This window comes from Erithacus rubecula (assembly GCF_903797595.1).
Source record: "Erithacus rubecula genome assembly, chromosome: 9".
In the NCBI taxonomy this organism is placed as follows: Eukaryota; Metazoa; Chordata; class Aves; order Passeriformes; family Muscicapidae; genus Erithacus; species Erithacus rubecula.
The window spans coordinates 30,193,984-30,266,072 of record NC_136660.1 but is presented as its reverse complement, the minus strand read 5'-3'; the positions used below and the strand labels follow the sequence as shown (position 1 = coordinate 30,266,072).

Below are 72,089 nucleotides of genomic sequence, written 5' to 3'. Positions count from 1 at the left end.
CAGGATCTTGCTATTAATGGAAAGAAAAGCCCAGATTTCTGTGAAGAGTGACATTTTGTGCTCCACAGGAACCATTAATCTAAGAACCACTGTAGTAAAGGGGAAAAAATAACAGAAAAAAATGAAAATGAAAACCAAAAAGGGGGTAAACAAAGAAAACAAAGAACAAAAGCTTCTAAAAGTTTTCTGAGCAGCTTATCAGCTACATAAATGAAATGTGCATTGATCTAAACTTCCCCCTGCCTGCCTGTACTCATCTTCCTTAAGACTCTAAAGATCAGTTTAATATTTTCCACCTCCTTTTCCCTTTGTGTCCCAGGTCCCTCCAGAATCTATCCAGATCTTGAGCATCATTTTGCCATAGATGATTTTAGCTCTGTTTTCCATGGCTTTCCCTGATATCCAAGCGTGATATTCTGCATCTACTGCTACAGAATGAGTTTTCTTTATTCCAGTGCATTGCCTGTCTCAGAGTGAAGAGCTGATTTCAGGGGTTTCTTTGCATTCTCTCCATCCTCTGGGTTTCATTTTCTCTGAAGTGCTGCCCCTGCCTCCAACTCTGCATCCATATCCTGAAATTTCCACACCATCTATCAAAAACTCAGTTTTAAGTAAAGGATAGCTGGTAAGGAAGTGAATGTTTTATTATTCCTACCAAAAATGGGCTTGTCACTAAGTAAAAGCTCATTTGGCTTCAATCTTTCAATACCTCATTTTCTCCATCTCAAAGCAGGATGCAGGAAGAGCAATAACTTATGGTTCAGAAATAAATTAATGTTAACATCAACCCATACCAGCACTGTGTGAAATACTGTGCCCAGGTCTTATATACAGATTTTTTTCTTTCATATATAATGTTAATACCCAGCTCTTGTGCAATGTTTTCCACCAGCAGAGTTCAAAGTGACTTATAGAAAAGCAAATAACAACTGAGGCTAACTTGGTTAGTTTGCTTAAAGGGAAGAAGTTGACATTAAAATGTAACAGTATGCTATAAATTGGAACTTTGCCACTGAATTTCCACAATTTCCAGACTCCTACAAGTTTTATCAGTGTGACCAGGATTTGCTGAAAGCTGCAGAAATCAGCTTTCAGAAAGGGCATTACTAGCAGAGGAAACCATTTACAAGTGCACTTCTTGCAAACAGGTTTGTGGATTTGCCTTCCCAGCCCTGAAATTTATTCTCCCTCCACCCCAGGGGCAGCATGACCCTGCTCATCTACCCTTGGCCTCCAGAGCAGGGGAGGGAAGGGGAATTCTCCTGCATCAGAATCCCACTGGGATCTCTTCAACTCCTTTTCCCTACTTATTTCTTATTTCCTCCCTCTTTTTTTTTTTCTTTTAACCCATATTTGTAAATTGCCATCATTTTCTTGTTCAAAATAAGAGAAAGAATAAAGCAATTATTCTTTTATTCTTGCTGTTGAACAATATTCTTCATTTCTATTGAGTATTCTGAGCTGAAGTCTGCAGTAAAGGCTTGATATAAAGCAAATTTGCATGCAGTGACACAAAAGCTTCCTTGAAGAAACAATAAATCAATGGACTCGTATCCAAGGTGCTCAGAAATTCAACTAGAGCACCGTGTATCTACTTTTCAAAATTGAAGTAAGATCAGATGTGTTTTCCTGTGGTCTTTGCCTTAGTGTCCCAACATTTTCCTTTTGAAGTTTCTCTCTTCTCTACATATCTTTGGTATGGTTAAATTATTAAATTGCAAAACAGCTTTTACCCTCCCATGCATTTACATCCTTCCTTCCACTTGTAAAATACTTTTTGCCCCTTCAAGTACCATATTTGAGGTGTTTGTGTTCAGCTGTTCTGGGAGTTACCAGATGAGATAGGAAAAAGCTAAAGAAAATATATTTTTGAAAAGCACAAAAAAACAGAGGGGAAATCAGACCCTTCACAATAATGTCTTAATAAAAACTAAGGATTTTGGCAGTAATCTCTGGAAATAGATTGTATCTCCATTTTTAAGCTTAAACATACCTAACTATTAATTAATAACTGTTCACTGAGTAGCCTCAGTGTCATTTTTTACTTTATATTTGCAGAAAATACCAAACTTGTTATTGAGTCCACGCACATCCTGAACTATTTGAGATCATGATTACCCAATTCTCCCCCCATTTACTTTTATCCCAAATGAATATTTTTAGGCTAATCAGTATCTGTTAAATCAAAGGAGCAATTCCCTCTCTCGTCAGCTCTCCCTTTCAGCAGTAAACTCTGCTTATCACAACCACCTATATTTAATATAATTTCAGGAATATTTGTCATTTGAGGACAGAATATGCCAAGAAACTTTTTCTTAATGCATTCCTCATCTAGCAACACGAGAGCAGAACAACCTCAAATCAAAATACATTCATTTCTTTTACTTTCTAGTTTTTCATCTAGAAACCTTTGCAATTAAAGAAGTTGCTGCTATAGTGTGTTTAAATAATACCTGAAATTCAGAGAAAGAGGATTTTACAGATAGAGTGATACATTTTTCAGATACACAAGAAAAGGTGCTGCCCTACAACTAGGAAAAAATGAAAAAAAAAATTGTTTGGAAGCTGATTTTTGAGAGCTTTGGGCACAGTTAAATTCCAGAAATGATCAAAAGTGTCAGAGAACTGGGCTCTTGAGGGGCTGTCATCCCCAGCTAACTGAGGAATCAAATATTGCTCTGTGACAGGGTGAATTACAGATCTGCATCTCTTGGTTCCTCCTCTCCACACTGTTTGTTTTGTACTGGAGCCCCTATCTGCAAGCCCAAAAGAGCTGAGGAGGATTTAAGTCTCTGTTTGAATACAAATGTGTCACTAGAAGCAAAATTATCCATTTAGGACTTGTAGGCAGAGGGTTCCAGGGGCCTAAATCATGCACTCACCAGAGCTCCAGGTGCATTTTTAAAGCTCCCTTGTGAAACTGGCTTTCAGCACTTTGTCAGGCCCCTTTTCTGATTTTAAATATGTTCCTGTAGATTATTAAAGATGTCTGTGTTTATTTTGGGCTAAGCTTTGGATATCCTTTGACTTGTTGGGCAAATCATCACAACTCGCTTGACACCACTTCTATGGTCTATACTATGATGGTTTAGGGCTCTCCCTAAAACCATTTTCTCCATGCAACACTTGCCTGATTTTATGATAATATTCCTTAAGAATAACATCTCCTTACTCAGTGTATTTATAAAAGTATCAAGATCTTTATAATGAGCATTATTGGCAAGGGGAAAGGATTTCTTCTAATTAAGCCATAAAGCTAAGCTAATAAAACCAATCATCCTGTGCACTTATGTAAAATTTTAATTTCATGTCCATCAGTGTTTAGTTTCTTTATAAAGTCCCCAGTGAGCTAATAACCTTTGGTGTGCTCTTTCTTCTAGAAAAGAAAGAAACATCTATCCTTTTTGGGGTTACTTTTAAATCCTCACAATGAAAGCTCACGTTTTCACATGGGCTATCAATTTATTGGACTGCTCAGTGGCAACTCCTTACTGAGCCCTCCTGGCTCTGAAAACATCAGCAAAAGTTGTTTTAAAGGAACCTGCCAAGTGCTGAAGGACCAAACCTTCTGCACCTGAACCCACCAAACTCCCCAGAGAGGTTTTGTTCTCTCATTTCCTTGCCTGTGCCAGCACCTAGAGACAAAATTGTGCATTTTATTCTCAATTGTGCATTTTATTCGAGCTCAAAACAGTCTCACGGCTTAAGCTGGTTGCAGTCAGGTGCTGCCTGGTGTCTGTCCCCAGGAGTTTGTCCAGGCTTCACTCAGAGTCCAGGTCACTTCTCTGCCCTGATAAGTGCTGTCTCTCCTCTAAAAAAGACAACACAAACTGTGGAGGGAGCCTGGCGAAAGGACAAATCCCCAGGGCTTGTGAGCCTTAAGATTGCCCCCTCCATGTTCCATAATTATAAAACAGAATAAACCCCATGCATTTGCTTTCTCAGACAGCATTTTATATTTTAGTGAGCTAAAACCACACAGGCAGTGTGGGATGCACAGCAAATGGGAAAGGGAATTTGTAAGAATTTGGAATTTACCCTGCCAGGATGGAGAGGAGCTGTCAGCTCAGTGTGTGCAGTTCTTCTGTTTGAGTTGATGCTTCAGCAAGCACAGTCAATAACACATTTTTAGAGGGCTTGTAGATAATTAGATTAATGAGTTGACTCTCCTCAAACACACCATTTGCAGTAAGCCTTTCTGCTCATCTCTTTATTGACTGGCACAGGAATAATATCTATTGAACTTCACTCAACCATCAGATAATACAAACACATTTTTGCCCTTGGAGGCAGTCAGAAAGGCCAGGCACATTATTACTGCAGTACATATATTTTCTGAGACAATTAGCAACTCAAGGTGGTGTTAATCAGGAGCAAATAGGGGCTAACTAATTATTAAATTCCCTCTTGCTACAATAGAATTCCCAGAGGTAAGATGACCATGTTGGAATTGTTTTGTAGGGATCCATCTAATTCTCTGTCTTTATTGTAATGAGATGCCAGTCAATCCTCAGGGTAAAAATCCTGCTCCCTCTGAAGAGCCAGACAAGCAAATGTTAGAATGGCAGTTAATTTTTTTCAGAGCATCTTATTCACCTCATCCCAACCCCTCAAATGGAATTCAGGGTTTCAGAATGGAAAAGTCTCTCAGTGTCCTTTGGTGGTTCTCAATTAACAGCTAGGAAAAGAAAATCTCATTAAAAAAACACTGTGAGTAGAAAACTGTAGGATGGTAGTTAAAGCCTTGGAAGAATGGAAGAAGAGCTCTAAACAGCTCCATTGAAATTGAGCCAAAGAAGCACTGATGTTTTCTTCCATGTCACCAAAGTGAATGGAAAAAAATCTTACAACATTGGCTGAGCAAATCCTTTCTGGGACCTTACTGTGGTGAGAAACAAAAAAAGCCACACAGAAATTAACTGGTTCAGAATTGGCCCTTAAAAAGGCAATCAGTATCTGCAAGGCAAAGGGGACAGTCTTTACAAAACAAGCATCTGCTTCAGCTGTGCAGAGCAAGACTGGGGCTGGGAGCTCCTGTTTCTGAGGAAACCAATAAAACAGTGACTGCTCTGCAGCCAGTGTGAGATATTGGATGAAAAGCTGCACACAGTCCTGTAGGTGATGATGGGCTCAAGAGCAGTGGCCTGTCTGTGGGATGGTTTGGGTGCTGGGATGCTCCAGGGTGGAAGGGATGCCTCAGACAATAGGAGACAAACAGCAAAGCACCAAGAGTGAGCTCTTGCTGGAACCTGGGAAATAAATGGTTATTGAGGTTTTGTGAAATACAGTGGCTGCCATGGGGAGGAAAAGGGTTCATTAGAACCCTCAGAGTTCATTAGAAAACTTCCCATGCAGAGAGCAAGGATGGATTCTGAGAGCAGGCAGAAATCAGAATTGAAGGGATCTCTGTGGTCCCTGAACCCCTTAACTCTCCTGCTCATAAAGAAATATATTTTCTTTTCATAAAGAAAAATAACTTAATGCACACCCAGCTGAATCTGTTTGTCAGGAACAGAGGAAAACATCCTGCTGCTTCCAAAGGCAAAAATTCTGAGACAGTGAAAGAAATAAAAGCTATATTTATAGCTTTAGATATATATATCATATCTAGCATCACTGGGGTTAGGATGGTATCCATGAAAATAATTTTAAAATATATCAAATTTATGGCAACTATTTTGAGCTATGCTTGGTGCCCATGCACCAATGTGGCAAGTGGTGTGAGAACAGGCAGGAGACAAATACTCCAATAATGTAAAGTTGGGAAGAGCAGCTTTGGAAAATGCCTGAACTATTAAGCTTCAACAGTGATAGAAAATTCTCTTGTCCATTGTAAAAATGCTCTTAAGGCAGGGCTGACACCTTCCACTGTCCCAGGCTGCTCCAACCCAATGTCCAGCCTGGCCTTGGACATTTCCAGGTGCTCTGGGCACCTGTGCCAGGCTATTGGTGTGTTCTGCCTCAAGAAGAAGATAAAGTGGAACTGCACCTCCTGAAAGGATTGAGCCCTGAGCCAAGTGAAGGATGGCATGTCCTGCAAGGATTCCTGCTGGCAAACAGCAACCAGTGACAACAAGCACTCTGCTTTAATAAATGTGTGCTCATTAATGCTGAGCACATTAAGAGACACCCAAAATTTAGGAGTTGATGGCATGAGGACATATCCCACATTGAAAACATATCCCACATTGAAAATATAGTTTCTTACCCTGTAAAACACAGCTGACTTGTACTTCTGCTAAACAAACTTCCCTCCAGGCTTCCCAGCCATAGTTTAAGCTGGTTTCTAATTATTATTCATTATTTACCTAGATAAGACTTATCTTGCTAACAGAGTAATGCTGTGTAGGGTATTACCTGTGCAAGGCTGAAGGTCTAAACCTGAATCCAAACAAGTCCATCACTGCCAGCCCTCATGTTCTATTTATGTGGAGGTTTTGCCTAATTCTCCAACAACCCCAGGCACAAATATCACTGGGAGTATGAGTAGGAGTGTAAATACATGGCAGAATTTGCAAGGCTTCAGGCATCTGGTGTGTGTGCATTAAAAGCTCCTCTAAAAGGCAAAGAAAAAGCTCCTGCACAAACATCCATCCCTATCAGCCTAGCATTTGTGGTAAGAGCCATAATGATGCCAATTGCTGCCATATTTTTATTAGTATCAAGCCTAAATTAATACAAATTTAGTAATTTTACTCAGTTTTGGAGATGGGCTCACAGATGTCATGGAAAAAAAGTTACTGAGAATGTTCATTCTTCAGTGCATTGTGTAGATCTTGCTTGGCAGCTCATGAATCCAGACCCAAAATCACTTAATTTCTTTTTTCTTATTAAATTACTACATGAGATACATACCTTCTTTCTCATGCACATTACCAGGTAAATATTGTTGAATTATAGTACAAAAGACCTACAAGAAAACCACCCTCTCCTAGTAGATAAAAATAAGTAGGAAAAAATACAAAAAGAATTCTTCCTTGTTGTTTTTGTACTCGATATTTAGAAAATTAAACATGTATTTCTCAGTCGTAAAAAAAATCTGTGGGGTGAAAAATCCAGTGTTCAAATTCTAAACCAGAGGTTGTCTCCTAGTTGACAGTTTAATCATCAACCTATCCAGAATAAGGGATTTTTGATTTATGAAAAAATATGACAATTTTTCTCTAGCCTGATTTCCCATTAGCTTGAGATTTAATTAGAGCATATATTTTAAAAAGACACGCAGACCTGATGTCTTCAAATAGTGAAGATATTACTTACAATAATAATAATAATTAACAATGAGAAAATATTAAGAATACATCTTCACCTTATTTCCAGTTCAATTATTTGGGTCAGAATTTCTACCAGGAGTTCTTGGTCCAAGTTTGATTTTTATTTTAGACATGCTTCAGCTTTGGTGTAACAACAGATTGTAGGACCTTTAGCCAGGTCCTACATATTAAAGAGTTAAATATTCAGGGTTAAATATTTAGGGTCAAATATTAAACCCAAACATATTTTTAAAATTTTTAATATTTTTTTTAAGCCTGTGGCCAGGTAAGTCCCTCTCTCCCAGCACTGAGGGAGGTATCAGTGTGTGGTGTGCCAAACATGTGCTATCTCTGGCAGGAAAGATTTGTGATTTTCCTGCCAGCAATAACTGAGCTGAGATCTGCTAAAGCTGCTCTGGAATGCAAGAGCTGCCCTATTACAGTGATTGCTCTGCCACTGGTCATTAAATTTCATCTGTAAATACTAATGTTGGCTACTTAGCCAACTTTCCAAGTAATGGATGCATGTTCTTCCTTGGGTGTTTCCAGACTTACCACTCTGGGGACTTAATTTTCAGGATATAATTTATACTGGATAACTTAGGACAAATTAATGTAGAGGAAATAAAAGCTGATTGTACATTAACTGTTGGTAAAAATTCCAGAGGTACAGCAGCACCCCTTAGGAAGCCAAAATTTGCAGCTCTGCCAAAATCCATCTGGTGCTTCTGCTGCCCAGGAGGCAGAGTCCTCTGGAGCACAGGATGCCCAGGCAGTGCTGCTCCTCAGTCTTCACTTTTCAAACCCTTCCTTCTCCAGAGACACAGGAATGATCTATTTTCATAGCACCATTCAGGATTTCTCTGATTAGAACTTACCTGAGCAGTCTACAAAATGTGCTGCTGTGAAAATGTCAGTCTTTGAGCAGCTAGTTTTGTTTTTATAAAATAATACTCCCTTTAACACACTCTGTTCTGATGGGCATGTGAGAAATACTGATGTCACCTGCAAGGGTTGACCATAGAAATAGAACATGCTTGATGCTATGAAATTTAATGTACAAGAAAGAAAAAAAAATAAATTAGAGATGCCTCTTTTCTAGTTCAGAGGTACTTGGACAAGTAATTCCATTCTACACTGCCTTGGCTCCTGGTATTTTATTTTCTCTTCATTTCAGGCTTTGCCAGGTATTTTACAGGTTCAGGGTCAGACTTCTTGCTGCAGTCACATTGTATAACACTATTGCACTTTACACATTGCTCTGATTTTAATTTTGGCCAACAGCTAGAGAGAAAAAAAGCAGCCAGCTTAACCATATCCTAAATGGCCTGGAGCTGGGAGCCAGGGAGTCATTACAGGACATCCATCCAGCCAGGGAGAGACAGATTCATTTGCAAATGAGCAACCCAAATTCACTCTGCATGGTTTGAGGGATGGAAAAAGTTTGCAGGATAATTTATTAGTGTCACTGTATGCAGCTTTCCAGATGTTCTTGTCCTGGAGCATACACAGAGGAGAAGTCCCAAATACATCAATAAAATAGTTTAGAGATGTTTTTCTGCTAGGAGGCATGAAGCTGGAAAAATTAAAGGTGTTCTTCCAGAAGTGATTTAAATTAATGAATGACTTCAAATCAAGGCCAGAGGGAGGGAAAAATGTCAACACAGTCCTTCCTGCTTGTATTGAGGTAGAGTAGGTCTCTAAGCATTGCTGCATGTAGGGATATAAGAGAGAAATAATTCCTTGGAATGCAAGATCCTTCCCTGAATGCCCAGAGTATCCCAGGAATTGTTCTGTAATGCTCAGTGCAAATGAAGTATTTCTAAGCTGATGATATTCATGCAAACATTGTGTGAAATACGGCCACACCCCCAGCATGACACAGATATTTTCCTTAGAACACACCATGTGGAAGAGGGAGGCATTTTCACTGGATTAACATTTTTAAATTGTCATTTAAACAAGTAATTGAACAAAGAATGAACCAAAACCCAGCTCCTGCCTATTGGAGTTTAATGCCAGAAGAGTGAAAGGAAAGATGAGAGCTGCTTTCATCCCTCAAGCCCTTTCATGTCCTTTGGATGGATCAGGAACAAATAAAAATCAGAAAAAAATAACTCTCATAAGTAATAAAGGTGATGTTCAACCCAGAGGAACATCCATCCCCCACCTGCATTTACTGGGTAGCAGGAAAGGGTGAAAGCTTATATTAGACCTTGAGTACCAGTGTGAATAATTGGCATTAAGATTTGTTGAAATGGAACAATTTAACTGACCTACTTTTGGACTTCATGGGAGTTTATCTGCAGTAAAGAACTGCTTTGAGTTTATGATGATGTTTTTAGGAGCTCTGTCATGCCTGTCAGCTCACCCTCCCACAAACAAATCCACAGAAAGCAATGCACAGTATTAATGCCAGGATCCTCCAACTTGATTTGGCCTCCACTGATTTCAGCAGAGATCAAAGGAAGTTATTTTTCCTAATGACCACATTAATTTAAATATAAACTTTTCATTGGCAGGTTTGTAGGCAGATATCTGCATTTGTCCTGATCAGGGATTCACTTGCAGCTGTAGGTTTAAACCTCCTTTAGAGTAGTCTAAGTACAGAGTTACCTGTCGGCTGTAAAAAATCCCAAAGTCCCTAAACCTCATTTAAGGGACTGATAGAATCCTGGCTCAGACCCCACTCACATGAACCAGCTCCAGCTTCTCTGGATAGAGCCTGAACTGAACTGCTCAGCTGTGCCCTGCACTGCTGAAAGCAAGAAAGAAACCATCATTTAACTGAAAAAGTGAAGGCTTAGCAGGGGAATCTCACTTTCTCAAATAATCACCTTGGGGGATCACTGTTTAATAGCAGAGAGCAATCCCTGCACACTATAGACACTGAGAGACTATTTTAAAAAGCCTCACACCTAAAAGCTCAGCTTCTCCTCTTTTTTCCTGTGTCATAGCCCTAGCTCACAGAAGTTGCTGGGAGCACTAATGCAAGGGTTTAGAAATGACCCAAAACATAAACACAGAGCTGAGCCTGAAGCAAATCACGGGGTGTTTCCTGAAAGAACATCACTGGACCATAAAGTACGAGTTGTGATGCTCCACTGAGGGCAGGGATGGAAGAGAGGAGTGTCTGTGAATCTCTCTACTTCCCCCTTTGAACCCAACTTTTATTCCTCTAACAAACCCAGAGAGTCAATTACACCTCTTGCCTCACTTTGAAACTAAGTGAAAATTCACCAGGACGGGGAAGTGACAGAAAAGCTTTTAGTCTACTTCAGCTGACAACAAAATGTATTTTTGTCCCACTCTCTGTCAGCAAAGCCATTGAAATTCATGCCACAGGATGGTTTGAGTCCTATTACACCTGTTAGTTCTGGTGTTTAAACAAATTCTTCATGTGCTGATGTACCTGGGTGAATATCAGCAAAGACAGAGCAGAGGGGAGCAAACTCACAGCACCTCATTTAGAATTTACTGCCCCAAGTTAGGAGGGGGTAGCAAATCACATAAAATTCTAAACAGTAATATTAATTATTGCACTGTCTCTGGCTATTTAATGATTATCACAACCTAATGAGGGACTCCTTCTCTAATTTATCTTCTAAGCACCTTTCTTCATAGCTGCATTTACTGCTTTATAAATGCTTCTTATTGCATAGCCATTACCAGTGCCATCAAACTCATTTAACCATGCTCTCACCACTGTAGTTTTACAGAAAAATGGCAGAAGAAGTAGTGTAACTTCTCCTCTTTATTTTTGCAAGGACAGCATTATGGCTAAACACACATTTACCTGCATAACAGTTCTCTATAACTCCTGGGAAATGTAAGTATTAAATACTGTAAGTATTAAATAAATATGGGTTCAAAAAACCAGTTGGCTTCTTCAGTATAATAATTCCATAAAAGTAAGGATGGAAGAGATTAATAATATTGATTGGTTATAAGCAGTACACCTTGAATTATTGGTAAATAGGAGAACACAAACTCTGGTTTGAAGGGAAAAAAAAAAAAACCTGAAAGATTTCTTAGGTGATAATTCTGCTTCCCTCTGCTGCAGAAACCTCAACAAAGTAAGGGCCATACAGAAACAAGGCCAATATTTCTGCCCCCCCATTTATCCACAGCACATAAACTGCTCCACAGTTTCTCCACATTAAACCATGCAGTGCTTAAACTTCATAAATTCCCAGCTGGAATGAACTCACAACTGATTTATAAACTTCATAAATTCCCAGCTGGAATGAACTCACAACTGATTTATTTCCATTTACTTTGGGAAACCCCAAATACTGCAGAAGCTGATTTCATCACTTCATAGAAAATGCAAATCCACTTACTGCTAATGAATTCCTGTGGCACCTCTTCCTGCAGCTCTCACTCAAAATGTTTCTGCAGAAACTGGGTTTTTCTGAGACAATCCTTGCTCCCCATTAGCCTGAACTGAATCCTTAGATCAGCTGTGCTCATCCCTTCTGGGGTCAGTAGCACAAGAGTTTTCTTTCAGTATTTAGAAAGAGGAGACTCCAGCTGATGCTGAAAATAAACTGGTTAAAATGAAACTATTTCCCATCAGGACAATTCAGAGAAGTAGAGGTGTTGCACTGAAATTCCAAGGGAGGTTATTCAGACCACAATGGAATTAAGAAAGGAGCAAATTAGGAATGAACAGTTCACCCACCCAAGAATAACCCTGTTACTGTGGGCATTTCTTGATGTGAGAAGATTGGAAACCTCAAAAGAGGAAGGGTGAAAATAATTCTCCCACAGGCTGGCAAGTCTTGCATACTGAGATGTAACAAGAGATTATATTTTTCCAGTAGCATATTCTTAAAATTATGAGTTTTGTTAACACATGAAATTAAGAATATTTCCCAACCTTTATGAAATGGAATTCCTGTTTCCTAAACAAGAAATGTGATCCCTATCCCTTTACTCTTTTCTCTGATTTGTTTGAAGAAGCCAGCTCCAGTCTTTTCCACTCTCAGTGATACAGAGGATGTTTAAGTTGCTTTATCTTTGTTGAACAATGCTGCAGATATGAATTCCATCACATTCACTCCCTAGACAAGTTTACACTTCTTAGATTAGAGTGACACTGTGACATTGCTGTAATGTTCTTTTTCCCCTTCCTTTTTTACAGTGTTATATTGATTTCAGCAGGAACCCACGTCTGAAACTTTCATTGTGGCTTCAATCTGCTGGACTGGGAATGGAGATGAAATGGGTTTTTATATACACAAATGCTCTGTAGTGCTGATAAGGGGTGATGTGAGCAGAATACAGACTAACACAACAGAATTGTGTATTCAGCCTGCCTGGTAAAGGAGATATTTTTCAACAGTCTGATAAGTAGCAATAAATGATTTGTAAACAGATCCTCAATAGAATGGGGACTCCTTTCTCCTAATAATCCTGGCACACACAAAAACAATTAATAAAAAGCTCAAGGAGATTTTTTTGACAATAATCTGAGTCTTGTGAGCTTTCAGAGCCACTTAGTCTGTGTGTCCAGCAAGGGGCAAACCTGTTGGAACTAATAAATCAAACTTTCCCTGGCTTAGATCTCCTCCAGCAATTATGTGATGGGCTTGGATCTTAATTAGCAGCTCTTCCCTCTCAGTCTGAATGGTGTCAGAAGGTCACTCTGAGAGTGATGCTAGCCAGAATGTTTTGAATTGTCTCCAAAGCAGATGTGTGACAGGGCAGCCCCCACAGCATCTCCCAGAGCAGGTGTGAGTTTGCTCAGCCTATAACCTGAGAAATGGGAAGAACAGAAATCTGCTTTTGCTCCAGCTGTGAATCAGGGGGAGAATTCACTTGAATTTGGGAATGAAACTTTCCTTTACTGACCACCCCTTCCCACTGCAACACTGAGGACTGTAAAAGCCTTTTAAAATTCTTTAAAATGCCCTTTGGCTCAAGAAGTGAGATGTTCTGTGTACTGGAGAATGGCAACCTGAGTCCTTTTGGAGCTTGTCTGGGTTCAGCTGGGCAATTCTGCAATGACATCTGGTTCTTTTAAGAGCTGCACTCTGTACTGTGGGTGAATGCTGTTTATATATAAGTGAATTAATTATACTTAGAAAGTTCTAATTAAGATGAAAAGGAAGAAAGGCAGACACCATCCAGAAGAAGGTGTGTGCATGTCACTATCAATTCTCTTTTCCTTCTCATCAGCAGGAGAAGCTGCTCTGCAGATGGAAAGATCCAGGGACCCAGAGGAGCTCAGAGAACACAGTGGTGTGAGATGTAATTAAAAAGCACAATTACATCTGTGAACAAGAGGCCAAATAAAAGCAAGCCATAGATAATCACTGGAATAAAAACCAGAGTGTCCTTGTGCCCAGACCCATCTTCTCCTAGAAATAAACTTGTTTCAGACCACGTTAAAATCTATTAGCTTGGCAGAATAATGCATGGCTGCTGCAAATCTGCCTGTGAAATTAAGAGCTTTTTTGGCAAACTAACAAAGACACTCAGTGCAAAGGTTTGAGATTTATGGAGCTGCTTCAGTTGTGTTTCATGCTTGGCTGTCTGCAGCCCTCCTGAACTGGCTGAATGCATCACTCTTGTTTTTACCAAATCAAAGCACTGACCAAGGATTTTCTATTTCACACCCCATTCATACCTTGTCACTCAGACTACCTAATGTGGGTTTTCCCAAAAGCCTCTTGCTTTTCCCTGTGGAAAGTTTTTCTTTTTTCAGAAAATACAGATCTTCATTTCATTCAGCACACATCTGTTGCAGCTCAGATGTTTTTTATTATAGTTATCTGGGTTCAGACAATATCCAAAGTTTGGACCAGTCTGAATGCTGATTTTTTTTTTTTTTTTTGTTATTTCTGAAAATTTAAGCAAAAATCCTGGAGCACCTGTAAAAAGAATCTGAGTTAATTCAGCACATCAGGAGTTACCCACCCAGTCTTGTAATTTTAATTTGATACATGTTGAGCACATTTTAATTTAATGGCAAAATGAAAATGTTTTTTTCTCTGTTCAGAGCAAGTTCCAGAGCAGGGAGTAATTTGCACACCTGTAGAAAAGGAGTTCTCTATATAATAAACTGAATTTAATTGGGTGCATCCTAGTGGAAACTTCTAATTTAGTTGTAGCCTCTTACAGCAGTGTAGGCATTCTGCTTATCAGACAAGTATGGAGTGTACTCTGAGACAGCAGGTAAGACTATATATCTTGTAAAGATGGGTAATAGTTATAAGAAATTTGATTTCAGATAATGCCTGTGGGTGCTACTCCTATCTGTCCAACAATATGGTCCTTAACAATCATAAGACAAATTTAAAAATGTAAGACTGTGAGCAAAATCATGTGAAGACTTTATTCCACCTACAGGATCTGATGTGCTCAGTGATCCAGAGCAGTTGTCCCAAAATCATTAGAATTTTTGTACCACCAAACAAAAATATGTCTTTTTTTATAGGTTTGGAGTAGGTTTTTTTCCCCCCTCAATCCACAATAAATTATTTTTTGCCATAGATAGAAAGAAGGAAAATGAGGTTCTCTTTTCACATTAAATAGAAATTATTTGTTCAATGCACAGGGAAAAAAATAGAGGGGCAAATTAGAAAAAGCAACAAAATCTGAATGAATCAGCATAAATGCTCTATTCCTAACCCAATGCCTGAGATTTGCATTCACTCTGGGGACATTTTGCTGGTTCCAGTCTCATAGTTTCAGGGTGTCCCTGCTGTGTTTGATTTGATATTGCTCTCCTGGTATAGTCTAACCACATTTGTTATTAAATATGGAACTTGCAGTGTTATTTGAGATATGGAAGGGAAAGGGACCTGCTTGGTTTAGCTGGGTAACAGCTAAAATTTCCAAAAAATTTTCCAAAAATTTTTCAAAATTTCAGCCTTGCAGACTTGCACTGTACCTTTGCCTGGAGGAAGCAAGAGCATTATTTTGGCTAAAGGCAGATTGTTCCATTTAAAGAGCATCAATAATGACTGTTTATTAATAACACTGGGGTTTTTTGGGCTTTTTTTGTGTGTGATCCTCTACAGGGTTCATCAATGAAAATACCTTGCTAAATTATATTCTTCTCAAAAAAAAATATAACACTCAGATGTACAAACCCACATTCATGTGTTGTTTTATTGGTGCATTACAACATCACATTTCCTTCACATTGAGAAAGCATGAGATTAAAATACACTGATCCACAGAAATGCCTTCCCTACTCTGACTTTGCACGGCTGATTGTGGCACCTACAGATCCCTCCACAAGTTTCATTCCATTAATTCTTTCATAATTTTAATTACATTTTCATCAAACCTTTTACATTGTCTACTTTATGACTCACAGTTTAATTATTCTCATTAAAATGTGTTATTCTTTACTGCTTTTCTGAGGTCACCAATTACTCTCACAATTTCAGATTTTATGCTGTATTACACTTCATGTTCCAGCCCTTTAACAGCCACTACCCACTTGAGGGCTGCATGAGCTTTTCCTCATCCCAAATGCAGTTTGTTTGTATCAAAAGCCATTAAAATACCAAGAATGTGTACAGCACAGTTAGAAGGCCCCACTCCATTTTGAGAACAAGCCAGATCTATACAAAAACATGCAAAATGCTCTATGCATCAGTATTAAACTCCTAATTTTGACTGAAGATTTTTTTTTTTTTAACTTTTGCATATAACCTGGAAGACTAGGGTTCCTGCTGAAAGAAAGAGCTGATGGCAAAGCCTTACCCTGACTCTGGGGCTTTCAGTAATCCTCCCACATGAAGCAATAGAAAACTATATTTGTTACAGAATTCTGTAGGATGGTTTTAAAACTTTGCAGGAAGGTTAAACCTCCATTGAACTCTGTGGATTTCTAGAATAAGGTCTCAACCACACCAGAGGAATGTTCTGTTAAATCCAGAGCAAATGCCAAATAATTTTTCTTTGCTGATGCTGGTATTGTGAATTACTGTAGATTCACCAGGAAAATCACAGCTAAGTCTGACTGTCCCTGTTGTAGAACTCAGAATTCTGTAACTCTAAGTGAAACATCCTCCCTCTGACACAGTTAAACTGTTCCTGCTTTGCAAGGCTTTATTTCTACAGAACCTCCTGGATTCATTCTGTTACATTCTGCTCCTTAATGTCACTTCCTATTTATAGTCATTTCCAAATATCATATAAGTTTATACACAACAGGTTGCATTCTCTTGTACACAGTTATTAGGTTTATTTTTAATGGGACCCTAATTTACTTGCTTTGCATAAAAATTCAAGTGTTGCCAATCGGGAAGTAGCTCTTCTCAAAAAAAAAAAAAAAAATCTACAAAGCTTAGCTTTGAGGAAAATAAATGACAAGCCTTACATAAAGACATTGAGCTGTTTGAATCACAACATGTCTACGAGGCTGATGCATATTCCAACAGGAACACAGAAATTGGAATCGTGGCAGCAGTCTCCTCCAGTCTGAAGCACCGTAATTGTGGTCGTTGATCAACATTGTCTTGATTGCTCCAAGAAATGTTCAACTGCCAGGGGGTGGTCTGGAATATTTTGCCTGCATTTTTCACAGGATACCTAAGGAGAAAAAAACCTGGAATCTGACATTCTGCCATCCAAAGGTACGTCATCTCACAGGAATGGGATGTATACTGCATAGTGCATACGTAACAAACAGAACCCTACTGATAATAAATTAACTCAGGTCACACACTTGTCAACCTTCTCCACACCAGCAGGTGGTTGATTCAGGTGAGTTCCAATTCAGGTAGCAAGCCAACCTTGGCAAGCACCATGCCCAAGAGCATGGTCAGCTGAAAATGTGGGGTGGGATTAGTGGAAAACTGTGTCCAGCCTTCCTCTGGACATGTTAGGGTGCTGGAAACCACCACAAGCATCCGTGGCTATGAGCCCAAAGTCACCCATGAGGATCTCTGCATTTCCTCAGGTCACCAATGCTGCAGGGAGTCACTACACAAGGATGAGCATGGCACACCAAGATCCACAGAAAACTTTGTGTTTCTTTATCCTCCCAGTTTCCGGGGGTTTTAAACACCTGTTTGAAAGACTTCAGCTTGTTCAATGCAATGGGTGTTCTTCTCTTTCGATTTGTTTTGATGGTAAATACTGCAAGAGTTCTCAAAAATTGCTGATGATGCAATACCAAGTTTCTAATCCATCCTGTGTGTTCTTCTTAGTTGGCAATTTTAACAGCATGGAATTCTTTGAACATGAGAATCACCCTGTGTAACTGCTAATGCACAAGGCTTGGCTCCTACAAGCATTTCACCATCCACACCTTTTGCCTTCTTGGTAGCTCAGAATGATCTTGGCAAAACTTGACAATTAATACAAAGTCCCACCAGCATGTGGAGGTTTTTGTTAAAGTCAGAAGGCAGCAAGATAAACATAAGGATGATGCCCTAAATTATCAAATTGCAGATGTTGAACACTGATGAAAAGTGCTCTGTGTACTCACCACCCATTGAAATCAATGACCAGAACTTTGTAGAAGATAGTCAGTATTCAGAAAATCTGCTTGCAGATCTAGTATATGCTCAACCACACCTCAAAATTACTCTCTTAACCGTTCTCCATACAAGATTGTTTTTAATAATGTTCTTTCCCCTTCCCTCAAGTAGATTTACCTATTTGCAGTAGACTGAAAACAGATAATTCAGCAAGTCAGTATGAACTGAAATTTTAAAAGTACGATGGTATCATGGCATTAAAACAAAACATTTAAGTTCCCTTTATAAAAAGGAAAGAAACTAAAGAAAAAATGCACAGTAAGAACCACTGTTAAGAGACCAGGAGGAAATGTGAGAAGGCTAAAAGTTCATTCTGCACATTTCTCAAAGTCATACGGGACCTTCAGTTATTCCCTCCAGAGGCAGCCCAGTTGCATTTTCTGCTGTGGGTCTCTCTTCTTTCTTCACTGAGCTCTGATCCAGCAGGCTGACGTAAGATTTGTGACAGGCTGTGTTACCCAAAGGAGGGTAGTGCTGTCTGTAGCAAATATAAGCAAAAATGAGGCCAATGATCCCTCCAACAAAAGCATCTGGAGGAAAAAAAAAAAGCAACAAAACCAGAAGCATGTTAAGGGCAGCCAGGAGTGACAACTGCAAATAAAAGACATTTGGTTGACTTGAAAGTGTGTTGAACACAGAAAATGTGAATTTTGAATTTTCCTAAAGAATTTGGAACCACAATCACACCAGACACATAAAATCAGTCCTTGGGGACTTGTTGAACACCCAAACTGTAGATGGTTGGCTAAGTTTTGGGAGATGAACACTGGGAATAGGAAAGCTTCCATGGGGTATAAACAGTCCTGATGAATTTGTGGGTAGGCAACCCATGGATCCTCTCCCACCTACAAAAGCAGACTGCCAAGAACAATTTCAACTTGCATAAAATCTTACTAAAAGCATCTGAAAGGTCAAACACTAAGCATGCCTGTTAACTGATCTTATGAATATCTCTCTTTGATGTTTTTTACAATCCCATACTCCTATCAGAAAATATGATAAAACAAGGCTATTGGATGAGATATTTGCAGCTCTCACACATGGGTAATTTTAAATTTTCTGTGAAGGATTCTTTCTGTTTCTGGTTCTGCCTCTTGCTAAAATACTCACCTCATCTTGTGTTCCTTTTGCAACCAACAAGAGAAAAATTTTACTTTAAATACACACTTTGTGAAAGCCTCAGATTTAGCATGAAGAATAATGAAGTGAGACAAAAGGTTAAAACATGATCTGACAACACATTTTAACAAGACTGATTCAGCACCACATCAACTGTGTATATCTGTGTTTCCATTCTTTCAATTTCAAAAAACCCACAGTGTAATAAAAATGGTGAATCATTGAGTTTACTGGCAAAGAAAGGTAAATCAATACAAATTACTTTTGTCTAAAGTCCTTAAAAACAGATTAAATACCCTGGTTTGTCAGTGTGATTTTTATTAGAACAAAGACCATGGTTCAATTTTCAATGTGTAATAGATAGTTTGTAATCTTCAGAGGAGTGAGATGCCTTTTATCAGGAATGGCTAAAGCAAGAAAACCTGAAAAATTTAATACTGAGGTGAATAAATTTAAGAAATGTGATTATAAGTCACATTTGAGGAACAGGACTACATGGAATGACCCAGAAGATGCCTTCTAACCCTATGTTCTCTTCCTCCACACAAAAGGACAAAATGAATCTATCACAAATTAATGTAGCAGGTTCAAACAAGAATTTAAAAGGTGATTGTGTGCAGCAGTAATTTATCCTACCCACACTGGAAGTTGACTGATTTCACCAGTCTGTCTCTACCAAACTATAATGGTATTAAAGCTGCTGAGGGCAAGAATTTTCACTGTCCAGCATCAATCAACTTGTAAGAAATTTAGTTACTGAGACAAGATTAATTTTCTATAAACTTGTGCTGGGTGCAATTCTCAGATTAAACAACTTTGACTGAATAGTGTTCCAGCTGCTTTTTTATTTTGCTTAATAATCAGGTCAAGCCTATGATTCCTATTTTTAATCATGGAAAAACACCAGATTTTTCCCAGTCCTCTTTAGGTTCCTTGGGATTTTAAGGCTTGCTGAAAACTTGCCCAGATAATTTCTTTCAAAACCTTTACACAAATTATGCAACTCTGAGCCTCAGCTTGGGCACCACAGTAGTACAAATTCTCTACATTGTTTATGCCAAAGATTTCTGTCTTACTGACCTTGCTTAACTGGGGGGCAATAAGCAAAAACACAGGCAAAAAAAAAAAAAAAAAAAAAAAAAAAAAAGTGTCTTTTGTTTGATTTTATGATAGAAATAGCTTTTTTCATTTTATTTTATCCTTTTTTTTTCTTTGTCCATATTCTTTCATTCTCAGTATTTAACTTTACTTTTTTCCATACAAAATTCTCCCTTATTCCTCAATTTTCAGAATTATAAACCTATACAAAGACTTATATATTGTGAATTGATATATTCAGGAATTCAGGATTCACACTGAAATATCATAATATTCATTAATACCAATACTAAGGCCTTGAATATCACTCTCTCCAGCCACACTGAAAGGAGCTCATAAAGTTCTCCTAACATTAATTTTGTAAGCACACTGAATGGGCTTTTAATACAGAGACACTCCACTCCATCTTTCACCTGTGCTATGCAAAATCTTGGACTCAGAACTAATGGTCCTTTTTCATTAGCATAGTTAAGGCTCCATCACAAAGCCAGCATAAATAATTTACCACAATTAGCTGACTCTGCTGAGCATAAGGCCTGAGGTTCTGTGCTGTGCCCAGAGTCTCTCCCTTGGGGTTCTTTCAGGGAAAGCAGAGGTCACCTGCAGGATAATGTCTGCCAACATTGCTCTTGGGAAGAGAGGAGTTAGCAGCTCCACCTCCTTAAAATTCAAATGCAGAGTAAGAGCATGGTTTAGGTTACAATGCAAAGATGTGCCCAAAAGTCTCTGTTCTATCAGCATCTGCTGAAACCAGGTGGGGCAATGATCCTTATCTCTGTGGGAGATATCCTCTGCTAATGGGCCACCTTTAAACCAGCTGGGGCAATCATCTTTATCTTTCCACAGCCCATCCTCCCTCCAGGAGATATCTCTTGTTCATGGCCAGTGAGTCCCAGTGCATGACTGATAAAATTACATCATCCCACTGGGAGATGCTCCAGCCAGGGGAGGAGCCAAGCCTTTCCTACCTGGATAAAAACTGAGATTTTGGACACCAAGGCAGTCCTTACCTACTGGTTTCTAGAGGACAAGAGCTACCAGACCTTTGTACAGGATCACTGCTTCAACAAGACCACTCCATCTGGGCTGCTACCACCACCCTAACTAGTGGGAGTCACTTTGTATTCTGACTCTGTCAGTGGTTTGGTTTTTTTTCTTTTGTACTATTGCATGTATTTTATTTTTCTCCTTTTTTTTTTTTTTTTTCCTCTTTTTTTTTTTTTCCCCTTTTAAATTGTATTTCTGATTTGGAGTCTCTTGGTGCAGTTTTCCTCCACCATGGACACCATCATAACCTGCCTTTCAGCCCAGAAATAATTCTGGCAAGAGACAGCACACCCTGCAAACAAAGTCAAGAGTAAACCTGCACTCTCCACATTTCTCCACACTCCTCCTTTCCTCTTCATCAGAGAGCTCAAGCCAGCCAAGTGTCTGTGCTGTCTGTGCCTCATGCTCAGCAGTTTTCTGCTGGACACTCTCTCCAGCCCCAGTGTCACTGAGAAAAGGAGAGGAACAGGTCCTGAAACAAGAAGGCTCTGCTGGGAATCAGAGAACATATGTCAATGTCTGGTGATCAAACAGCTGCAGGAGAGCAGCAGGAGCACAGCAGAACAAGGAAAAGCTGGGCTGAGGTTGGTTCTGGCGCTCTGGCTGCTGGCTGAGTAAAGAAGGTGCTCAGGGGAACAGAGCAGTGCAGCAATTAATTGAAATTATGAGAAGGAACCAACAGAATGCTGTGGTTTTGCACTGGGATTTGGGGCAGATTTTGGTAGCAGAGGGAGCTGCAGGGGTGGCTTCTGTGAGAATCTGCCAGAAGTTTCTCCACGTGCAGCAGAGCCAGCAGCAGAAGCTCCAGGATGGATCTGTCACTGGACAAGGCTGAGCACAGCAGGGATGTGGGAGCACCTCTGGGATGGCAGATTAAAAAAACTGGGAAAAAAAAAAAAAATCTGGACAGCTTCAATGGCAGCTGGAGAGAGGAGAGAGAACATGTGAGAGAAAGAGCCCTGCTGACACCCAGGTCAGGGAGTAAGGAGGGGCAGGAGCTGCTCAGGCACCGTGACAGCAATGCTGAGTGATCTCTCCCTCAACTCATCTCGACTTTCATTGCATTTTCTCTCACCCTTCCAGCTGAGGAGGGGGGGTGACAGACCTGGTGCCCAGCCAGGGTCAACCCACCACAGTGCTGGAAAACAGGAAACAGCATGTAACCAGAATGAAATTGAAATTTTGGGTAATTGAAAGGAGCACTCAGGACCTTGAGGGGAGTTCAATTTGCAAGGCCAGCAGTACAGTACTAGCAATACCACAGAAAGACAGGATGACCTACATAGCAGCACCAGAAATACCATGCATGCTATTTCTTATAGGAATATAAGGGAAAATAGGGGAAAAGTAATTACAGGCTGGTTTACTTAGCAGAAGACATGAGTAAATCAAGGAAGCTACAAAGATGGCAACAAAGAGGGTTTGAGAAATGGTAAAAGAAATAATTGATGGCAAAGTTTTCTGAATTGTCACACTGTTGAAACCCAGAAAACCTGGGATTTTTGAGCTTTCTGTGCTTTCTGTCACTGACCCCCAAGAGAAAACTGCTTTTTTCTTGGGGCCTTGGAGAAGGCTTCCAAATTTGGGAGATGGTGTTAAAGTCATGGGTATGTACTTAGAATAGAAGTGTGTAATTTCACATGGTGAAGGGTTTTAAATGTGAGATTTTTAGAATATAGTAATAGGTATAGGACAAGATGGAGCATTTTGGGTGTTTTCTTTTTCTATCTTCCTTCTTCATCATGGTTTTAGGTAGTGGTTCCTGGTTAGACAGTTAGTGCTGCATTGAGGGTCAAGGGAGTTTGGTTATTGGGTCAAAAGTATAAATAATATAGGTGTTGGTTCTTTATTGAACTGTTTAGCTTTTAAAGACCTTGTAAGTAGCTGGATTCACTCTCCATTTTACTCACTTTTAGCTGGTAGCTAGAAGTGTAGTAGAACTCTCTCTACTTTAGATAAGATTTAATAAACAACCAAGTCCAAACACGAGAAATTAGTCTCCTTCATGTTTTCAATTCTGACTCTGAGTGAAGACAGAAAAAAATCAAGACGAGCCACTAATTAAGTGGTGCAGCTACCACGTTTACATGACATGAGTGTGTAATTGATAAACAGCACAGCCTTTACATTAATTATGTCTCACACCTGAATTTTGCAGGACTCTGGGACAATAGTGAGAGATGCAGCTGATTTTGGGGGTTGCACTCCAAGAGTGCCTGCTGTGAGAGAGGAGAGGATGCTGTGCCAGAGGCCTGGAGCTCTGAAGGTCAGTGCCAGCTAATTCAACCTTGCCAGGAAACCCCAACATCAATCCAGGAGCAAGGAAAACCTATAGCGCACACGATGCGCTGGAAAGTAAAAAATCACAGAAATACATGGCTATATAAGGGAAAAAAAGAGTATGAAGAAAGGGTCTGTGCATGTCTCACCTTGCCAGTGGTGCTTGTAGTCACACATCCGTGACAGGGCAATCATCATGGCACAGTAGAGGGGCAGGATGGCTGCACAGAGCCTCCAGCTCTTCCCGCGGCCGCTCTCCGTGAAGCAGTGCAGCTTCCCAGCCAGGTAGAAGGTGGTGAAGCCAAGGCCTGAAAATGCAACTGATAAAGCAAAACACATCACTAATTGTAATTAAACTGTAATTAGCACTGGTTTGGTTGGTTGGGGTTTTCTTAATTTTAATTAAGGAAGTGCTTTAGCAGTCGCGATCTTGCCTCTAGAAACTCACCTACCCCAGAAAATTTAATTTTTTTTCTTCCTTAGCAATTTACCTTTTTCCTCCGGGGGAGACATCAGACACTAAATTCAACATTTAAGCAAATTTTAAACTTGAGCCACAAAAGCTTTTTCATGCTTCAACCTTCAGCACATCTTTCCTGATCTTAGACCTATTCTAAAACATTAAGATTCATAGCAGAAAAGGGTTCAGACAGTTTGCACTGTAATTGAATTACATTTAAATTAGATTTTTAGGTTCCATTACCCAGTTTCTATAGGACATGCACAAGTGGCAGTGACAAGAGAACTCAGGCACCAAATTTCTGCACTGAGCTTCTTTCCTGCTGCAGCTCTTGCACCTTCCAGAGAGACACTGGACAGGGGAAGAACTTGTTTGCATCATTTCATCTTCCAGATGAGTAAATGGAGTGATCAAAATGAAAACTGTCTTGGATATGGAATATCAAATGCAATCCTGAAGTAAAAACTTTCCCACTCCAAAAGTTTGTCTTCATATTTCCATTTTTCATCTGGGGTTATTATTTTTTAGGTGAACTGAAATCTGGGACAGTATTGCCAGACAGAAGAATGATTTGCTTCATGGTTTCATTTCCAGGCAATCTCCACTGCCCAGCAATTTAGAGGGCTTCAATGAATATTGCCCAAACTATAAAATAGGTGTTCAGTTCACAGAGACTCATATTTAGGATTATAATCATTTACCATGCAATTTTACCAGTCACTGTCAGTGTGGTGCACAGCAGCAGCAGATTCATCTAAAAGGGCTTTAATGAGAATCTGGTGATATTTTTAAAAGATTATTTCTCCCAGATTTGTGGGGTTCTTTTCAGGGTGCACTACATTTCCAGAAGGAGGTGCTCATGGAAAAACATGGAAGTTTAGCAGTTTATATTTGTAATAAACACAGAGGCAGATTTTGTCTTAGGAGGTTGGTGTGCTCCTCTAAACTAAAAGGCAGAAAAAGAGACACACAGACACTCCTCTATAGTGGGGAATCCACACCTAATATAAGAGGGAAAATAAATACAAAATACTCTAATAATACATTAATATATAATGCTAATACTGTAGAATGGTGCAGAGAAGCCTTACATTGCAGAATTTCAGACTGTCTTCCCTTACCCTGGAAAAGCAAACCCAGAAAGAGCTGCTTGACCCAAGAGCCCCAGTGCATGCAGAGTCAGCAGCAAAAACCACAGAATTAACAGCAAAATGCTCTGGGATGTGGGATATCCATTATAAAAGTAACTACAGAATTCAGGACAGCTCAACTGCTGGGCACCCCATGTGGGCAACTTTGCTTGATGGCTCAATTTGAAGATGTCAGTCAAGAACATTAAGAAAAACAACTCACTCTTCAAGAATCCTGGGCCTGAAGGTGATATTTACACTGAAGAATTGCTCCATCAGTAGAATATATTTGAGCACTTTTTCCTGCACCAGCTGGAGTCAATGCATCACTGCATCCCAAATGAAATGCAAATACACACATGCCTGAAAGGGGTAACCCTGACTACTGTCCCAGTAAAAATTACTAAGATAGATCCCAAAGATTCAGCAAAGCAATAAGAAAACACTTCTTAGATGCCTTTTTCCAGAAAAAAACATCAAACTCCCTCTATATAAAGAAGGGAAAAGCAATATAAAATACCAACCAACCTTTTTGGAGACACTGATGTAAATGAATATAAGAAAATCAGTCTGATTTAGTTTAAAACAATGTTAACACAATAAACATATTGATACAAATTTAAGATGCAAATATTTAATTGATTTTAAATGCTGTAAGAGGAAAAAGGAATGAGGAAAAGAGATATGTTTAACAATTGGTGTAGCTAACTTAAATCAAAGTCCTGATGCCAACAAATTGCTGAACTCAGAAAAAACTCCTGAGACAAGCCACAGGTTTTGTCATGGCTTGTTAAAATGCTTTAAAATGTGTTAGCATTATTGGAGTAAATAAAAATAAATTAGATTCAATTGTTCAGTTTGTTTCTATGATTTTTTTTTTTTTATAAAAAGAGTGCAGAAGGAATAAGGAGGATGACAGCAGCTGGAAACAGCACAGGTCCCATGCTGACACCTGATTCCCTCCAGCCAGGGGATTAAGGTGGGTTGAAAAACCTGTCTGTGCAGAGCAAACCAATTACCAAGCTGAAATGCATAAGGTGAGAAACCATAAACAAGAATCTGATCTAAAGCACCCCAAATAAATTATTCATTTAAAAATGTAATTGCTTTTGTGAGTGGTTTTCTGAAATTTAAACTCCCCCAGGAGGATTTTCAGCCTCTCAAGTTTTAATGGATGCTTTGCTAAGCACACAATAAATAACTTTTTGCATTAAGCAGTTTTTGAACTAAAGAAAACCCCTCAACTTCCTTAAGTGACATCAAATTACAAAACAACCATCTGAATGGCCTTGGTAAGGATCAGATAAAATCATCCATCTCTTTGTCTGCAATGCTTTATTTTTGCAGTGATTACTGTACATTTCCCAAATGCAAACACAGACTATTCATCACTGGAATTGCTCAGCAGCAATTCCTACTGAGGAATTCCAGCAGCCAGGGCTACTGCTGAATGTCTTCAGTTTCACACTGTTCAAATACTGAAATATTTATCTTTCTTGAAGGAAAAAGTATGATACCAAATGAGTGCATAAATTTTAATGCTGAATTTCTATTCAAAGAGCATTTTATAGAAGTACAATTCCCAAAGAATGTTATGAGCTTCTTATCACAATTTTTAATTTTTTTTTTTTCCAAGTGGGACAGTCAATCACCTTCCCTTTGGCTTAGCTTCATTAATTTCTTTTCACAGAGAAAGACAGCTCAGCAGAAACAACATGAAAAGCATATCACAAAATACAAATGTATGCAGGGACTTGGGAAATAAAAAAGAGGAGTTGGAGACAGAGACATATTAGAACAAAAACAGACTTATCTGAAAGCAAGAGCATGAGTCATTAGACTGTTTTTGCATCACTGTCACAGTGAATTCTTATGAATTTTTGGGGTTTTTTTGGTGACATGGTTTTTTATGTACCTTTCCAGATACTTCATCTTATCTGAAATTCCTAAGGTGGCCTCAGGATGCATCTCATTGCCACCAAAAAATGATGATTAAATTTTGATTTGTTCAGTTCATGAGTCTTTTAACAAAAAGCCCTAAAAGCAAACCCGTTCAGTCTACTTTTCCATTTCTGTGGGTAAAAAAATTGTCTCTTCTCTGAGAACACAATGAAGAGAAGATTAAACCAACCCAGATCCTGGAATTACTTTTAATAATTTCTCTTTTTAAGCACAGTATCTAGGCACAAGCCTAGATCACTGTCTCATCAGCTCTGATACAAATTATGGCCATGTGGGCATTCATGAGATATTTAACAACAAATAATCCCCACCAAGAGCAATTTTTTCTTTTCCAGATCACCACTGGGAGATCTCAAGCTCCAGCCATGGGTCAGGGTCACTCCTGCTGTCCTGCTTTGCTGTCCTGACACCACCAGCAGCATCCTGGATGAGGATCACATCCTGCTCCACTTGTCATTCCATTCACCATGCCAAGGGTTTGCATCACTCATTCAGGGATGTGCATGTAATTTAAAACCTATTTTAAGGAAATTGGCCCAAGCACCTGGATTAGCATGTAAAATACAGTTAGAAAACAGGCTGAAGAGGATCTCTGTGGATAGAAATTTTTTATAGTGGAGGATCAGAATGGTTTTGTCAAACTCATGGTCAAGTGTCAAGGAGTTTACTGGAATATACCAGTTTTAGTGCTGCAAATAATCCCCCTAAACAGTTCAAAAAGGAGCTGGGAAACCTCAGGACTATGCCCAGGCTGAGCAGGAAGGGTTATATAGAAAATCAGTGTTTCCCTTCTCATGGTGTGACACACAGCAGGAATAGGAAAATGTTATTTATTCCTGCAGCACTGCAAAATGCAAATAATGGAGCCTGATCTATCCACCATGAGTGAGAGGAACTTTTCATTGGGGTTTTATGTAGAGAAGCAGAGTTTGGACAGGGGGAAGGCAAGACTTTGAGCCTATTCCACTCCCTCTTTTAAAATGAACCAGGACACCAAGGAGAAAGTGGCTGCACTGCAGCATTGTACTGAATCCAGTGGGCTCCAAACCCACCAAAAACTCTCTTGAGAGAAATTTTCAAATAACTTTCTTGAGAAATGAGGGACTGGAAAATTTGGCATCTGTATCCCCAATTCAGTTTAGAATGAAGTTTGCCATCTGAAGAGAGTAAAACTAGAGTTGCTCTCTGTTCTGGAGTAGACAGCAGGTTTGGGATTAACACCTTTAAACATACAAAGAACAGGGAGAAAATACCATTTTTAAAGGAGCTAAGTAACTGAGTTCAGCATGGAAAAGAGAAGGCTCTGGGACAACCTGGTCCAGTGGGAGGTGTCCCTGTCCATGGCAGGGGGTGGAACTGGATGATTTTTAAGGTCCCTTCCAACCCCAACCCTGCAGTGACTCTGCATCCTTTGTGTCAAACAAATTCACAGAACATGTTGGCCAGGTGGGATAAATCCCAGTGAGGAACCTGCCAGGATTCCTCAATTAAAAACCCACCTTTTTTTTTCCTTTATCTTTTTTTTTTTTTTTTTTTTTTTTTTTTTTTAAGGAAAATAATTTTGATGTATACACACAGTCTGAACCTCAAACAGGCTCAGAAGAATTGATTTATTATTAAGGCTGGAAAACTAAATATTAAGGAGTTAATTTCACAAGCCCCTCATGAGTTCCAACAGCCCCTGCTGTTGGGTATTCACAGGTAATTCTATCAGAGAAGAGGTAGAAACATTAAACATAACCATTCCTGAGTATACTTAGAGTTTGAATTAAGAAGCCAATAAACCTCACTGGACTTTTTTTTTCCCCTTGTATACCTAAGAAATCCGTTTCATATTTCCCTGGATTCTTTCATAAAAGGATGAAATATTTCAGTGAGACAGTGCCATACAGCTGTTAATTAAGAGATTTATCTTGAAAATAGGGGAGTAGCAGCAATTACTGCCAAAAACCTGTGGCTTGTAGCTCATTTGTTACTTAAAATGTTCATTTTCAAGTGAAGGAAATATGATTATCCTCCATGAAATTGCTAGCTAAAGATAATTAACAGTTCAAATTTAGATACCCAACTATAATTACAAGTACTGAGGTAATATTTTATAAAAGTTATCATGGGATAGCAAACATTTCTATTGAAATTCAGTAATTTCTTCACTCTGAAGTACATAAATCACTTTAATTTTTCAAACAAATGAATGTCTTTTAACATGTAAAAATATTTCCATTCTTACAACCGACTGATTTGCATTATTTAGTGGAAAAGGGGAGGAGGAGCTATTTGTCCTTTCATTCTAATGACAGCATATTTCCCTGCCACTCTTTTTCTTTGTAGTGGCACAGCAAGAATCACCACAAATGCTGTGTTCATTTAATTAGTGCTTCATCAGGCAAGTCCAGTGTGAGAATAAATTATATAATCAGCTTTAATATCATCAGAGGAGACAACTCCTTTGGGGATAACACACAGCAGAGTGGAGCAGTTAATTGTGAAGAGAGAGACAATGAAATATTAACAACCAGCCAGTCACCAGCAAAGGTGCTGGGATGTTCTGAGAGTTGTTGTGGAGTTTTCACCTGGATAAAAGGACAATTCACACCCAGGCTGCTGTCACAGAATTGATAACTGGTTCAAGAAGAAAACATCCCAAGAGATTTCTCTCTTCTCCCAAAACTGAGGAGGGGACTGGACAGAAACCTAATTTAGGAGTAATCCTGAGAATGTTTTCAGCCCAGATCAGCAGAGCTGAGCTGGGGGCAATGGGACATGTCCAGATAAATGCAGCACTGTCTGTGAACCAGCACTATGACTGGTAGAGGGAAATGCACATTTCCAAGCAATGCCATAGAACAATACAGAGAATCAAGGCCAGATCCAAGGATATTCACATCCAAATTATTCTCCTGCTCCTCACATTTAATTCCCACCCATCACCTCCCCTGCTGCAAGAGGCATTCTCTGCACACAGTGATATTTTATTGAGATTCCAGCCTCCTTCCCATACTAAACAATACCAGAAAATGATATATCCTATTGTTTGACAGCATCATTTAAACATTGCCTATTGACTTTTTTGATATTTACATCAGCTAGTAGTTCAATTTGTTTAGACAGGATCTTCCTGTGCTCATCCACACAAACTTGCTGATTTTAAGCAAGTAATGAAGTCAGAGCAGGGAACATGGAGACTAGAACAGAAAAGAACAGAATATTTCATTTGGAAGGGACCAACATTTATGATCTATTCCTACTGCCTGACCACTGCAGGGCTGGCCAAAAGCTAAAGCAAATTATTAAGAGCAGTCCAAATGCCTCTCAAACAGTGACAGGCTTGGGAAACACTGCCCAGCTCTCTGGAAGCCTCTTCCAGTGCTTTTACCTCTTGGTAAAGACAAATAAAAATATTATTCTAATATTGAGTCTGAACCTCTCCTGGCACAGCTTTGAATCAGTTCTGTCACTGGATCCCAGGGTGAAGAGATCAGCAAAGACAGGCTAATAAAATGAAGAATAAAATAGTTTGTCATATGGTAGAGAACTTCTTGTATGACTGAGCAAGTGATGCTTTAAATATTTAGTAATATTCAAATCTTTTAAAATAAGACTTAATGCAACTCAGTAGTTATACTAAATCATATTTAGTCTGAAATGTCTGTGGAAATGCTATGATAGCATAAACATCAGGGCAATCATTCTGATCGCTATTTTCTGATTTAAACACTCAGTAAAATCACCCAGAGATTTCTTACTTTTCCCTACCTCTCTTGTGAGTGATTTTTTTTAAAAATACTTCATCCTATTTCATCCACAAATCCAGCTTGCTTTGCCTTCCAACATGATTAGGAACCCTCAATATAATCATTCTCCAAAAGTTCCTAGTTGCTTATATAAAAAGTAGGAACCAGGAGAGAATTCTAAACCCACTGTCTTAGTTCAGGTTGAAACAAAGGAAAACTGAAAGTCTCAAGAAAAAAATTCCAGACAGACCAGTCATTTTCAACAAAGCAGTATCAGTTTGAAAATACTTTGTATAAATATTTGGCTTTGTTTGAGGAAACATTGATGTTTGAAGAAACATTATTTGCTCAGTCTTCTGCAGAAGGAAGGGGAAAAAATTCCCAGCAATAGTTTGTGTTTTCTGTGTAGAAATGACAGCATTAGCAACATCCAAATGAGGCTTGTGCAGGTGCTTTTTTTTCTTTCTGGCATAAAAAGCACATTTGATTTCCTGCATTTATCTCATAACTTTTATCTCAAGAGCCTTTTAATATCCCCTTGCTTTCAAGAGACCTAAATTAATGTTTTCAGAAAATGTTATGACTGAGATTTCTGCTGATTGATAAATCAGTCAGGAACCTCTAAAGGAAGCTGCCTTGGCATTTTAACTTCATCATTCAATTTCAAGGGCTTTATTGAGTTATTTTTCTTTTGCTTATAGCAGAATTGTAGTTGGTACTCCAGATTTCAATGGAATAATTCTAGATTGACTCAGAGTTATTTGCATTAGAAGAACATGATCCTGCATGAGCCAGCTCTATCCCTTTTGCTGCTCAAAGGGGATTTGGAGACTGATCACTACTAATTCTTTTAGGGTGGAAAAGACCCACCCCAACATATAAAGGTGAGTGCTCTGTAGGGAATTTCAAATTCCTCATGGACACAGAATATTTGGGTTTACTTCTAAGTAGCTCTAATATCAGTAGAACACTCTCCTGAACATTCTGATTTATTCTTACCATGGGCTCAAAGACCTCACCATGTGCTGCAATGGCAGTTTTGAGGAATGTCAATATTTGCCAGTACTTAGTGAGATTTCTTCCTTAAAGATGGTCAGAAAATGATGTGCCAGCCTCTCCTGAGTTCACAGCCTCCCATTTTCAAATCAAACTTGTGCTTTCTGACCCATTTCACTCCAGAGAAGAGCTGTCACTACAGTTCACAGATGGAAATTGATCTTTAGCTCTCTGGTGTGACTCAGAGTCCTTTTAACTGAAAAGGTCAGGCAGAAGAACAATGATCTTTACTTTAGATACAGCTGAAATCTACAGCATCACAACTGTGAAACCAAGCTTTTATCTGAACTTACAAATTTTGCCTAAAAAGCTAAAGTTAGACAAAAAGAAAGGAAGAATTAGACTAAAAAGTAATTAAGCTCCTTCCTTGCACAGATGAAAGCATAAAATAACAGAGATAAACCTTATATAATAACCAAGATATAATATAATATAATAACCAAGAAACAGAAGCAGCTGCTGGGAAAATTTGGAGCTGAAATCAGAGATTTACTTACACTTGCAGCTCACTTTTTTAACATCAGCTTTTTACATTTCCATTTTGTCTATAAGTCTAAACTATAGCTCAAAAAGCAAAGAAAATACTTTTCTTCTTCACTTCTAAAGGACCATTACTTTCTCCAACATATCAAGACCTTCATTCATCAAGGAGGTAATTAAAAAACATATAACAACACAAATCACTGTTATTGTCCCCACAGCCTCTGATTGCATTTTTCATTTCAGATTTCTGATTGAATTCTCTGATTTCTTCAGTGATATTCAACAGTAATCTCTACAAACCTCTTTCAGCAATATAATAAAAAGAAGAAAAACAAAAACACCCACACAATAAATGAAAGCTCTTGCACAGCTCCATGTTAACATTCATTCTGTAAATATAAAATTGGGATGCTACCACAAAACTCTACTTTTTCCTTGCAAAAAAGAATCTCCAGACACAATAAGAATTTTTATTAAAAAAATAAAACAATGACACCATTTAGCCAAAAGTCAACTTTTCAAACTAATTTAAGTAACTAAATAGCAGCTACAAAATTAAAATCACATGAGTGTTGTATTTATTTTGCTGCTGATACAGCAATTTTATACAGGCTACATTAATTTTTAATTGATTTTTTCTCGTAAATCCATCCAATCCAACATGAAATTGTAAGTTCAATTATCTCTGCAGCCACTATGCTAAAATGATTAATTTTTAGAGAGTTTGGCTTCCAGTCAGTTGATGGGATCTTTCTCTCAGGGGTCAACAGCCAGCAGGAATCTCCAACACTGGGAAATGCAGATTCCTGGACTGGGGGAAGAACATCCCAACTCTGCTGGGTGGTACAAGGTGAAGAGACAACTGGCACCAACTGAAGCACAGCAAATTTAATTTAAATATTAGAAACAGCATATTCACTGAAAGAGTGGTCAGGTTTCAAGATTGGACCAGGTTTCCCTGTGAGGTATTCCGTGGAATCTTCACATTAAATCAAAACTCAACTGGAAATTGTCCTGCAACTTTCTCACCCTGCCCCTGCTTTCAGCTGTGGCTGGAACTGCACAGTTTCCAGAGACACCTTTATCCTCAGAGTGCTGTAAATCCAATATAAATTGATATAAACCAGACAGCAAGTGATTATTCATTTTTTTTTCACAGCAGACACATCAGTTTTGAGATGTCTGTGTGGGTATTGATGGCCAACATGGGCTCAGTCTCCCCTGACCACCAACACTGAGCAGCACAAGCTCCAAGCAGGTTTAATTAACCTCTCACCCAGCCACTATTTTTGCTTGAGTAAAAAGGTACCAAAACCAGTTCCATGCAACTTCCTCTAATCTAATTCCTTAGCTGGAAAACACAGCTTCAGTAGTTCTGGCCAACTCAGAAATTAACACATTTAAAAATAGTCACTAAATAAAGCTGAAGCCAAAACTGGCAACTGCAATCTGCTTGCAAATGTTTTGAGCAGAATAAGAGCCTGAAGGGAGCTATATCATGAAGAATTAATCATTTCCTCTAAGAAAGCAAACAGGGTCAAGAATCTGGCATTAAATTCACAGAGGATTTTTGGTGTTTCTAAATAAATTGTGTTGTGTTACTATTATTTACCCATATTTGCTAGTCCAAGGACTCCATTACTACAATCACAGCAGCATCTCCTTCTCTAGGATTTCATTTTTTGTTTTAAGCTAAAGAGATCATTTTACTAAACAATATTTGAAGCAAACCTGTGATGTTCTGATAAGCAACATTTAAACATAAACATTTAAGATGTAACCATGAAGTTGTCCTGGTTTTGGCAATAAGTCAAGACTCATTTATTATCTATTTTAAAATAAATATATACTACTTTTGCAGCATTTTTGCTTGCTGTTGGTGGCCTGTCCTCATTTATACAGGTGAAATTTGGGTCAAAGATTGAGTTAGAATGCAATGGATCAGGTCTTTATTCCTCTGATTTAGAGCTCTGTATCCAAAACTTGGTATCACCAGTTTGGAAAGATGATCTGGATTCATATTTCAAGACAGAATTCATGTCAGACACCAACTGGAAAAAGATTTGGACAAAACCTAACTCATAAAATTTGGTAGAACCACTTTATATCTGTGCCATTATCAGGACATAAAGTAAAAAGATAATTTGTCCCTTTATTTCTCCCCTCCTTCCAGCCACCTGAATGGTGAGGTGGCAACATCACAGACAATTTACTGCTCATATTCCTCTGCTCTCCTCTGAGAACTCTTTAGAGGCCCCACAATTTTAAGCTGCAACACATGAACCCTACATGCTTTCAGAAATGTAAGCTCTCATATAGAAAACATGCTCAGTATTCCTGTCAGCTTAATTAAATATGTTTTTTTTTAAATAGGATCCTCTGCTTATAAGCAGAACCAGCCTTCCCTTCCTTGTGCATGAAAAAAAACCCAGGCTGGACATGTTCCCTGAAAAAATTTAATTCTCAAAACAAATATATTCACCCAATTATAGGAAATTATAGCTAATTGCAATTTAAGACTAACACAGGATCTAGAAAACTGACATTCTCCCTTATGGTTCCATGGTGAATATACAAATTCCAAATTTTGTCACTAAAATAAACTCTGTCCACACAAATACCAGACAACCAAATGCTCACCTCCTGTGGCCTGAATAAAGAGTGGCACATTGTGAAACCTTCCTTGAGCTGGCAAATGCATAAAGCTACTCAAAGGAACAAAGAACTCTTAATTAAATGAACCTCACTGATTTCTTTTCCATTTTTAATTACTGCATTCTGGCCTACTGGAATTGCTCCACTGGATACAAACCTGGATTTACAAGCATTTATTTCCCTTGCACACTGATTTTTAGAGAAATAACTCTCCAGGATTCCTAAGTTCCTATTGTGTTTGTGGAGAGATTTTGTCAGCCTGACACAAATGTCAAGATGACATCAGACATGAGATTACAAGGAAGAAATCAATTATGAAAGGCTGTGTATCCATCCCATTGCATAATGTGTGCCTGCAAATTCAGTGATCTTTTCAGGTCCCAGTTGTGCACATGGCTTGTCCAATTAAATGTTCTATGTTCATTCACCTTAATTTTCCTCTTGCATGTGTTGCATTCAGTTAAATTGTCTTTATCCATACATCACATTTTTCATCAACTGCTATACTGGATAATCATTACCAGTAAAAGGTTTCTTCTGGTTTCTGCACAGTTTTTGCTGTTTGTTCATTGAATGCACTCAGCCATTGTGTCTGTATGTCCATCCTTTTGGTTGCTCATTTTTTATCTGTTTCCATCTCATTGCAAGGACATAAAAATTCATCTGGAGATGTGGGGCTCTCCAAGGCATGCTACCCAAAAGTTCTCTGCAAGAAAACTCTTCACAAGGCACACAGGAAGGACACAGGCAGGAAAAAATGCTGCACTGATGATCTTCATAAACATAATTGTTTTAATGAAGTATGGGAAGAGAGTGTGGTACCATCACAGGTGCTTGCCTTAAATTAGCATAAAATTGCCAATGGATTTTAAAACCATGGAAATACTAAATATGGAACAAACAAATGTATATTTTGGAGTTATCCTGGCTGTCAGAACAGCAACATTTGTGCCACTCAGGAGCACCTCTGAGCTTCTGGACACAGGCAGGGGTCTGGGCTCCCTACAGCCATTCCCTCACACAAGACTGGCAGAAAATAAACAAAATGGGTTCCAAACAGTCCAGAAGATCCAGACATTTCTTTGATCCAGTGGAACATGCAAGTCACTCTTTGGCTTTATGAAACAGCCTGTGCTCCACACATTTTCCTTCTTTGTATGACATGCACTCCTTGTCCCAGGGAGGGGAAGGCACGAAAATCATCTGTGCTAAGGGAGAACTCTCCTTTAGGGCTCAGGATGGCTCTGAGAGTGGTAACAGATTGTTCACAACATTTTTATGGAGTAAGCAAGGTCAGGCCAGGCCATCTGGGAGTGCCAGTGCTGTCACTCTTGATACACATCCCTGCATTTTACATTCTCCCAGCTCCCCACTTAACAGCACCACAGATTTTCTTGTTGAAGGAATCGTCTTGCTTGGATGAGGTTTTAGATTCTGGTATAACAAAGCTTGTGACTGACAGCCTATCCTAGAAATGCCTTAAGAAAAGCTGTTTTGAAGATGAGAATGGCTCTTGACTGAAGCTTCTAACCCCTCTTTATGAGCTGCCTGACAGCTTTTACTTGTGATTTATTTTCCTCAGGGTTCAAGTGAAGTAGAAAATACCAAACTGTAGTGGGCTACTTGTAACCATCATACCAAGAGAGGTACTACAGTTTATTTCAGCTCTCATCCTCACCACTTCCATTCCTGCAGTCATGAAAATAGAAAAAATAATTCCCCAAGCACTAAGAGAAACAAAAAAATGCTTTTGGTGTTATTTCATGAATTTCACAACAGACATTGAAGGGATGACAGAAATTTGGAGAGTGGAACTCCTTCACTTTACCTCGTAACAATCTTGTGCTGAAGGAAGGGAGAAAGGTTCCAAGAAAAGATTTTGGACTGAGATTATGGAAGGAAAGCTCACAAATACCCCCACATTAAGGAGATGGGAATGACAGTTTTTAAAACTGAGCTAAAAAAATGCAAAATGATGGCACAATTTGCAAACATTAATTATCCCAAACATCCTCGCAGCTTCATTGGTGTAGGAAAGCAGTAGCATGCTGTGCTTCCCATAATACTTTTTTGCTTCCTGCCCTTTATACTACTGGGAATGAAGGAATAGCAAGAAACTAAATTCCTGATTACAACTATAAACTGTTCTTGATAAAATGACTATTTTGGTTATCGAAATAATTTTGCTGCAGAGAAGAAGGGCTAGCATTGTATGACTGTCAAATTAAATGGTTTCCTTCTCCATTATAAGACTAAAATTTGGATGGATTTTTAAGGCTTGTCAGAGATTTAGATATTATAACACCAGGCTTCAAACAGCTAAGCAGTTCAAGCAGCTGCAGAATTGCCTCACTCTAACACACACTTACCAAGTGATAAAAATTACTGAATATATAATATCTCTTCATTCTTATCACATTTAAATAAAAGGCTTTGTGGTGGGATATACAGGCAATTCAGCCACACTCCAAACTTATGTCAGTGATGGAGAAAGCTGCTCTCATAATTTTGATCTAAATACTCTGGGACATCATTCTGCTCCAATAAATTTGGTGTGAGCTGCAGCACCATAACTCAGTGCTCACACATCTAGTGCCAGGTGAAAGGAAAACCCCAGTACTCCTTCTGTGGCTGCCCCAGTGGCTTGGAACTAAAGCTTATAACACATCCACAAACATCTACTCCTCTTAGTTATTTCTGTGACTCAAACAAGAATGAAAGAGCAAAATCAGTTCACAATTTCATTCATCTCATCACCCAACTTGTTTACAATATCTGCACAATCAGGCAATTTGAAGTTTCCACTTTCAAAAAAATTTCCATAGATGCCATTTACTGGTTGTCAATTGGCAGTTCTTAGAAACAAAATAGCTGAAAGCAACAAACATTGCTGGCCAAAAAACCCCAAAGAAATTACAATGAAATTATTTACAGATGAAAAGAAGTTTTATCAGACACGACATAAAACACACTAGAAATCATCTTCTCAAGACAGAGAAAGGAACCTTAACAAATATCTAAGTTGGTAAAATTAATTAAATCAGATAGATGAATTCTCAAAAAGCCACCTAAACATCTGTCAGGGTACAGCACAAACTGGGGGCATCTGATCAAACCATGAGATTTAGATTAAGGACAACCTCAAAGCCAAAACAAGAGTGACTGTACTGTCCTCCTTTATACTCCACTGGAATATAACAAAATAAATATTTACTGTATAGACAAGGTAATATACAGCCTGGGGAACAGATGCCCCTCATTATCACAGTGTTCTGTTGCCTTCAATATGCTTCACTCTGCTGACAGTCCTGCTATGGCTCTGAATGGTCTCAGGTGGTTCCCAAGATAAGGAAGGTTCACAAGCTCACAATTTTATTTCCAGAAAATCAGAAATTCAAACTCCTCCAGCAAAAATCACAGTCCAGAAAAAAAAGAGCAACCCCAAACCACAGGAAGGAGTGTTTTTAACTAGAGAGGCACAGTGTTTAAGTGAACTTACAGGAAGAGTGGATGCTTGGAAAGCTTTTCCTGCCTTCAGAGACCAGGTCTGGATCACCTGTGCAGTGCATTTCAGAGTTCATTACTCCATCTGGAAAGCAGCGGTAAAAGAAATCGGGACGCGGTCTACAAAAAACACCATGATATAAAAATACAGAAGCTGTAGTAACAAATAAACCTCAAAGTGATTAGCACATTTACTGCTTATTACACACATGCAGGTTACTCTTGCCTCCCAAATTTTCATAGGTTTTGCCAAAACACCCAGCTCAGAGCATCCTAAATGCAGCCACCAAAACCCAAACCAGCCTGGAGGGCTTTGAGCAAACATCTGAATTTCTCCTGACCCTGCTGTGGGTTCGACTGGTGTCATACTGATCCTGAGCTAAAAAACACTTGGAGAGGAAAAGGGAATGATCACAAATTCAGAGACAAGCTGACAGCAAATTCTTGGCTTGGAATGTAGGAAAAATGAGTTTATTCCTGTCTAAAGAAGAGGGTGTGTTCTTAATTATTTTAAAAGCACCTATCAAATAAAAGTGCCAAGTGCCATTACTGTCAGGGCATCAGTTCTGCAGCAGGGAGGGTTCCTCAGAAAACAAACACAAATATTGTTTCCTCAATGATGCAAAATATCCCAACACCAAAAGCAGCACTGGACTCTGTCAAACAGTACAAGAATTCAAGTCAGATGTGTATTTTTCAGCTGAAAATTTTGATAAAGAGACAAAAAATAACTAAAAACCTCTTTTCCAGGGAGCTTTCTTTGCTGGATTTTTCTGAGCCCTTTATTTGAAATAATGCTTCCCTGAAGAAATGTTCAGCCTAGGAGTCACTGCTTGGCTCCCAGGTTTGCTTTGCCATGGAAGTCACCTGGACACAGAACATGCTTCTCACAAAATGGGCTGCACAGAGACTCAGCTGCCTGCTATTTAATCAGACAAGGGGCACTGGCATCTGAGCTCCCCCATGCTGTGGCTGTTGACAATTTAATGAATTAATTTCACCTCCACCACTCTTTCCAAGCCCCCAGCCCTGCCTGGGTCTGGAGCAAACAGCAGGACAGGGACTGGGGTTTCTGCCACTAAATGTCACTAAATGAAGTTGTGGACACCCACACCAAGGATGCTCTGCAGGAACAGCTCTCTGTTTATTGAGATTTGTTGTGGCTGCCAATCTGTCTCCACTTCTCTCAACCTATTATTTGCAACATGACAGGACTTACCTTCCCACTATTAATTTAATAGTATTTGTGCAGACACCATTCAGAGCTAGAGCCAAGGAAACAGCTGCAAAAGAGAATGAACAAACAGAACAATAACAACCTAAGTATCAAGCAATAAACTGCAGCATTTCAGCATTTGATTTACAGACTTAAACCTTTACTGGACTGAAAACTGGATCATCTCTGTTTTCAGGCAACTGTTTTTCTTGTTAGCCAGACTAAGGACAGACCTCAGAGCATCATGATAACCATGATTTACTTTGTTCTTATTTCCCTACCAGTTTCCCTACCATGCCATTTGCACAGGTATAAGCCAACAAATGGGAAAAATTAGAGAATTAAGTCCTGTAGGTTTGCAGTGTTTGAGTTTTGTAATTTACCAGATTAAACTCTCTTGCTCTTTATGTCAAACAGAATTCCTGTATAGACCAATACATAAGATAAATCTATATTTCTACACACATGTGTATATATATGTCTGTGTGTGTGTGTGATGCAATTAAACACTTAACTTTCACGCTAAAAAAATTGCCTTTTGGTTTAAACTACAATTGCATGACTGTATTTCTCTTTCAAAAGGATTTGGATGTTTTGTTTAAATATTTCAGTGTTTTCCCCTTACATTTGCTCCCGTGATTAACAAATTTTTGTAATAAAATTGGAGAAAAAGAAGGAACTGTCATACTAGGTAAGACTTAATCATCTTTTCAATTTGTGCTGTGCCGAGTCCTTAGACTTTCCAATGAACCTCATCTCAAGCCTGTGGAGATCTTTCCCTTGATTTCACTGGCACTTGGATCCTGCACATACACACATTTTAGATTAAAACTGATTTAATTTTGCAGTCCACACTGTAGTTCCCTCTTACAAACCAGAAGCCAATGAATTTTATTTCCCATCAGAAAAAAAAAAAATTATCAGGCAAATGTCTGATTTCCAGCAGAACATTTACAGTAATATAAGTTTGATTATGACAGCCATATGAGCTATTTTCTCCTTGGGCAGATGCTCCACTCCTGCAGCACTCATCCTGTCTCCATAAAACCTTTGCCTGAGGATATTACAGATCATAAAAATGTGTTATAGGATCTATTTTTTAAAGCTAAGAACAAAAGATGGGACCTGCATCAAAGCAAAAATAAGGGTTTTCTCAGAAAATAACAATAGCTGCCAGCAAAAATGAAAGAACAAGTCAATCCTAGAGACACCCATACTGTTAAAAAACTCTTTCAACACCTGTATCCACAGTGACCACTCAATCCTGTGCTTATCTTTTCTCCTTCATTGTTTTGTCTCAGTTTTTTATGGAAATTACATGGGGAAATTTTCCATATAGTCAAATGCAGATGACCAGCAATGCCACACTCCCCTTCTTAAAAAACATATCTGCTTTTGAAGCCAGGCAGTAAAATTCAGACTTTGTGCTGAGTTTTGTCTTGATTGCTCCTTGTACACCTGACAGAGCTGTGCCTTCAGGGCTGCACATCCCTTACAGTGGCAATCCCAGCAACAAGTGACAGTGTGAATGTGGGATGGTAAAAAAAAAAATCTATTTGCACTGCTGTTGTTTTCTTTAAGATTCATATTTCCCATCTAAAGTCATATAATCCACTCAGTGAGAGATTTAGGCACTCCCAGGGAAGGTTTAAGGGCACCTAAATTAACTCCTCCTTACTCATTGCATTGAATCCCTTCTTTGTATTAATGGCTATCTGAGGGACAAAGAATTTTCATATCTTATTAACCTTTTCTCTCCTCCCTGCCTCATGCTTAAAGAAATCCACCTTTTGGGGAATTCCTGATCATTCTTTATGAACATTCTGTGCCAGATCTCAGCAAATCAGAGGCCCAGCACACCTAATTCACATCACCAGATTATGAATATTATTACAGTGCACTTGAACAAAAATAAGCCACAAGAAGTTCCACAATTTTGGCACAAACTGAACAGAACAAGGTTTTTGTTTCCTTGGTCTGGGGAGCAAGAGGAATGCTGGGGAAGCTGGAAAGTTTTCTCCTAGAGGGAGAAAACATAGGGAGTAACAGAAGGAAAAACAGCAGGAAAAAAAAAGAAATTATATCTTTTTAGAACAAAATGGTGAAAGTAAATGATGGAGAAACTGAGCCTAAGCTCCTTTCCTTCTCACACAACAGAAAGTGAGGCTCAGAACTGGCTGTGAATGTTTTATGAATGAGGAATTATTTCCACTGAATGGATTTGTCAGTGAAGTATCACTCTAAGGCATTTCAGAGCTTTCAACAAGTGACTGGCAGCAGTCAAAACAATCCTAGGATCATTTCACACTTGTGTGAGAGCAACTAGAGAAGGAATAATCTATGGGAATAAAGCCTTGTCTAAAAAATCTGTTCCAATTACACAGTGCCATTTGCATCCTATCTAGATAAAGCAAGGCTGAGTTTTGCTCTGATTTTACTATGTAGGGGACAATAAATTAAAGTGTGAATTAGCCAGTAAAGCAGAATTTCAGAATTATGCATATTTCAAACATAAGGCCAACAGAAACATTTGCAGCTCTTAGTGCTTCATGCATCCCTTGCAGTGGAAGCGCTTGAATCAGTATTGGTCTCGGGCAATATCTATGTGAAAAGCATCTGAGCACGTATCACTGTAAGATTTCAAGAGATAGGCACAGCCACAATTAGCTGGAACAGCTTTAAGCTTCCCCTCTCCATTGTGCTGTGCTCCAATTTTCTGTCTAAACTGTAATTACACCTCACCCATAGCACAGCACTACTGCTCACAGTCCAGGATTAAGTGCACAGCTAATTCCATTGGCAGTTTAAGATGAAACAACAGCTTCTAATTAGAAAAACTGAGCCAAGAGCAGGGGTAACAGTAAATTCCAGGGGAAGATCAGAGAAAACAATGAGAGGAGTGATTTCCTACTCTAAACAGCTGAGCCACACAGGACTTCCCAGTCAAAGCCTTAATTTAGGATAGCTGCAAGTATAAATAAGAGATAAGTAATAGATTGGGTGTGACAGAAAAATATATACATCTGAGCAGTCTCTCAGATGGACTTGTCTTTGCTGACCAAATCCAGTCTAGGTTGTGGAATTAAAGAACAGGATCTGTACATCACAAACACTCACAAACCCAAGGCTTGAAAGCTGCTGTAATGGGCTGTAATGGAGACAGGTTTTTCCTCAAGGCTTGGAAAGCACTGGGAATCAATCTCTGAGAGCTATCACACTTTTTGCCACCTTGAAGTGTGCCATACATTACCTAAGAAAGCCTCTTTAATTTCGGTCTTGTCTGTCCGGCGGATTATTTTCACCACAAAGATGACTGCAAGTGGAGTGAGGAATGAGATTGCCTGTGAGAGATAACAAACACCATCAGTGAGAGTATCAATTCCTCCTCAGCCCAGCTGATTCACAATTAGCTGCAGCCAGCTCCATTTAAACTGAATTCTGAATGATCTTGATCAAACTCCTGACCTTATGCAAAGTGGGGTGATTTGTCTCTGCAACTCCAGGGTGACAAGCACATTAATATTCCAATGTAGCCCTCTGCTATAATTGATTTGTAATTGCCCAGAGCTGCATTTAAAATGTCAGCTTCTCCAATGAAAAAGTGGCAATGTCCACAAAATTCATACACTGATCCATACAGATTTTGGACATTTTTTTCCTCAGGGTGCATTATTGAGGGAGACATCCCACCCACCCAGGCTCAGTAAAACCTGCTCAACACAAGAGACTGCAGCACCAACCTCCTGGTTATTTTTTATTTTAAAATACTCTTTATTTCACTTTTTGTAGGATTTTGTATTTCTGTTTTCTTTTCAACTGTCATGCTTGAATGCATTGGGAAGATTGTGTCTTTGTGATTCTTTTATTTACAAGTGTTCAGATGTGGAGTGAGCTGCTTAGTTTTGTTGAAACTCAGAAAAAAACACCTGAGAATTTACAGGTTTAGTCACTGGTTAAACAAAACCTTAGCCTGTAATTGTCAGTGCTGGAGGACAGGAATCCTCCTACAAGGAACCTGAAATGGCATCTGTGCTTCAATGAACACACTTTAGTCTCTTTTTAAAAAGTGACAATTACTGGTTGAGGTTTGATTTTGTTGGTTTTGTTTTTTGGTTTTTTTTTTTTCTTTAAACAAGGCAAAAATTAAGCTGTAAATGGCACAAGGGGTGCCAGGTCTCAAGTAAGATTATGCTTTCTTTGCTGAAGCTGAACTGGGCCTTGCATCTTCAGTAGCCCCACTAACATAAAAAACAGACCAGACAAATATAATATGGCAAAAGATACATGACTCAATCTTCTTTTCATACCACAAATTCATCCCAGTCCTCACTTTGTGATTTTAGACAATCTGAGTAGGAAACAACATGAGAGTGCACTGGATTTGTTATTTTGGCTCTGCATCCTGTATCAGATTGTCCTCACCTGCATCCTCAAAATATTATTAAAATAATATTCTAATAATTGAATTTTTTTAAATATTAAAACATAGGCTGAAGTCTGTTCCCCTTTTCTACATTTAGAAAAAAGGGGAGTCACTTCCACTTGAAATCTCTCCCTAAGTACATGTGAGATTCAAGTTTGGATTCCAATGCCACATTACTTCTCCAGAAATATTCACTTCTCTGTATCCTCATCCACAGTTTAATTTCTGCTTTCAGAGACAGATCTTGAAATTAAAAAAAAAAAAAAAAAAAAAAAAAAAAAGGCTAAAAGCAAATCCTAGAATTTCTAGTTTCATTTTTAAAAAATAAGATTACAAATATCTGCCTTCCAGTACTGAAGAACATGCAGAAATATAGCCAAGGCTGACAGGCTCATAGTGGTAGTTTAATGGAATCAGAAATCTTTTGAACAAGCAGGAGCAGCAGAAATTATCAACAAAGAATAGCATTCAGGTGGCAGCTTGTTCCAAACCATTTCCCCATCCATCTTCAGAAATCTGGTAAAACTGCAGATTTCCTCATATTTTACAAGCATGTGGATTTTTGAGGGAGATGAACTGTTCCCATTCATGGTGTATTGCTGCTCCTTCCACAAGAGCATTAGCTGGAAGGTGCTTTTCACTCTGCAGCAAAATGCACACACAAATCCTGCCTTGTGACAGACTCTCTTTTATTTATTTTGCAAGGAAGTTTCTCTGTGGCTCATATCTAAAACAGATTTGGCAACATTCTAATGAGCAATTCTCTCCTCAGACACATCTCAGCTATGTTTCCTTTCCCAGCAGTGAAATATTCCAGCTTTGCCAGGTTTTTTGTGAAACATGGACAAAATCTCTGCCATTTATTATTCATCCTGGCAAGGCAGAGATGTGCTGAAGTTACAGGGACTCCCACACACTTCCATTCCTCCAAGGCAAAGCTGGCAGTCACCTGCACTTTCCAAGGAATATCCACTGACAGAGAGGCAGAACCAGGCTGTTCACAGCTTCTGCTGCCCATGCAGAAGTCTAATTTGGATGTGCATTCACATTTCTCTTGAATTCAAGGCTCTCATAGCAAATAAAATAATCCAGCAATTCATAAAGTCTTAGAGATTGCTAAACCATGTGCTTCAATATCAGAGAACAGTAGTGGCAACAAATTCTATCCAAAATGAAAGCTTGTGATCAATGCTAGAGTCAGATTTTTCTTCTTTTAAACTTAAAAAATAAGAAAATAATATAGAAATTACCCATGTTTCTTAATTTAAGAAGCTATTTAAAATCTGAGCCAAAAAGAGAAACGGGCTGTACAAATGCTACTGACACAAAGTTGCCTCAAAGTTCCACCCACCACAAACTTTGCCAAAATCTGGGGCTATGGAATTAGAGGAATATATTATAATTATATCCCAGAATTGTGCTTCCCAGTGCCTGCTGCCTAGGGAGCAGGAGGATGGATTAATGATTATCCCAACTGGCTTCAAAAATAGTTTCACCACTGCAGCAAAACCCTGCACAATGATTTACTCTTAGTTCTTGAACTCCTCAATTTTAAACAGATCAGAAAAGTAATGCTGAGCACAAGAAAAAATAACACAAACTCAGTCTTTCCCAGCACAATAATTTAATGTTTGGCTTGGGGGTCATTTTGTTTGTTTGTTGTTTGATGTTTGGTTTTTGGGTTTTTTAACCAGCTGTCTTCAATTTCAGGAAAAACATATATATTTTCATACAGCCAGGATGAAAAAGTCCAAAACAGAGCTGCTTCTTCATGCAATATAAACAAAATATTTCTTGTTTATAAAGGCAAATTTAAAAATCAAGGCAACAGCCTGTCTTGAAAGGCTGGGATATTTGATGCCCTCAAACACAGGAGACACCTTTCAGTTGTTCCTTAATTAAATTTTTTTAATGACTGAAGGATGAAGAATTTATAAAAAAAAAAAAAAAAAAAGCTGAATAGAAATTCTATAGTTGATTTGCTAATTCAAGTTTGAAAAGTAAAACCCAGCCTCACTGAGGACTCAGGAAAAGACAACATTGAGGCAGATTCTAGAAAGACTGGACTTTTCCAGCCTGAACTGCATAATTTCAGCATTTCTGAGGTAGTCTGTCTTACTGCACTCAGTATATAAAGATTATTAATCATTAATCATTGCTAGGAAAGGTTAGGAATTTAAAAAATTAGGAATTTTGATAACCAAATTCAGCCACCCATTCTGCTGAGCAGGGAAGAGCCAGAAGAGCAGTGACAGCAGGGCAGCTGTGTGATATATTTAGCTAAAACAAAGGTTTTGCCTTTAGGGGAAAAAAATAAAATCTTCAGAGTCCAGTATCTCAGTGCCTAACATGGCTAAAACAAATTGGATTTCAAAATTTAAGCACTTAACCTTATAAGAGCATGGCAAGGTTTTGTCAGGTCACCCAACCAGCTAATTGAAAAAATCTTCTCATTTCTCTCACATCCCTCTCAGCTAACACTGCTTTCAATCCTAAACTGAAAAATCAACATTCATACATTCGGTCTCTGGATAATGCTTCTTTTTAAATCCTTCCCATAATTTGCTACATTTTGGACAACACTGATTTGGAAAAGAATTGCCTTTAGAATTAAAGGAACATTCTCTACATGTGAACTATTCCCTACTGCTTGTCAAATGAAAATTTACTTAATTAGAGCCACCAAATGACCCAGAGGCCTTTAGCACTTACAAACATGAGTCGTGTGGGGATGTTGTCTGATTGCACCAAGGGATTTTTGTACAGCCAGATCTCCTCTGGCTGGATCACTCGCTGGAATGGATCCAAAAATTCTGTAAAACTGGAAAACACAATGAAAGATACAATTTTTTCCCAATTTTAAGTGATGACCACAAATCCCCAAAAGAGTTCTGCCCATTTAGAACTTCCCCAAAATTTGACTATGACAGCATGCATGAATTATCCTTATTAATAAATTGCTACATTGCCAGTCTACCTCACTGCATTTTAGCAATACAAACTTCATAAATGCACCCTTCAGAAAATAGGTTTTAAAAGTCTACACCTTTGAAGTTGTTCTACAAGTTTATAAAAGTTCCATAAACACTACTGTGGAGAATATGGTTTTTTGTGGGAAAAGTGTGCAAATAACATTGCGAGATTAAATAAATCATGTAGTCATTTATTATCAATTTAATAATTTAATCCAGTCTTTTACCCTGAAGAAATTATATAACAAATGTAAAATACAAAATAGCTTTCAAATTACAAGATTCAGACTTTGAAGCATGACAGCTGCATTTGCAGGATCACAAACAAAAGAAAATTTCTTCTGCTGATAGAAAAGAGAGAGAACTTCAGAGAATATCTCAGAAAGAGACGTACTCCTAAAACAGGATGGGCTGTCAAGCTTAAGAAGAATCTAAGTCTACCAGAAATGTCTCATCCTGCCAAAGCAGTTTTAATGTCATTATTATGTCAATTAGCCCTCTTACAAAATAAAAAAACCTCCAAAAAAATCAAAAAGCCAACAAAATAAAACTACCAAAAAAAAAAAACTAAACAAAAGCCAAACAGAAAAACAAAAACAAACAAAAAACCAAACAGAAAAACAACAAAAATCTTCCCAAACACACACACACAAAAAACTCTCATTGTTCTGTAATTACATTATTTGGCAATTAAGAGCACCAAAATAAAATGTTGAGGTCCCATTGTTCTGCACAAAGTAATTTGTGTGGGTTTCTTTTGTCATGCACAGAACAAAGCAGGAATTGTGACCTTTGGCTGCAGCAGGAAGTTTCAGAAGCTTTTCATGACTTCCCAAATTGTCTCACTCCATTTAAGCCACACTCCTTTTTCCACAGAGCCCTTCAATGCTCTCTAAATTTTCTTGGCTTTGATTTAGTATCAGACAACCTGGGAAGTTTTGGCCTTTGCTTTGCACTGTTCATTTCAGGTCTGGTTTATGAGCACTCAGGGATGGGAGCTGGGGGAACACACAGGGACAACTTTTACCTGCTAAACCCACAGAACTCAGAGGTGCAGCAGCCCAAAGCTTTTTTCACTGCAAATTTCCCAAAGCCAAGGGCTTTGAACCTTTCAACCAAGGTTCTACATCAGAAGCAGGCACACTAAGTGACTTTGTAAAAAGGAAAAGCCCAAAGCAATTTGCAGAGCAGAGTGAAATTAAAGCACACTTACATATGCAACTCTCCCCAGGGGAGAAAAACCTCAACCTGAGCTGGGTCAGCAATTTCCTCAGCAGGAGAAGGCTCTGCCCATGGAACCAGGGGATCTTTAAAGGAATCTGCACCCCAAACCCTTCCCTGAGCACCCCCAGACTCACCCTACAGAACACTCCAAAGAACCCAACCAAGCTCCTCTTCCTCTCCTTTCCAAAGGAAAACAACCAAATCTGGGGTCCAAAGAAGGTCAAGCACAGCCTTGTCACTTGTCACAGCATTTATGTTTTCTGGACTGGCTGCATGGACACCAAGATTGCTCTGGGAGTTTGATTCTGGTTTGGCAAGAGGAATATTTACTGTTATACCCAGCCTCTCCAAGCCCAGCCTGAGCCTGCTCTCCCAAGGAGGTGAACTTCAGAAGTGACAAAACAATTTGTTTCAGTGTTTTCAGAATGAAAACAAAGCTTTTATAAAGTTTAAAAGGCAATGGTGTGTGCAAGACATGAAAATAGGAAACATTTCTAAAGAAGAACAGTTCCAGGTAATAGATCACCCATACAAAAAATTGATTTTCTACTTTTCAACTAGAAAAATAAAGGTTGGCTCCTAGACAATGAAAGCAAGTTTTGTTCAAATTTCAACTAAAAGAGAGTCCTAAAGTATATTATTTGAGCCTTTTCTGGTAACTGCAAAGAACAAACCATACAAACATTTATCTGTGCTTCAAGGTGATCACAGCACATCTGTGCACCAGGACACTTCTGCAAAATTTGTCACATTGCACCACAAATGTAATTTGTTTGATGTTAAGACATTTGATATTATGAACAAATGCCAACAGAGTTAAAGGTTTGGGGGTCTTCCTGATCTTTTGTTTCTTGGCCCTCATGATGGAAAAAAGCTAAAATTATTGTTTAAATCTGAGGAATTTAAAAAAATCAAACTCAGTTCTCACAGGAAACAGGCTAGGACACTGCAGACACATACTGTCATAAGATTTAATGGCTTTAGGAGCAAATAAGATGTGCAAGAGATGAAAATGTAATAAATAACAGATGAGGACTGATTTTTTTATTAATATATACTCATCTGTACTCATATAAAAATGAGTAATTTCAACAAATCCATCAATGACTGTAATCATTATTATTTTATGGAACAGCAGCAGTTTTGTATCCACTATATATTAATCTGATTAGGTTTTTTCATTTATTTCTTTCACTTGTGTTCTAAATATCTTTCCAAAACTGTATAACTATGTTCAAATTTAGTGCAAAATAATGCAAAAAAAAAAAAAATAATAATAATGTTTTCTGGCAAAACAATTTCAAAATCACTGTTGAAGGAGAAAAAAAAATATCTGCAGAAGGCAGCAGATGTCTCTATGAACAAGACAGAAATAGAAAGTAAACAGTTAAAAGGAAGAGACTGTAAAAAAAGGAATAACTTTTTTTATCTTCCCAAAGAGCTCAACTGCTAATTAAATTTTTATGCCAAGACTCATAAGAGAACTATTCTCTTCTTTTTTGAAGCATCACCAATGGGTGAGTGGATATGAGATTTCACTAGCTTGAAGGCAATTCCCTTTGTACTCTATTAAACAATCATGAGGACATCCTGGTTCCTCAGCTGCCTGACACTGGGTGATTTATGTTCCTTTGTCCCAACCAAAAGTACAGTCTATCACTATCCATAAGTCAGCACAAGCTTGTTTAAAGGAATAAGTGTTATGAGAAATGAATGCAGTCCTTGGACAGAGAAAACTGGTTTTGGTCCTTTTGTCCCCAGGGTCCCCTGGCAGCAGGTGGCACAAAATCTTCCTTTGTTTTAGTACAGAAAAATTTAGTCTTAGCTTTATGGTCTTTTTCTTCATTTTTGCATATTCACCCAATATTTTTCACAGCTCAGCAAGCAAGATTTCAAACACTTCAGGCTGATGGCATGTCTTTAAGGCATAAAAGGGTTTCTATTTACTTCCAGAGCCTGTAACTGTGACTTTCAAAGCAGCCCAAGGGAAAGAGGAGCCCAAATTCCATTAAAAACATCAGTAAATAGCAGGTGCCCAGTCCCTGGGGGTGCTTTGGCCATGCCAACCCTGTTGCTCACAGCTCCACACTGAGTGGGAATTCTGCTTTTTTCCAAGTCTTTGAGGTACATTAACCTCATTTCCCTTCCACAGTGCGCAGCCCTACAGGATCATTTCCTGCCAGCACCACAGCACAGCCAGAGCTAGGTAACAGCACACTAAAAGCAGTTTTGTGATGATATGGACTAACAACGTGGGGTTATCTTTTTATGAAACCATTCTCTGATAGTGAAGGAATCAAGCAGAACATAAATATCCTCACAGAGGTTCAGATATGAGCTTCCACAGTGGTTCTCACCTCCCAGAAGCAGCAGCAGGAAATTGTTTGGAACTTCACCTTGTTATTCCCACCACTGCCTGGCCTCAGCTGCATGAATCACACAGCAAACTCTGAATTTCTGCCTGGTCAGGGTGGGGGAAATTGGGGGTTTTTTTCTTTTACTTTTTCTCTCACAGACAAATCTTGTCCCAAATAACTGAGAGACACAGGGGATGGCAAAGCACCAGGAGAAAATGAACAGGAATTTGTGATTGTGACACCCAGATTTTCATCACAGACACCTGATGAATGACTCTTAATTTTTCTAAGTTTCATCTGTTGATAAGCAGATTTTATCCTCAAATGGCTCTGTCTGCATTGGGGCAAACAACTAAAAGATAGCAGATGTTGATGAACTTCTCTTATAAATCACCTCTGGGGGCTTGTGGAGAAAAAATTTTGCTCTGACCACCATTCCCTGCCTGCAGAACTCTGTGTGAGCAAGTGTTGCCTCTCCCAAACACACAGGTTAGCTGTGGCTGGGCTGTTGGAACTCCATTTGGCATGTTTTTACATGGATATTTCCTCTAGCATTCCCCAAACTGGGTCTCAAAGCTGGCAGGAAAAGCTTGTCTGGTGTAGCTGCCATGTTAAATTGTGCAATCAATTACTCTGCAGGGTTGTCAGCAGTGTCAGTGGTGCTGAAGTTGGCAACACTTGTCCTAATTACAGAGTGTGTGCACAATTCCTAACTCAGGGTTTGCTTCAGGGGCTCCCCACGAGTGATCTGAAAGAGAAAGAGCCCAGAGTTTGCTGGGTACACTGAACACTGTTGGTTCACATCACCTGGATCACATTTGAATTCAAGAATTCAGTTTACCCTTTCTGAAACACACTAACAGTGGGGAAAGCATTCATGTCATGCTATTTGATGTACCTAGAGAGAATAACTTATTCTCAAGCCATGAGAACACCTAGGTTTGTTTACTGCCTACAGATAATATTATAGGGGAAAAAAAAAAAAAAAAAAAAAAAAAGAACCATGACTTCTTGGAGTTTATTTTACAAATTCCTGCAAAACCAGACAAAATATGAAAAGCTTGAAACGTTCTGTGGCTGGCATGTAAAATTAACAAAAGTGAAGGAGAGGGGATAGTGATGAGGGGAGATAAGAAGCAATGCCTGTGGTTTATCACCATGATCCTGCTCTCCATGGAGCTGGAGCAATTCAGACTGAAATGCTGCTGTCTGTGTGCATCAGCATGATGAGGTAGCTTTGTGTCAGCTCAGAGGTTAGCACAAGCAAAGAGATCTGAGCCATTTAATATCTAAAGTAATTTGGGAAATCCACAGCTCCTCAGCCATCAAGGAGGGTTACAATATATATGGCCATCAATTACAAATGATGAGCAAGGAAGAAGCTGGCATGAATTAAAAATATTATTATTGGACTGGTACCTACACTTGCCAAGTATGCACTGCTGACAAACACCCAGAAACAGCTTTAACTTCTCCATAGAAATCAAAAGGAAGGAGTTAAATTTAAATATATATCTGAATTTATATTGCAGTAGGTACTGAATGCAAAAGAAGTGTTCCTATCAGAACAGATCTAATGTTTTATAGACTTTAAGGGAAATGTGTGACTGTAAATGTCATTTTTAACTTCATTGAAACCATTAAGTACTGTACACTCACACTGACACAGAAACTCAGTATCAATAAATTATCCCTTTTTAGCAGCTAAAAACCTTTTATTTCCCAGTACAATGCTATACAGTGTACACACCTGTTATTTCTGATTAACAATTTGAAATCCCCATATAGAGCTTTGTTGGGACTGATAAAGACAAAGGGCACAGGCAATGTTTTTGGGGTTTTTATTTAATGTCACTGGCAAGTAGAGGACTGGTTCTGAAGGGTAACTTAGGCTTCAGATGAGTCAATATGACTTGATGGAAAATATTTCTGAATACTTTAAATTAGCTAGCAATTGCAGTGTGACATTTAATTAGCACATATGCCTCCATTAGCCCCTTAGATATACAGGAAATCATTTTGATTAAGAAAACATTGAAAATAAATTCTGACGTGGTTTTAAAATACACACATATTACCACAGCTGTCATATTTCCCTTAAGGTCCAAAAAAAGGAGAGTTCCAGTATTTTCCTTCAGCCTTACTGATAGGTTTCCCAGATTTGCTTCACATATCCACTGATTTTACAGATTTCTATCAGGGTATGACTTCTTCCAAAGATGAATGGCCACACTCTGTGCTCTCCTCCTTGCAGCCAACTCTGCACCCAGCAAGGAGGCAACAGCTGTGGAGCCTGGGCTCACTCAAAAGCTCAGATCTCAGACTAAAAACAATACAGACTCACAACAGGAGTCCTGCAGCTTATGAAATCACATATAAATGGGATATACACTTAGAATACCTAATGTAAAAGAGCAAACCAACAATCTTTTCACTATGCTGAAAAAGAAAGAACAGCCTGGAGCGGAGTTTGAGAACCTAATGTTAGTTTTCTTTGCACTTATATTGTCCCTGTCCTGTGGCACAGAGTAAAGGGAGAGGATTATCTAAGCATGCATAAACAAGAGGTTAACATAGCTAGGAAATTGTTCTTGTGCACCTGAAAGATTCCAAAAACTTCCAATCCATGAATTCTTCTTGTTAGGGGCTAAGCCTTTGATAACAAGTAGAGCTGAATATTTCTGAGCATTATTATTGCACAGCGAATTTAGAAAATTTCCATCCCATGGGAAGAAAATGGGTTTCCAGCCCTTAAAGTACTTCATTAACTTCAATACAGCATTTTCACCATTATATCTTCCTCACAAATTTGGGCTATTGGAAATGAGCAAAGTGAAAAGAAAGACTTGTTTTTAATTTTACAACTTTCCTTGACCTAATATTGAAAGTGATCCTTGCAGCTTTGCTTTCTGGTCAGCAGAGTATAAAATAAACCATTCTGAAACAAAACCAACTTTGCTTTGGCATTTAGCTGCTCCTGGGGTGAAAGAGTCCTTCAGCCCTTGTGACCCCTGCTCACCTGGAGCAGTGCAGCCCTTGGAAAACAAGACAAGGAGCTCAGAGCTGCTGCTTATTGTGGCAAGGTGCAATTCCTCAGGTCATCCAGAAATGGACCAGAAATAATCAACAGTGGTAGTTTTACAGAAATTATCAATATCAGCCAAGGGAAAGCAATTGGCTCCTGCTTTCATTGCATTGTCTCTCATTTTATTTACAAAAAAAAAAAAAAACTTCTTTATGGTATTAGTTGTTGCCTCTATTCTCTGTTTTTATTAAATATACCCTATGATAGAAGATATTTCACAAAAGCCATTTTAATGTGAGTTTGGGGAGGAGAAAGTTGAGGGAAACTAAATAATGAGTTGTGCAGCCATTAGAAATGTCAAAGCTGGCAGCTGTACATTATCCTAAAGTGAAAAACAGAATTCATATTACAGGCTTAAATTAACCAAGAACAAGTCTGGATAATGAACCCAAAACCACTGCAGACAGTAAAAATTTTCCTCTTGATGTTTTTAATGCTTATTTTGATTACATCTCAAACTGTTTTCAGTCAAACTCTCCACAGTTCCCTGCACAACTACACAGCTTCACAGCAAATTGATGGAGCTGAGTCTGGTAAAATTGGGGTTTTTTGGTTTTTTTTCATGTCTGCATGTCACACACTATTGATTATGTTTGGACCCAAAAGGAGAGTTGGAGTAAACTCACAGCCATGCTGAGTTTCACTCTGTGACAAAAGCTCCCCCTCCCATTTCTCTCTGTCCTCCCCCACTCCTCCTCCTAATGATATTCCCAATAAAATCCAACTATATTGAAATCACTCAGTCCAAAACCACTTGTGTGAGAACTACATGTTCCAGAATATTAGTCATGATTAAAAAAATAATAAAACTAAGAGAAGATCTAGTAATGGGGAATAGGAACATCACTTTTTGCATTTTGTAGCACTCACTGAGGTCCAATAGCAATAGTTACACTCCTGCAAAGAACCTTGAGATGAGCACAATTATTATTGTGTTATTAATCTCTGAGGGCTGTGAGAGCACAGACAGCCTGTTAGATCTGTTCTCCCATCAGGGAGAATTGCAGTTAATGAAAATAGAATTCTTTCTGTCAGGTGACACTCCCCTCTGCTGTTCTCCCTGTGCAAGGCTTCTTAACACCTGGCAGGGAGCCACAAACCTTCAGAGATTAAACACTTCTGAGCCAGCATTTGCACCTCCATTAGACATGCTAAAGTAGTAGTAAAACTTCTCACCCAATGCAGACTAAATGCCAGGTTGTAGAGTAAAACATTGCACCTAATCTAGGGTTTCATTTTTCCCACAATCTGGTTAATGCAGAATATTTTGCACATGAACTTTGGCATGTCCCTGCCCTGCAGAAGGGACCCTCAGCTTCTGTTCAGTGTTTGCTGAATTATTCTCCAAGTGATTTCACACTGGTGTCTCTGTTTCCTTTCCCACCCATCACGATGAGTCAAAAATCTCTTACAACAAATTTCACTTCAAACTTTTACCCACACACTGGGGCATTCTCAGGAAATAAAAAGCTCAGTCCACTCAGTGCCAGCTACAGGGCCAGCTCCTTAGCAAAGCAAAACTTGGTATGAAACACTCCTAAAACACTTCAGTGTAACTTTTATTTTAAAACTCTACCTGTCCTCAGGCAGTGCTCAAAGTCCTTAACATTAGAATGTATTTCTCCACACTCAACCTTAAGTTTCCTTTGCTACAAATTCAAAAATCTTTCCATTCTGTCTAATTCCCAGAGGATGTGAAGAGCAGCTTGTTGTCTTCTCACACCTTTAGGGAGCTGCTTACCTGTGAAGATCTCTGCCATGCCTCCTCAGATCTTCAGATTAAACAACTGAATTATTTCTACCTTTCCCAGAAAAAAAAAAATTAAAAAAAAAAGAGAAAGATGTTTTCTATACCTCTCATACAATCTTCCTCACTCTTCCCCTAACTCTCTGGAATTCACCTGAATAATTAATCTCAACAGCTACTTACTATGAAAACACAGTTGTTACCCTGTTACCTACCCTGCAGTAAAACAATTTCTACTTATTGCATTCCTATGCAATTTTAATTCAAATTCAGTGGTATTTTAACAAGGAAAATGTTTAGCTATTCAGATAAAACTGGAAGTGTTTTGTAATGCAGGGAAATAAACAAATACAATACACAGTGACTGCAGCAATCTGATTTAAAATGAAGAAAAAATCCCAGTCTAGTTTCCTATAGAATCCCATCTATCACAGGTTTTTACTTATCAATGATTTGTGGTCCAATGATGACAAATTTAGCATTTAAGGGCAAGGAAAAATGTGAATGGAAAGTACTTTAAAATCCACATAGTCATGAAAATTTTTGTTCAGGTGCTAGAACTGATGACAGCTTTGTCTCTTCCACACAGACAATGCAATTGGATCCACTGTAAAAAGCTGTTCTGACCCAGAAACCAATGAAACTTTCCTTACCCTCCCCAGCCCAAGTCCCTGCTGCTCATTAGCTGATCAAAGCCAATACATTAATTAGGGACATGAGAGCTGTCTTTAACTTTCTGTCCTTGCCCACTAATCCTTGTCAATACAGATGCAGGACTCAGGCATCCCCTGTTCAGTACCAGTCCTTAATACACAAAAAAGTTACAAGACACACTAAATATTATCCTTAATTCATTTTTAGCATCAATAACTCTGCCAGCTATTTCCAAGTACTGGCTTTTCAAAGTCACTGAAAGATTGGGAAACCATAAAGATCTTGATTTATATGCCAGATATGAGTACATTCTCAGCAGTAAGACTATAATTTTTATTAAATTCTTTCCCAAAAGAATCACAGTTGTGCCCTGTCTTGACTGTGCTTAGATGAAAGTATAAGAATCAATTTATTAAAGAAAAAATTTTCCCCCGGGAATCCTATCAGTAGCATTCTCACTATAAAACATCCTCAATCAGGCTGGAAGCAAATAAACACAAAGTACCAAAGCCTGTGAGTAAATGGGATTCAACAACAAGATTCAACACTAGACACAAAGTCACCATTTACTCCTCAAAAAATCTGGAGCAGATGCTTTGGCATTTACAATAACATCCTCTTTTAGCATGTATTCAGCTGTGAGTTTAGCCATGGAGATCAACTGTAAATCCCATCCTATTAGCAGGACAATTAGAATTCCTGCCATTAAATCCCCTTCCCTCTTCCCATCCTTTCATTCCCTCTTTCCCCCAGACTCAGGGAAAACAAATGAAATAACTCAGTCCCACAGTCTAGAAGTATTGATACAACAGTTTGTAAAAACAGCCTGTATTTTGCACAAGATGACAGGTAGGTACAATTTCTCCTGAATAACTGTTATCAAAGCCAGTAAAATCCTACCCTAGTCCAATAAATAAAATATAAAAACAATGGAATCAGAAGTTCCAGCTAACTGAAACCCCAAGTATGTGAACAGCAGGATGACACTGAGTGGATGCTGCTTCATCACTCCCCTGCTCAGCTGGATGGGGGACAGAAAATGCAGGGAAAGGCACCTGGGTCAAGGTAAGAGCAGGTAGAGATCTCTCAGAATTCACTGTCATGGGCAAAACAGACTTGACTGAGAGAAACTAGTCTAATCACTGTAGGAAAATAAATGAGAAAATGAAATGAACTTAAAGCTTTCCCATTCTTCTCCCCAGGCTTTTTTTTCTCCCTCCTCCTCTGCAGTGGTACAGGGGGATGGGGAATGCAGACTGAGATCAGATCATCACAGCCATCCCTGCCACCACAACTTGCCCAGTAACCCCAGTACAGTGCCAAGCTTTCCAGTGAGCTCCCTGGTGATTCACACACACCAGGACAGGCACACTGTCATCCTGTTCTGTGCCTCAGATGACACTGGGTACAATTGGTATTTAGGGCCTTTTGCTTCCACAGTAACCTGCCAAGGACACTGTGCCAGCAAAGTTAAAATTCAGGTTACTTTGTGGTGTATCAGGGAGTTACAGGAGCTCCATCTCATTCCAGCTCTGCCATCCCTCCAAAGGTGTGACCACTGTGCTGAGCACTGGAACAAGTCTGTTAAATATCTGTCTTTGATAAATGTTCTCAGATCCCAAGCACCAGAAAAGCTCTTTTCTGCAGCAGATCTTTCCCTTAACTCTTCATTAACCTTCTCAATGAATTAGACTTCAACCTGCACCACAACACAAATCTTTTCCTCTTTAATAACATGTAAGTTACAGTTTACAATGATGCACCTATTTTTAAGCAGGTTAGCAAACATGTTGATGTTCTCATTTCCTATTATCATTACTATTTGTGAAACTAACGCTGAAAAAGCTCCAAGAATGTTCAATGTGTTTGGCTACCTCGTGACAAAGAATTTATCAATTAACAGAAGGATTAGGGTGAGAAAAAGCAGGATTGCCCTTGTTTTCTTGATGAGAAATTAGGGTACACAGAAATGAAGTCCAAGACTGTGAGGATCAGAAGCCAAAAATCAGGTTCCAAACAAAGTCAGAATTATGGGATATTGAAATGGAGAGCAGAGGACACAAAACCACCAAGAAGTGGCCAAATACTTACTTCGAAACATTCAACTAGAGAGCCAAAGCTTAAGAGGTGCTCTGAATTCTTGGTCCAACTGATTTGTGCAAATTCACAGCATTTGAGTCAAAATGAGAAAATCAATGTCTCAGTCTAGTGATTTCTTCTCAATACCACCTTGTTTTTCTACCTACAGTCACAATTGTCAGCTCAGTCTATCCTCCAAAAATCCCATCCACAGGAGAGAGAAAAGGCAAACACAGTCTGGGAGAAGAGCAATGTAGAAGAGCAGCACTGTAGAATTTCCTCGGGTAATTGATTTTCTGTCTGTGTTAACAAGACAACACACAGTATCATTTATAAAGGCAACATATGCAGGATATCCAGAAGACAACATCCCCTGACAAAGAAAGCTTCTTGAAAGAGCTCTGCACACCAAATTATTTCATGCATATTCATAACTTGATTAAAATATTAATACTGCAAACTTGTAAGAAACACAACACACAGAGAAACAGCTTTTATTTACTTACACCAGAAACAGAACATGACACACACACAAAGGATGTCAGCATTAGTCAGTGCTGTAAACTCACACGTGTGCAATGTATATCTGTATATTAGCCTGCAGATAAACATTTATTCCCAAGGGAGGCTGCTAATGAGACTGTGCTGTGGGGAAGATATCCAATTACTCCAAACGACATTTATATTTTAATCACATCCCATGCACTGAAGAGCTCGAGGTTTGATGAAGCAATCCTGGGAAGATTTTGCCTTTTTAATCAATTAGCTCTCCAAACATCAGTGACGTGCTGTTGACAAGTCCTTGGGTTAAATACACAGCAGCACACACAAATCCTCTCTCCCTCTCTCCCTGCCAAGAGGCAACAGTGTGATCTTTTAAAACTTCTGAAACAGGTACAAAAAGTTTTTCTAATAGAAGACACCTAAAACAGGACACTAAGAAATAAAGATGCCCCTGAGGCTCACTCTGAGCTACCACTCAGTAAATTCATTTTAGGACAGATGAAAAACTTTGTTTTAAGGGCATCACTCCTGTGTAAAACTTTCAGACTTGCACATAAATCCTTTTATAATTGGCTTATCTGAATAAAACCAAGTCAGTCAAAACAATTTGCTTTCTTCAAGCAACCTGAAAGTGGCAAATGCCACTGCACACATGGAGATAAAGGTCTGGTCATTTTTAACATGTTTTAGCATTAATCAGGCAGTTTAGGCTGCTCCATTTCATAGGAATAATTACAAAAATGAAGAAAAACAGAGCTGCAAGACCCTAATTCAATAATTCTTCAAATTAGCATTGGATTTTTCCTGTAAACAGAGTACACCCCCATGGTTGTTTTATTAAAGAACAGACCATTTCTACCTCTGAGAGCTTACATGAAAAACCTCACTTTAAAAATAAAACTCAGTTCTGCACCCACAGATATTTCTTAATAAGAAAAAACCTAACAAAAATACGAAGTGGGAATTGATCAAGGTCAAGATTTGCTTGGAAAAGATTTGAAACTTCATAATGTAATAATCAAATTACAGCCTGAGAATTTTCCTCATCTTGGAATTAACAAACCACCCGTGTTCCATCAAAACAGTTCAGCCCAACCAAAAGGTGCAAGGATACATATTTTGAAAGATAAAAAAAAAATTTGATAATTTAGAAACCAGGAGAAATTGGAGCAGAACAGAAATAACACTATCCTTGCAGTTTGAGAGCTATTTTGTTGAAGGTACTCAAAAACACCTATTTAATTTTGCAGTAAAGGGTGTGTTTAAGGGTTTGATATACTGCAAGCACTTGTTTTTGGGTTTTGACTCTTTGTTGTCTGGATTTTGGGTTTGTTGACTATTTTTTTTTTTTAACTCCTGCTTCTCAATTTCAGGCAGACATAGTCCTTGTAATAAATCTCTTCTAACTAATCCCTCCTTCAATACCACTAAATCCTGAGGGCTAAAACACCCTTTAGCATAGATCTCTGTAAAGGCAGAGAAGCTTGAGTTGCTAAATTTCAATACTTAATCTGATCTTTAAGTGCTAAGTGAGCTCAGCAACTGCCTTGAACACAACACCTAGAACTGAGTCAGTTGTTATCATTATCCTCCCTAAATGGTTGATGAATTCAACCAAATCAATACTCAACTACCAAAAATGTGCATTGCTTCTAAGGCTGCCCATCTGCAGGATAGAAGAGATCTTATATAACAAGTTTAGGTTTCTGCCTTTGATGGAATGACTGACGTTGATAATTATGGCAACTGGAGGAAAAAAAAAAAAAGCCAGTCTTAAACATAGAAAACATGGTTGTTCTTGGTCTAAAATACATTCAAATTGGCAATACATTCAATTTCAGCCATCATCAACAGAAGTTTTCACACCTCCATTTTTATGAAATGACATTTATTATCAACAAAAGTCCCAGCATGGAATATGCACCTTTTTCTTTTGCATTCTATGGTACAAAATGTGCCAGCCTATTGCTGTGAGTGATATCAACTGTTAAGCTGAAGCTCAAATCTGGGAGGCACAGATGGCTCAGAACTCTCAAGTAGCTGTGGAACCAATACCTTCAAGGTCAGGCTTCTGACACTGCAAGGACTGGTAATGACACAAAGCCATCAAGACCTTTTCAGAAAGAGCTTCTTTTCTGTCCAGTTCCTGGCACTCACCACAGAGATGAGCTCAGACCCAGCCTCAGCTCATTTCTGCTAATGGCATTCCTTTCCAAGGGAGGTGGAACCTGTTCAGCCTTTCCATTCCTAGAAATCTATTCTGCAGCAGAGCTCAAGTTGCTGCTGCCTGGATTCCAGTCCCAGGGCTTCCAAATTCACCAGGAAATGTTCACTCCTGAAAAGATGTTCCACTGAACTTAGTGCTCCATAAAAATCTTTGCACCTGCTGCCTATAAAGCCACAGGAAACACGTGTAAACCTCTGCAACATAAAAATTTCAAAATGTGAGTAACTGTCCTTTAGAAAACTGAGAGAACTATTGAATACTATTGCAATAGCAAAAGATTACTTCTGTGCTAATATTATCTGAATAGAAAAGTTCTTCTTTTGGTCTACCTAGTGATGGTATTCTTGCAATCATTACCAGCAAATAAAGTGCAGTTCTTCATCAAAAAAATTTGGAACACTGTCATGCCCAGTACTTTCAGATATCAGTGAATGCTGTGAATGACCTATTGAAATACCAGAATTATTCCCAACTATCCCAGTGAGACAGGAGCTGAGCTGTGTGAAAACCTGAGAAATTCTTCCATAGGCATTTGCCCTTATGGTGACTCTACCAAGAGCTTTTCTGTTAAAAAAAAAACAGGGGTTTTCTATCCCTCCTCAGAGGATTTTGGAACCACAGCCTAAAGGGTGGTGAAAATAATGGTATCTTTTAGAGAAGAAATGAAGACACGAGAAGTACAACCAAGAAATGACAAATTCTGATGGTTCATGATTTACATATCATAGTAATAAGCTACATGAAGAGATCTCCTACAGGGGTGGTGTAGGTGATGAATTACACACACAATCATAAAGAAGAGAAAGGTTCTGATGCAGCATCAGCTGCTGAGGTCTTTGCTCACCCTCTAACTCCATGTATTCCAGAAAGGAGTTCTGTTGACAGGAACAGGTCTGTATTCAAAGTGAGGTGTGACTGAACTGACAGATATCAAAGGCACCTCACAGGATTTTGTTGCAAATCAAAAGATTTGCATCAATATTCAAGAGAAATGAGCACCGAGGGAAAAAAATCAAACACCAGTAAATTGGACAAGTTATTAATTAACCATGAGGGGTTCAGAAAGGGCTCTTCAAAGCAGTTTCACCAGGCTGAAGTCAGTATCATGGCTTAACAGATGTCCTATACTGCCTGCACCTGTGAGAGCATCCATCCTCAGCAAAACAAACAAGCAAACAGCAAAATCTGATCCTGGTTCCGTGATACTCCTGAGAGACCACAAAGACTCACAACACCAATCTTTAAACATTAAACAATGGAAATTCGAACTTATATAGAGCAGAACTTTTCAGTGTTCTGCTGCACGAAAGAGAGGGCTGAAATACACAAAGCAAAATAACACAGAAGTGCTTTCTCCTAAAAAAGTGCTAAGAGAAAGAATGGTCCTGCAGCGACAGCTGCACATCTTCCAACAACCAGATTTTCGTGACTTCCCTCCCTGCCCAACAGCTTCCCAGAGCCGCTCTCACCCGCTCAGCTCCGCTCCGGCCCCGGGGCTCCGCCGCTGCCAGAACCAGCCGTGAGGCGCATTCACAGCCCCGCCAGGTGAGACTTCACCTCCCAAACACAGCCCGACGAAACCACAGCGCCCTTGAGGCTGCATTGTTTTGGCTGCTCGCTTTTTGCACACTTCTCTCACAAACAGCAGCTTCTCCAAGAAAAAAATTCCACTCAGCTCTTCGGCAAAACCGAAGAGAATTCCCTCAAAGACTCACCTCGGGGAAATAAATATTCCACCCCCGAGCATCCCGGAGAGGGGATCGGCGGCAGCTGCCGCTGGCTCGGGCATTCCCGGGGGCTCCCCGGCGGGGTCCCCTGAGCGCCGGAGCCCACCGGGGGGGACCCGCTGATCCATCCCGGAGCTCCATCCCAGAGCTCCATCTCTCTGCTCCATCCCGCTGATCCATCCCGCTGATCCATCCCAGAGCTCCATCCCAGAGCTCCATCCCGCATCTCCATCCCTCTGCCCCATTCCGCTGCTCCATCCCTCTGCCCCATTCCGCTGCCCTATCCCGCTGCTCCATCCCGCAGCTCCATCCCTCTGCCCCATTCCGCTGCTCCATCCCCCTTCTCTATCCCTTTGCCCCATCCCGCTGCTCCATCTCGCTTCTCTATCCCTCTGCTCCATCCCTCTGCTCCATCCCTCTGCTCTGCTCCATCCCGCTGCCCCATCCCGGGCTCCATCCCTCTGCCCCATCCCGCACCCGGCACTCGGATACCGGCGCAGCCCCGCAGCAAAGTTGCCGCTGCTCGCCGCTGCCCGGCGCTACTCACACGAAGACCCCGAAGAGCAGCGCCCGCACGCCGATCTCGATCGCCAGCTCCCGCATGGTGCTCCCGGCGCTCCCGCGGCCCCGCCGCGCCGCCTCTCATGCCCGAGGGCAGCGGGGCCGCCTCAGGCCGCCCTCCCCGGAGCGCCGGGCCCGGCTCGGAGCGGCTGCGGCCCCGGCCCCGCCATCCCCGGCCGCGGCTGCGGCGCTGCGCGGAGCGGCGCTGGGCGGGGAGCCGAGCCCGGGGGAGGGAACCGGCGACTAACGCGGTGTCCCCGCTCGGGGGAGGGTCCCGGTGACAGCTACGCGGTGTCCCCGCTCAAGGGGAGGGTCCCGGTGTGTCCCCGCTCAAGGGGAGGGTCCCGGTGACTAACGCGGTGTCCCCGCTCGGGGGAGGGTCCCGGTGTGTCCCTGCTCGGGGGAGGGTCCCTGGTATCCTGGGGATTTCCCTGCCCGCCTCCCCGCCCGCCCCCACAGCCCGCTCCGTCCTGCCCGCCCCTCGGGTCCCGCCGGCACCCGGGATGCTGATGCTGTCCCCGCCGGTACCCGGGATGCTGTCCCCGCCGGTACCCGGGATGCTGTCCCCGCCCAGCTATCAGAACGCTTTTTCTGCCCGTCCTTCCCCGGAGGGCCATGAACCCATCGGTGCGAGGAGCTGACATCCCAGGGCACGGCCGGATTGCGGCTCCGACCGTGGGCTGGCGTTCCCCTGCTCATCTCTGGCTCCCAGTGAAGCCCCGCGCTTCGGAAAGACGGAGAAAAGAAATAATGGATGGGGCCGGCGGGAGGGAGCATCACCGCACACGGACAGCAGCGGGTGTTCGCAGACTCTGCCTGTTGAGCCAAGGGCAATCCCCCACCAGACCTCCCGTGCTGTATCTTTATCTATTCGCTTTATCTTTGCATAAAGGATTAACAGCGTTTGAACACCTTCTATGGGATGTGTTTATATAACAGGCTTTGCACCTGCTCACACATCCGTGCCATTCTAAACCCTACTCCTGGCTGTTAATGCAGATAACCCAGTGTGCCACCCCGCTGTCCCCTGGTCAGATTCTGCATAGTATGTGATATTATAGCTTAGAGATGGCATTAATCCAGTGCCTGTTTATTCCCAGAGATGAGTTTAGCTAAACATGCAGAGGTTGTAGTTATATGGGACTCCAAATTGCTGGGATGGGAGAAAGGCACCAAAACAACCAGTGACTTGGTTTACTCCTGTGATTCCTCCAATCCATCCACCATTCCTTTCAATGGCATTCTCTGACCTGCCCAAATCCTTATATTGCCTTAGTCTACTTTGCACAGCATTAATTTAACTTCCTCTTCCTTTAACTTTAACCTCCTAAGCATGGAGAGACTCCTGAACATCTTTAGTGTAAGAGAGTTTCAGCCTTAAGTCATGAAATGCAGCAGATTAATTCACATTTAAATGTATTTAATTATCTGCTTTCTTGGGGCATTTGGAGGGCCATGTCCTTCAGGAAAGTGTTCATAGCTATTAACACTGCACATAGCTACAAAACAGCCATCAGGACTGCAGTAGAAATCCAATCCACTTTACTACGTGATTATTGCTGGAGAATTAATGCCAGAGAGGCTTTGTTAAACCTATCTGCCTAATATATGCACTGTGAATGAAAGGGAAGCCTTGATTCTGAATTAACTGCTAAGTAGTAAAACTTTTATTGACCATGTTTGTGGAAGAACAGAGACATAAGATTCTGTACTAAACTCATCTAAAGAGAAGTACATCAGTGCTAGATTTATTGTAAGGAGTATTTCTGAAACCCAGAAAACCCAGATGTGTGGCTGGCATTGGAGAGAATGCTAAAAACATTACTTAAAAGAGATCTTTCTCCCTTGTACACCTTATTTCATTAATTTTCAGACAAAGCTCAGTCAACTACTTATAGTCTAGCTTTAAAAAATGTGATTTGCTTTCAGGAAGCAGAGCTGAATTGTGAAACCTTTGCCTTAAACTGGTGGTGGTGCTAAAGTCACCTTCCTTCGAGGACACTCAGTTGGCCATCTGTTATAAATTCTTGTACTTCTTCTGGTTTGTGCCCCCAATGACTGAATGTGTACTTACATTCTTGATGGGTGTGCACTGGAATTATTTTTGTTTTTTTTTTTTTAATAGGAAGAAATAACCTGATAATTTGTGTGAACCAATCCAGACACGGACAAGGAGTTCTAGTTCCAAATAAAACAAGATTTGTCCTGCTGCAGTGATCTGCTTGTAGAGTTCTGGCTTTCCAGCATGTATCAGCTGATGGTGATTTATGAAACAGAAATACTTCAGACTGATTTTTTAAAAATAATTAAAAAAAAAAAAAACTAGACCCAGCTTGCAGCTGGCTCCTGAACAAAAACTTGCTTTGACTTTTAAACTGAATATGAGCTATAGTGGTAAATAGCAAGAAATAGATCTTAGGCTACATTGTGGAATTAAGCTAAAGCCCAGGAGGAGGAACAGCACAGCCACTGCACATTCTTAGAGTGAACCAGAGTGACCCTGGAACATCCCAGTTTTTTATTCATCCCATCCCTACATCAGGCACAGCAGGTGCCCTCAATGCTATTTATGTTTTTAGGAGTGACTGCAGAGGAGAGAGAACTGATCCCCCTCCAGTGCCTCCATTATCAATCCTTTTAGGTGGCTAACTCGGGTTCTCAGTGCTTTTCTCTCAAATTATTAGTTTCTCTTTGAGTCACCTGCAGCCAACCTTCAGTCCTCAAAGAGATGTTCACAGTCAGAAAGAGCAGCACAGCTGACCTGGCTTTTCTGGAGATTGCAGCCTTTTCCCAGGACGTGTGCATGCTTCTCACCTGCCTTGGGGCAAAATCTTGCAGCTCATGGTAAGCTGAGCTTAAAAAATACCTTGATTTTCTATCAAAGCAGGTAAACTTCATCCTGCCAAAAGTCTGTGGAAAATAGCAATCTTGCAGCAGAAGGGACATGACAAAAAAACAGGTGGTAGTTACACCTGAAATTCTGAAACCAGGCAAGAGTCTCAACACAACACATAAAAGTGAAATAATTTTGTATGTTAAGAAGGATTTAAAGGATGTTAAATATACGAAATCAGGAGCAGCTTGGCAGACAACTTTCATTTTGGAGTGATTTACACTCAGATTTTTCACAGGACATAAAACTGATGTGGGTTCAGATCCACTGAGATCAAATATTAAGACATGTCTGGATGAATAACATTTCCAGTTTTCCATTGCCTGAGTCTGTAGACAACCAGCTGCTTAAGCAAAAATTGATGGCCAAAGAAACAGTAAAATTCAACCTGACATGACACCAGGGTGTTTTTTTTTATTCTATAGCAATTACAGTCCACTAAACAACCTACTTATTATTTCAGTTATAAATGAAGGGCTATTTTAGCTTTTTCTTACATTGTCTTTACTTCTGTCAGTACTGCATTATTTTTACCTTTTACCACTTCTTTTCCTGCCTGTTTGAGTATTTAAATCTAGATCACAATGGTGAAAAGCCCTTTTTTCCCTTCTTTTCCTGCATGGACATTCACTGTGCATGGTCTGATCTGTGAAGTGCACAGCCCTTGGCTGTAGATTCAGCTCTAGAGAAGCTCCAAAGTCATGGAGGGTTTTGTTAAAAAAAACAGAGTCAAGACTGAGATAATTTTATTTATTCTGTACATGTCTGTGTACATGTCCTGTACACAGATGCATATGGCAATGGGAATTTCCCATTATCATTGGATTTGGCTTCTATTCCACATACATTGCTGCTGTTTTCTTTCCTAAGTAGTTATTTGTCAATATAACCCCCACAGTTATTCCTACTCTGATGGACAAAAGAACTTCAGGCAATAAAACTCCAAAGGAATTAAAAACCCCAATCAGCATGATGCAGCCATGCACATCTTAATTGCCCTGGATATCATATTTAAAACATTTATGAAAGCAAATCATTAATGCTTCTCTTTAGTAACTGTGCAGGTGCTTACAACTGGCTCTTGATTGTGCCTAATTAAACAGTTCTAAACATTAATGCATCAGTGGGTTTCTGCAATTGCTGTTTAATGAAGTTGTATTAAAGTAGTTCATCTGGGAATTTTTTTGGGGGGGTGAATCCTTGTGCTTGGGGCCATCTGGTGGAGCAGAACTACAATGCACTGAAGGAGCTGCTGCCCATCCTGGGGCAGGCTCACCTGGCCATTCCCAGAAATCCCAGAAATCCCAGAAATTCCAGAAATCCCAGACATCCCATCCCTAGAGAACATCCAGCCCTGTGTGTTCTCCTTTTTGGACACACCTGGCAATTCCCAGAAATCCCATCTCTACAGAACCTCCAGTCCTTTGGGCTCTCCTCTATCTGTCCATGGAATTTCTCTACTGAACCCTGACTCGTTTCAAAATGTGTTCTTTATAACTCTTCTAGACCAAGAATTGACATCTTTCCAGCCAGCACAACACTAATAATCAGCATCTTGGGGAAATTTGATTAATCTAAACAATTAAATTCATGTATACATGAAATGGAGATAAATTATTTATGAGCCAATTGACATTTGCAGCACTGATGCTGTTAGTACTCAATATACTGTGTATATTGTTATGGGGTTACTGTTGTAAAAGTATTCATGCTCCCATAATAAACTTGTGATAAATTCAAGTCTTTAACCTTTACAATATTTAGTGTTCTTGTGCAGTGTTTAACAGGAGACTGACTTAAAGCAGACATCTGCTATCTTTAATCTTGAGTAACACTTCATGCCAAGAATGGCCTTACTGACTTCAATGAAATTGTTATGTAATTACTTTTTTCTATTTTTTTTTTTCTAAATGTAGTAGAAGCTTGCCAACCATTGCTGCAGCCATTCCAAATTGCTCTTGACTTGAAAGGGAGCATAATGATGCAGGATAATTAAATAGAAGATGTAAATGGAAGAACAAGCTCCACATGAGCAGAGGAAAACAAAATAAAATGGCCAATTGTCTTGGACAGGAGTGAGCTGCAAAACAAACACTCCAGAGTTTGAACATGACCTTGTGGTTTGATGCTGGTAGCAATAAATGACTGTTTGCTCATGTTTCACTTAGATTCTTGGGCACCACCAGCCATTTCTCCTGGATTCTGTGCAATAAAGCAGCCTGAATTTTGAAGCTGCACACAGCAGGAATTTGTTCTGACCCAAATTTACTGAGAATAGCCCCAGGAAGGGTAAAGTAGGGTGAGAGTGCATTAATACAGTTTCAGGCTGCATTCCCTTTAAGCATGCCATTTGTTGCTCTGCCCCAGGAGTCAAACACTGGCTGTGGGTGCACAGGATCAGCATCCCCAGCCCTGGAAGAACTCTGAATTCTGGGGCTCTGCTCACTGCATGGTACCTGAGAGTTTTAAAAAACAATGTCCTAGCAGGAATCACATCTTGCTGCTCTTCTGGGGGCTTCCTCAGCTACTGATTATGTCAGTGATTTGTAGGAGGAAAAAAATTATTTTCTGCTCAATGAGAATGAATTCAATGAGTTTCTAAGCTGTAGCTCTGAACAACTGCAAAAACAATTTCCTAACCCAGGAAACACCACCAGGTTGTTTCCTCTTTAAATTCTGTGATGCTGTGAGATTGGGTGTACTGTGGCAAAAGGAGCATTTTGCTTTTTCCTCACATCAATTTCAGGCTGAAGTGCCTGGTCAATAACTGCAGAAGTACAACCACCCTTAATTCCATGGCTAATTTGGATGCATTGAAGATGTTTTGCCAGACTCACAGCACAGGTCAGAGAAGTTTCCATGAATGCCACTGAAGGCAAATTAAAATTAGACATGAACCCTTCTTGCTCTTTGGAACCAAGGTGGCAAAACTTTGTTTCCCAACTTGAACCCTGGAATTGATTCTTCTCAGTGTTTATTAAGTCATAATTTATGTGCTTATTTAAATACCAAAGTCATTTCTGTCTGGCCCATCTAGCATGGTATAAGCTACTGTCAAATGAAGATACTTGGTTTAATTTGTATGATTTCAATATATAATAGAGGAAATACTTTACCAGTGCTCAAGAAAATGAAGGACAGAGAAAACATTGAAGGGGTATTAACTTCTGGATGCCTGGAAAATGCATTCACAATTTTATTATTTGCTGAAAGACAGGCTTGGTGCTTATTTTTGCACTGTGACAGCCTCATTTTCTTTGCCTTCTATATTATCTATGTTTAAAAAATCAGCAGCTCTGCAACTTGAGTAGGCTAAGGAGCTGATTGAGTCTGTGTGTGTGTGTCACTGCTAATTTTGCACATTTTGCTGCAGTTCCTCAAAGTAAAGACTGCTAATTAATTAAAGGGTGATTGAATCCCATCTTACAGAACCAAGCAGTGTTCAGAGCCAGTTTTGTCATTAATGCTGCCCAGCAGGGGAAGTGCTCAGCATTCCTCTAATAATCCTACAATTCTGGACACCAGCAGCTCCCTGAGCTGGCAAATCCAAATGATTTCTCCAGGTGAGAAATTGCTGACCATATCTAAGTGGAAAATGATAACAGCTGTTGATAATGATGAAATCCAATCACAGGCAGCTGATTTAAATTATCTCCCCTGAGCTTGGTGCCATCAGCATGGATGCTGGTCACTGCTTATGTCACCAATGTTTAGGTTTCATTTTATGAGGCAGATTTGCCTCCTCTCAGAAGTAGAAATAAGAATTTCTGTTACTGGGCAACTTCCCCTCAGAAAGCCAAAGGCAAATATTCAATATTTATTTGACTTTTTAAACATATTATGCAATTTTATGCATTGATTTATAGAGATAATTGAACAAACTCGAGCAAAATCAATTCATGCATATTTTACTCTTTAAAAGTGCAGACAGATTTTAATCAACTGGTTTTAAGTAATGAGCTTTTATGCTGTTTGGGGATAAAAATGAAGCTGTTTAACATCACTCTACACCAACACTGCTGAGTGTAAATATTGAACTGCAGAACTAGTTTTTGCAAAATGATGCCTTTCTGCTGGGCAAGTACCCACAAAAGGATCCTGCTGTGGATTCAGCCACAAATTACAGTTTTGAAAAGGATAACGACTCAAACTAAATGTAATTGTGCAATTCCTACAGAATTCCTTTCTGACCAAGATTAATTCTGTGCATTTATCATAATCAATGTGGAGTCACAAGGGAAATAATGTTGAACTAATTGTTGTTGGGGTTTAGGAAGAACTTAATATTTCCCTGAATGCTGAATTTCTGCAGACAGAAAAGAACAGGGCAGTTCTGTTGGCAATTCATCCTCAAATAAACCAGATTTTCTGTTGAAGTTTCCAAGGTTTTTAGTGCAAGGCTTGACATGTTCTCTGCTCTAATTTGTTCTAGAGGGAATATTTAACTCAACCTCAGTGGCACTGGGCTACAAGAAAGCAGCAGGTTCTTATCAGAGTTAAGTTAGAGGCTCTTTAACTGGGTTGGCACTAAAATTGCCAAGATGTACATGAGCTAAAATGCTTTAAAATCTTCAGGAAGGTATTTAATGAAGCACACTGAAAAATAAGGAATAAAGAAGGAATAAAGCTCTTTTTTTTTCTTTTCCATTAGATAGACTTCCCTGATTATTCTGAGCTCTTTTTTTTCTATTTTCTACTGATTTTTTTTATTTAAAAGAATAATAAAAATAAAAGAGAATTGCTACTTTTAGAGAAAGACATGAGAAAACCCAATATCTTCAAGCACCTATTTATACATTTTTTTTTTCTTGAATAATTCATCCTTCTTTGGTCCCCAGTGTAGTTAATGATAATTTTTAAATGTGGTGAGCAATCTGTTTTGCTAGATTTTTGTTGGATATGACCAAAAAAAGGCAAAAAAAAAAAAAAAAGAACATATCTGACTTCTTTCTAAGTATTACAATTTTTAAAAGAATTTCCTTTTTTAGGATCCTCACTCTGTTCATGTTGTCTCCCAGTCTTGTAAATTTTTTTCATATTCTCATGCCTTGTTTTCTGCTAGTAAAAAATACTGAGTATTTTCTAAATAGTGGACATCAACTATCCATTATTTGTATATACCAAAATGAAAGGTTAACTTTGGTAAAATAATGAAAAAAAATTAAAAAGGATTTTAAAAAAAATTTTTAGGTGGTTCCAAAACTGTGGATCCCTATTTTGACCAGCAATCATGAAATGTGGTCATGTTTTTTTGAAACTGCCATTCCATCCAAGTTTCCTACACTCAGGTGGAATAAATTGAATTAATTCATCCTTGGAGCCAAATAAGAAGTTCATTTATGCTTAGTTTTCATCCTCTGACATTTTTTTACATCTCATATTTCACATTTCTCCTGATTCTCCCCTTTTGTTGTTTTTCCTCCTCACTCTACTTAGGTTTTTTTCCTTCCTCCAAAGAGCTAATACCTTCCCCCTCCCCATTTTCTTTAAACACATTTACTGGATGCAGTTTAGGTCTTGGTGGAGAAGGGATAAACTACAGCAGATGTTTCAATGCTGATATTAACACAGTTCTAGGAGTGATCCTCTTCATGCTCAAGCACTGGAATTGAGACAAGTTCAGATTTACAGTGGTACAAAGATGTCAAAGCATTCACCCATCAATATAATCCCAAAATAACCAAAATTTCTCATTACTTCTGCAGGGACTATGACTTGCCCTCATTTGCAATTTTCTGAATCTGTAAAGAGCATTTGAAAGGCTCTGTCTAATTCCTGCTAGAGGCAGGAAAAAAGGAGTTCTTTAGATTTAGAGTTGCAAACAAAGGTTTTAGTGCAGTGGAGAAGGCCACTTTTGAATAAAGGGAATAATCTTTTTATTTCTTTCAATCCACGGATATGGGCTGAAAATTCCCATCCCTGCTTTCAGGACTATGTCCTTTAGATCCTGCCCCAGAAAACTGGGTTTATTATTTCCTTGCTTTTGAAACAAGCATCTGGATATATCAGAAAGAAACTATCACATGGTATATTGGTTATGATGTGAGGGTACAGATATTTATTTTTAATGAAGAGCTGCTGCTTTTAACAGCAGTTTGACAAGCTGTTCATGGGCACACCACTGAATCATC

General features: G+C 39.4%; 1 protein-coding gene across 2 annotated transcripts; it reads right to left on the bottom strand.

The window, feature by feature from the left end:
- Window positions 1-15,349: 15,349 nt before the first annotated feature.
- Window positions 15,350-63,189, bottom strand: PLPP4 (phospholipid phosphatase 4). 2 transcript variants are annotated; one of them, XM_079312085.1, is made up of 8 exons: window positions 63,052-63,189; window positions 46,641-46,749; window positions 42,756-42,846; window positions 39,509-39,572; window positions 38,285-38,409; window positions 23,455-23,625; window positions 18,103-18,291; window positions 15,350-16,808 (listed from the first exon to the last, which is right to left on the bottom strand). In XM_079312085.1, exons 1-8 carry the CDS (start codon window positions 63,105-63,107, stop codon window positions 16,798-16,800), a joined length of 816 nt encoding a protein of 271 aa, XP_079168211.1. In that variant the 5' UTR covers window positions 63,108-63,189; the 3' UTR covers window positions 15,350-16,797. The 2 variants fall into 2 exon arrangements, with proteins under 2 accessions (XP_079168211.1, XP_079168210.1); XM_079312084.1 differs by lacking the exon at window positions 15,350-16,808 and having other exon boundaries at window positions 17,967-18,291.
- Between the last annotated feature and the right edge of the window lie 8,900 nt (window positions 63,190-72,089).

Bases quoted from the DNA above. Each gene is read 5' to 3' on its own strand.
- PLPP4 (XM_079312085.1), bottom strand. From the start codon at position 63,107: ATGCGGGAGCTGGCGATCGAGATCGGCGTGCGGGCGCTGCTCTTCGGG. The intron at 46,750-63,051 runs GTGAGTAGCGCC...TGTGTTTTCCAG, and splicing joins CTGCTCTTCGGGGTCTTCGT to TTTTACAGAATTTTTGGATC. The intron at 42,847-46,640 runs GTAAGTGCTAAA...TATCTCTCACAG, and splicing joins TCCCCACACGACTCATGTTT to GCAATCTCATTCCTCACTCC.